Source organism: Schistocerca serialis, chromosome 4, assembly GCF_023864345.2.
Source record: "Schistocerca serialis cubense isolate TAMUIC-IGC-003099 chromosome 4, iqSchSeri2.2, whole genome shotgun sequence".
Taxonomy (NCBI): Eukaryota; Metazoa; Arthropoda; class Insecta; order Orthoptera; family Acrididae; genus Schistocerca; species Schistocerca serialis.
In genome coordinates, this window is record NC_064641.1 from 432,180,029 (window position 1) to 432,252,117 (window position 72,089).

A 72,089-nucleotide genomic window follows, 5' to 3' on the forward strand; every position below is an offset into this window, starting at 1 on the left:
AACCATCTTATACACTACATACTATACAAATGTCATTCTTTGCTTCATTAGTGCAAAGTCTCTCGACTCTAAAAAGGTCGATAGTGTTACAGTAGGTTTAACAAAGAATAAACAAAATAGGGGTGCGGGTAAGCTGCTACAAACAGCATAGTGAACGCATCATTGTAGCCAAGATAGACACGAAGCCCACGTCTACCACTGTAGTACAAATTTATATGCCAACTAGCTTCGCAGATGACGAAGAGATTGAAGAAATGTATGATGTGATAAAAGAAATTATTCAGATTGTGAAGGGAGACGAAAATTTAATAGTTATGGGATACTGGAATTCGATAGTAGGAAAAGGAAGAGAAGGAAAAGTAATAGGTGAATATGGACTGGGGTTAAGGAATGAAAGAGGAGGCCGCCTTGTAGAATTTTGGTTAGAGCATAACTTAATCACAGCTAAAACTTGGTTTAAGAATCACGAAAGTGCGTATGTGGGAGAGGTCTCGAGACACCGGAAGGTTTCAGATAGTTTATATAATGCTAAGACAGAGATTTAGGAACCAGGTTTTAAATTGTAAGACATTTCCAGGGGCAAATGTGGACTCTGACCTCAATCTATTGGTTATGAACTGAAGATTAAAACTGAAGGACCTGCAAAAAGATGAGGATTTAAGGAGGTGGGACCTGGATAAACTGAAAGAACCAAATGTTGTAGAGAGTTTCAGAGAGAGCATAAGGGAACAATTGACAGGAATGGGGGAAAGACATGCAGTAGAAGAAGAAGTAGGTAAAAAGACGAGGGCTAGTAGAAATCCTTGGGTAACAGAAGAAATATTGAATTTAATTGATGAAAGGAGAAAATACAAAAATGCAATAAATGAAGCAGGCAAAAAGGAATACAAACGTCTCAAAACTAATGAAGCAAAATGGCTAAGCAAGAATTGCTATAGGACAAATATCCAGGATGCGGAGGCATATCTCAGAAGAGTTAAGGTAGATACTGCCTTCTGGAAAATTAAACAGACTTTAGGAGAAGAGAGAAACACTTGTATGAATATCAAGAACTCTGATGGAAAACCAGTTCTAAACAAAGAAGGGAAAGCAGAAAGGTGGAAGGAGTATATAGAGGTTCTATACATGGGTGATGTACTTGAGGGAAATATTGTGACGATGAAATGGGAGATATGATACTGCGTGAAGGATTTGACAGAGCACTGAAAGACATACGTTAAAACAAGGCCCCGAGAGTAGACTACATTCCATTATAACTACTGGTAGCCTTGGGAGAGCCAGCCCTGACAAAACTCTACCATCTGGTGAGCAAGATGTATGAGACAGGTGAAATACCCTCAGACTTCAAGAAGAATATAATAATTCGAATCCCAAAGAAAGCAGATGTTGACAGGTGTGAAAATTGCCGAACTATTACCTTAATAGGTCATGGCTGCAATATACTGACACGAATTCTTTACAGACGAATGGAAAAACTGATAGAAGCCGACCTTGGGGAAGATCAGTTCGGATTCCGTAGAAATGTTGGAACACGTGAGGAAATACTGACCCTACGACTTATCTTAGGAGACAGATTAATGAAAGGCAAACTAAGTTTCTAGCATTTGTAGACTTAAAGAAAGCTTTTTTGAATGTTGACTGGAATACTCTCTTTCAAATTCTGAAGGTGGCGGGTGTCAAATAAAGGGAACGAAAGGCTATTCACAATTTGTACAGAAACTAGATGGCAGTTATAAGAGTCGAGGGGCACGAAAGGGAAGTAATGGTTGGGAATGAAGTGAGACAGAGTTGTAGCCTATTCCCGATGTTATTCAAGCTGTATATTGAGCAAGCAGTAAAATAAGCAAAAGAAAAATTCGGAGTAGGAATTAGAATCCATGGAGAAACTCTGAGGTTTGCTGATGATATTATAATTCTCTCATAGACAGCAAAGGACCTGGAAGAGCAGTAGAACGGAATGGACAGTTTCTTGAAAGGAGGATATAACATGAATATCAACAAAAGCAAAACGAGGACAATGGAATGTAGTCTAATTAATTCAGGTGATGTTGAGGGAATTAGACTAGGAAATGAGACACTTAAAGTAATAGATGAATTTTGCTATTTAGGGAGCAAAATAACTGATGATGGTCGAAGTAGAGAGGATATAAAATGTAGACTGGCAATGGCAAGGAAAGCATTTCTGAAGAAGAGAAATTTGTTAACATCGAGTATAAATTTAAGTGTCAGGAAGTCTTTCCTAAATGTATTTGTGTGGAGTGTAGCCATGTATGGATGTGAGACAGGGACCATAAATAGTTTAGACATGAAAAGAAGCTTTCGAAATGTGGTGCTACAGAAGAATGCTGAAAATTAAATTGGTATTTGTGGCACGACTTGACTAGAAGAGGGGATCGGTTGGTAGCGCATGTTTTGAGGCATCAAGGGATGACCGCGTGGAGGGTAAAATTCGTAGAGGGAGACTGAGAGATGAATATACTAAGCAGATTCAGAAGGATGTAGGATACAGTAGTTACTTGGAGATTAAGAAGCTTGCACAGGATAGAGTAGGATGGAGAGGTGCATCAAATCAGTCTCTGGACTGATGACCACAACAGCAACGAGACACAAATAGACAAATTTTCTGCTTGTACTGTTGAAACAGCAAGATTTCATGTTGGTTTAATATATATCCATATAAGGCCATACATATATCCATAAACACACATTTATATCCATGTAATGGTATGTCTGCCCTGTAGACAAGATTTTGGTGCATGCCTCAACTTTCATTGAAGGTTCCCTCTTACCCATAGGTAGTTTCTCAAAAGCATCAGACGAAACCCGCAGTAAGACATAATAAAGGGGCTACTAACAACACCTGATCCATTAATAACAGGTACGAGGCCGAAGCCAAAGAAAAAAAGCAAATCTTTCTCAAAAGAAACATTAGATTTACTGCTCTCAGACCATGCCGAAAGTATACTCTATGGATTTTTACCTCTGCAAACTCTTCAAAATTTCGTGCAAAGGTTTACTATATTTAATGCTGCATAATAACTGCGTTGAATATCGAAACAAAATTAAGTCATTTATGGGGGGAAGGTATCAGTCAAGAAGATGTGTAAAAATCAAATTTTTGGGGCAAATAGTTTTTGTGAAATCGAATGATAAGGGTGTCAAAGCAGCTGGAACACCATGTGTCTACACAGGCGAGCAGTGCAGTGACAAAATCGCGCACAGCGCGGAATGCAGGGTGCACGTCTTTGTAGCAGCGATAGGGTTAATGCGGCCGTGGAGGCTTTACTTCATGAACTGCGTGCTCCCCCCTAAACCTAAGCTTGCGAACTACGCTATACTATGGCGCTGCTTCTCTTGGCGCGTGCGTCGTGTACAACTGGCAACGCAGCAATCTCCCGCGTCTGGGCGGGCATGCGCGAGCCGCCAAGATAAAAGAATTCAACTATAGTATTGTATTAGTATTGTTAGGTGTTTCTTCTATTTACACTCGGTGTAACACAATCTTACAAACAACGTAGATGCCAGTGCAATTCGTGCGTGAGAAATTAGCTGTGAATCTTCCATTACTTGCACACTGTGTACATAGTTACTCTTTCCAACTTTGAGCGTTTGTCCTGAAATGTTACTGTCACAGACATGCGTGTAATTCAGTTAATGCCAGTTTAACGTTTGTTTCGTTCTGTCTTCATGGAGACACAATGAAGTATGTGTGTATCGAAGGTAGAATAATGTTGAAAAAAGAACCGTTGACGTTGAAGCTCCTGTAAGTTTGAATGTGAGGGAATATTTTTCTATAACTGAGATTTAAGCGTTTTTCTGGTTTGTTTTCTATAAATGAGGACAACAAATGGCCTTTATTTCATCAACTGTAATAAATATAGGATTATATACGCGTGTTCGCTTCGTAATACGAAAACAGTAATAATATCTAAAAGGAAAAGGGAAATGAAACACATACTTCATGCGTAGGTGTGATTAATAATGTATTCTCGAATGGAATTAAACTGAAGGGCGACGCAGTAAGTAAGCATAACAAAAAAATAACAAAAGAAAATAAAAAAACCCTCAGAATTTTCTCGAGATTACCTTTTATAGCCTTCAAAGAAATTACTTCGACGATGAATAGTTGGGCTATGTGGAACGAGTTACAATTCGTTGCTTAATGGATATCTAGTATTTCCATTTTTGTTGTTGTACGTGATTTCCATTCTCCTCAAGAGACTACATTTCTTCGTCCTATCTGTCTACGGTTCACGTAACAGTCAGTAATTTCGAAAATTCATCTTCTTTATTTCGCAAAAATCTCCATTATGTTTTTGGAAACATTCCATGTACGACCACTCTGTATTATCCTGTATAATTTTCGCTGCCCAGTGCTAACTATGCAGACATCTAGCATACGAAGAAGTACGTAGTCCAGTTGCCATTTTGATATCTCTGGAAGCACTCACTTCAGTCAGTCTGTTGCTTTATCGGACCCACGCAACAGAAAACAAGTTTTATTAAGTAGACTGATTAGAATCAGGTAATTTAGATAAAGCAGTCGGGTACAAAGGACGCTGTCTACCTTCCCTTTCTCCCTCCACTGGCTAACCAGCTAACCTTGGTACAATGGTGTGCTTCCTGGAGACGTGGCTAATACCTCGTGCTGCAGTTGTAAGGCAGACGTGAGTGTCAGAGTACGGCAGCCATGCAGGCAATCCGAATCTCTCTCACGTGCGCCTTTCTGCTGTTCTGGTTGGCGGTCACGGTCAAGGTAAATACTGCCCCATCTTCAGTGATATCTCACCCTTGACAATGTCTACGCTGCAGTGAAGCAAAGAAATTCAAGAAGAATCTACCTTATGAACAACAACCTGACTTTTTAGAAGCAGACTGAGATATGTAGCATTTCTGAATGTAAAATGAGTGTTTATAATATTTTGTATAGTCCTCTGTGGATAGTCTAACTACTGTTCCGTCCTTACTATACTCCCTCGTTCCCGATCTCCCGATGTGCATCAATAGGCCTCTGATGTGTGTCCGCACGTGTTTAACATTTATCAGTCAGGTTAGCCCATTGAATGTACTGGGCATCTGACTGTGTATATACGCCTTGCCTCAGTCATTTTCGTCGCTGGAGGCTCTAAAGTCGGCTTTCACATCGTTTCATTCTAAAAAGATGTACTGTTTTGTCCAGACTGATAGGGATGTTTTAAGAAATCTGGAGTCCAACATCTACCTCTCGTAATGGAACATCGATTTCTTGCGTCAAAATCTCATGATGTTTTGGCTTGTCAGTGTTTTACCCTACACTCTAGCATTTACATACAAAAATGATGTAATCTGTTTCTTCCAATAACTTTTAAATCGTTAACTCTGTACAAAATGCCTTACGATGCAGCATTAGGGACTAGAGATAATCCTAGTGTCTGAACGCCGGGTTACAGTCTACCTGCACTCCTATTTGTTCCTTCTCTAACGTTTCTCTATCATCGTTACGGTTTGTGTGTGAGCAAGAATGTAATATATTCCCCCTAAAGGAAGGGAAAGTCTCAAAATTTAAGACGGAGCGGGTTAAAAAAGATTCATCATATTTCACAAGATAAAACAAATGAACAGTTAAGAAAAATGTTTACTTACGCATTGAAACAAGTTATTTGCCTTGGCACCGGTTGTGAGTGGCTGGTTTATGTGGCAGTTGGCAGAGGTACTCCTGCACAGCTCACACGCTAGCTCATTCGTTGCCCAACTTGTGTAGTGTCGAAATGGAGCTAAGAAATTAATAAAAGACGTTTTGGGTTTTCAGTCTCAGCGGACCGATTGAGCTACAACTGTGCGGCCTCCGTTTCGGCGCGAGTACGCCACTACAGGTCACAGCACTTAACGATGGTACGAGCAGTTACAGGAATATGGTTGTTTATGTAAGGGAAAATCCGCTGTGACGTAATAATCGTTCTACAGATGTAAGTAACAAAGGAAAAATCACGAAAATGTAACCCTTATAAACCTGAAGAAGCGTTTATACTGACATGAAACCAGCATTTGCGAATGAGGCACCTTCATGATGTTATGGGGCTTTTGGAAACACTTCATCATTCCTCAATTTTTTAAGGTTATAATTTTTGCGATAATTTAAATTTTTATTGAGTGAAGACTCTTTTCATTGTTATTCACAATGTCTCAAATCTGTTTTTACCATTCCCAGGAAGTTATTTGTGTCTTTGAAGAGAGTTTTGCATGTAGCGCTCATACGTAAACTCGTCGTGTTAGGCGAGAGTTAGCCATTACTCGTGTGGCTGTCGGAAGCATTTTTTTTTTTTTTGCGTTGTTTGCTTTTCAATCAATATAGATGTCACTGCAATAAACCCTTCATGGACGGTGTAACAATGTGTACAACTTAGTATCATTATGAGTATGGCGATAGAGAACTGTAGTAAACCCTGCTTGGATGTGATAACGTATAGAGTTTAGTGCCACTATAGGTGTGGAGGCAGAAAACAGAAACGTTATTTCAAGTTTAGTGTTCAGTGATGTGGCTACTTACCATTTAAGTGTGAACGTGAACCTTTACATTTTAAAAATACGTATAACACAGCTATCAGATACCAAAGTTGACCTTGAGTCACATAGCTGCGGCCTTTTTAGTCCGTTTCCGAAGAAAAAAATTATGGCCCATTCTTTTTTGCTAATCGATGGAAACCTGGCATCTTCATTTGATATGAGAACATGTCAATGAGGATGCAGCTGCATCTAAGAACATTTCTTAACAATGAGTTGCCTGAACGATGGGTGGACTATAAGCGATGTGCGGATCTCACATTACACCTCATGCATGGTACATGGTTTCTTTTTAGGTTGGTTTGTGTGAGCTTCCGCCTACGTGGTTCCGCTTCCTATTACTTTGGCTGAACTGTGACCCGAAACAGCAGTGTATGTAGTATCTCCAGGCACTCTCGGGAGAGTATGGGACGGGTTGGACTATCGTCTGGATGTTTTGCTGTGTGGCCCATGGAGGGCTCGTATGTCAAAATGGAATGATACCTTTGGTATTAAACGTAATTATAAAAAGTACCTCAGTAGTGCATGCGTACGCAAGTAAAACACATTATGTAAACTGAAGGTGGAGAGGGGATAAGGGAAAGGAAACGAAAGGGACTATTGAAGTCAGCTGCATCGGGGGGTTATACGGAATGAGCGGCGGAAAGTGAAAAATGTGTACCAGACCGGGACTCGATCCCGGGATCTCTTGCCTACTAGACAATTGCGTTGACTACTGCGCCACCCACACACGATTCTTGTTGTAACTGTGCGGACTATCTCGGTGCGCCTTACGACCGACCCAAATTCCCAACCAGCACCCCCTATCCGCAACTTCCTCCATGCGCGCTACTTTCAGATTCCCACAGAAGGTCGGGCGTAACTATGCGTCCGCTCTGAAGGCGGTGGATTCATGGCTCATTGAGACGAATCATACGAATACATGGCACTGTTCTTTCGGGATGTCCAAAAGAAAAGAGGGGACGCATTCATACAAGGATAATACCGCGGGTGGCTCTTCTACTGGTTGTCAGGCGCATTTTCTCAGGCGTTTTGGCAGATATTTGCAATTTCGTTACTGCAAAGTTTAGCTGCTGTCAGGCCGAACAAACTCTATTCAACACATTTTTCATAAGACGCCCAACGGTGACAGAATGCTTCGGTTTGTTTCCCCTTTGCAAACAAAATGATTTACAAATCGAAATGTTATATGTTCATTTGATAGGGCGCTATCACGTTACTCTGATGTGATATTCGTTTTACCGATATCTATTAACAGGAACAGTATAACATGAAGAATAATCAGTATTCCAACGGCGACTGAGTAGCGCACTTTCGTACGGCGGTATCAGTCAGAGCGAGGGCACAGCTGTAACTACTTGTTACTTCTCATGTTTTATTGTCCCTCTTCACACATATCGGTAAAACGAATATTGCGCTATACTAAGTTGTTTGGGCTGACTGCAGCAACACGTTGCAAATACAAAATTACAAACATCTGTCGAAACACCAGAGAAAATGTGCCTGGTGGCCCTTAGGAGAGACACCCTCTATATCCATGTAAAATCAGATGGTTCTCCAAAAAATTAAAACTTTAAAGTCTTATGCACAAGTTAAAATTCCTCTAAGTTTCTGTCCTCATTCATGTAGAAGATACAGTCTTGCAAAGTTGGGTGAACCTTTGTGAATCACCATGTATAATCTCTATCATGATGTACCAAATCTTACTTCAGTGCCTTCCAATGTGATATACTGAGTAAAAATAATTTAAAAAAAGGATAAACGTTTTTACTTGAACTACAAAACACTATGTATGTGATCCTCTAAACATTACCTGTGTTTCGCCAAGAGAACGTCGCCTTTCCTCAAGGGATTTCCATTAGGGTCCGAGAAGCATTTCCGTAATACTCGCATTTTGATCTAATATACCGGTAACAAATCACTTTCATCATCATCATCATCTTGGACAGTTTCCAGCCACTGGCTGGGTCTGTCGGGAACACAAGCCTCTCCATCGTGTTCTGTCTTTCCACCATTCCCCCTCTTCCACCTTCGTCCAGTTCTCTCCTCTTCTCGTCACACATTCCTTCACTCCCTTCACCCATCTATCTCTTGGTCTTCCCCTGGGCCTCTTCCCCTCCAGTTGCAGATCAAACATCCTCTTTGGAATTCTTCCCTCATCCATTCTCTTCATGTGTCCATACCACTGCAGTCTTGATTTTTCTATCCTGTCCTGTACTGGTTCCCCCTTTAGTCTTTCCCTCACATACACATTTCGCAATCTGTCTCGTCTTGTTACACTCAACCTGCTCCTCTGGAACTTCATTTCACTAGCTTGTATTCTACTTTTGTCGCTTTTGTGCATTACCAATGTCTCACTTCCGTATGCCAATATGGGGACAAAGTAGGTTCGGTATATAATTCCCTTGGATTTCTGTGGCACCTCCTTGCTCCAAATAAGCCCCCTAATGCATTTGAAGAACTGCACTGCTTTTCTGCACCTTTCATTTATTTCCATTGCGTTTCCCCCCTTACTTTCAATCATGCTTCCCAGGTACTTGAAGTTCTCTACCACTTGTAGTTTTTCCCCTCCACAAGTTATATCCACATTTGGCCTATTCTTCTTCCTTGTTGTGACAATTATTTCACTTTTCTTTGCAGAGAAATGAATTCCATATTGTGCTGCCGTTGCCTCCCATACATCTAACTGCTCTTGCACCTCCTTCTCGCAATTTCCCCATAACATCAGGTCATCGGCAAAAAGCACTGCTTTCATTTTATGATCTCCAATTGCATCCGATAGCCGGCCGCGGTGGTCTAGCGGTTCTAGGCGCGCAGTCCGGAACCGCGCGGCTGCTACGGTCGCAGGTTCGAATCCTGCCTCGGGCATGGACGTGTGTGATGTCCTTAGGTTAGTTAGGTTTAAGTAGTTCTAAGTTCTAGGGGACTGATGACCACAGATGTTAAGTCCCATAGTGCTCAGAGCCATTTGAACCATTTTGCATCCGATACTTGCTGTAGGATTTCATCCATAACAATAATAAACAATAAAGGCAAAAGTGCACTTCCCTGTCGCAGCCCATTTTCCAGCTTGAACCATGCAGTACGTTCCCTCCCCACTTTCACACAACTCTCACTTCCCTCATACATTTTTCTGACTTTTCGTGTTATCTCTTCATCTATCCCTTTTGCGTTCAGCACATCCCAGAGCTTGTCCCTATAGATACTGTCATACGCCTTCTCAATATCTAAAAAGGCCATGATTAAGTCCTTCCCGTACTCATAGTGCCTTTCCTGCAGTTGCCTTACCGGAAATATGAGGTCCGTTGTTGATCTTCCCGGTCTGAAACCATACTGCTCCTCTTGCAGTCTACTTTCAATACTGCTTCTTATTCTCTTCTCCAGGATCTTTTCATAGATTTTTCCACAGTGGCATAGCAGGGTGATTCCTCTGTAGTTCTCACATCTCCTTTTATCCCCTTTCTTGAAGATCGGGACTATAATTCCTTTCTTCCAATCCTCAGGAATTCTGTTCTCCTTCCACACCACCCTCAGCACTCTGTATAGCCACTGGGTTCCTACTTCTCCTGCTGCTCGTATCATATCCACTGTTACTTCGTCCCAACCTGGTGCCTTGCCCCCTTTCATCCTCTTTATGGCTTCTTCCACTTCATTCCAAGTTAGATCATCAATTTCCCCACTATTATAATCGTCTGCTGCCTTAGGCTCTCCATCGCTGTTAGTTACCTGCTTGACGGCATTCAACAGATCTTCAAAGTACTCCTTCCAATTCTTTTTGAGCTCATGCATTTCCTCCACAACTCTTCCATTATTATCCATGATCCTCAGGCACTCGCTTCTGTCGTTCCTCTTATTTCTTACCATGGTATAAAGTACTTTTTTGTTCCCTTCACTGTCCTCTTCTAACATTCTTGTCCATTTTTCCATCCACTTCTTCTCCGCCCTTACTATGGTCTGTGCCGCTTTCTTGCTTCCCTTATATTTTACCCTAGCTTCCTCTGTTCGGGTCTGGAACCATTCTCTGAAGGCTTTGTTCTTTCGAAGTACTGCCTCTTTACATATGTTGTTCCACCATGGTGTTTCCTTACTTCTCCTCTTTGTGCTAGTTCTTCCGCACACAGTCTTAGCTGCCTCAACTAGAGCCCTCTTAAAATCTCCCCATTCTTCTTCCACTGTTCTCTGATCTTCCTTTGGCAGCTTCTTCCTGATCAGTGTCTGGTACTGGGTCCTCCGTTCATCCTCTTTCAGTATCCATGTCTTCAACCTTTTCTCCTGTATGTCTGTTGCCCTCCTATCTTTTTTCTCTCTCAGGGTGGCTACCAACAGCCGATGGTCACTGTCTAAGTCCTCAGATGGAATGACCTTAACATCTGTGAGGCTGCTCATCATCTGCCTATCCACTAGTACATAGTCTACTACTAAAGTTTGGACCAGTCTCCACTGTACTAAGTTATTTTGTGGTTACTTCTCTTCTTGTACCAGGAATTTGCGATCGCCAGCCCATTCCTCTTGCAGAATTCCAGCAACAATTTTCCTTCTCTATTTCGGTTCCCCCAGCCCTCTGGTCCCATTATCTCCTCGAATCCTTTCCTGTCTGTGCCAACATGTGCATTGAGGTCCCCTATTATAATCTGATTACCTCCATTTAGCTGCTTTTGCATGTCATCTTCAAATTCCTCCTTCTCCTTTTTTGTACACCCCACCTGTGGGGCATATGCTTGGATGATTTCAATGCTTTTTCCTTTCACTCGTACTCTGGCTTTTATCATTCGATCATTGATACCTTCCACCTCCTCCTGCAGACCCTCTCTGACCACTATTGCCACTCCATTTCTTCCCCTCTCATTCCCTATCCAGTACAGTTTACATCCTTTACTTAGCGGTTTTTCACCAACTCCTCTCCACCTAGTCTCAGCAAGTCCCAAGATGTCCAATTTCCTCCTTTCCATCATTTCTACAATTTCTTCTAACTTCCCAGTTAGAGTCCTTACGTTTAAAGTGCCCAGTCGTAAACCATCTCGTAATCCTTTTCCATTGCTTGGTCGGTTTCCTTTAAATCCGTTCCGTGATCCGAGGCATGTTCCCTTTTTGAAAGCAGTTGATTTATCCACTACTGGCTTGCTAGGCCTATCGCAGCTTCACCAGAGCCCCGTTAGCCGTCACGTTTCAGGGATCCCATAGGGCCTTCCCAGCTACCGTAGTGGTCCTGGGGCACACGAAGTCCCCGCTGTACATCGCCCCTATGGGCAGTCCCCTACTTTGTGCCGTTGCCCATCTCCCACGACTTGGACGAGGGGTTGGACTTATGGGAGACTAACAAATCACTTTCCATTTTCGTAAATAACAAAATTACGTAGGCTAAATTCCACTGATCTGTAGCATATACATCATAGTATTGCGCATTTCACTAAGAGTATTGTATTTCGGCATTATCTCTACTTAAGTTAAACTGTTGTATCCTAATGCAATCTTGTTACGGTATTTACTGCAGCAAAAGATATTCGACACATAAACTGCCACGAAAATACCAGTAAATAAACAAATAAACGAACAATATATAAACTTGCTGGATACATACAATCAAAGAAATACTAATTTACACTGTATATGTTGGCTGTTTTCGGTATATAATACCACGCAAAATAGCTGATTGTTACAAGCAATAATCCTTTTCCATTGCTTGGTCGGTTTCCTTTAAATCCGTTCCGTGATCCGAGGCATGTTCCCTTTTTGAAAGCAGTTGATTTATCCACTACTGGCTTGCTAGGCCTATCGCAGCTTCACCAGAGCCCCGTTAGCCGTCACGTTTCAGGGATCCCATAGGGCCTTCCCAGCTACCGTAGTGGTCCTGGGGCACACGAAGTCCCCGCTGTACATCGCCCCTATGGGCAGTCCCGTACTTTGTGCCGTTGCCCATCTCCCACGATTTGGACGAGGGGTTGGACTTATGGTAGACTAACAAATCACTTTCCATTTTCGTAAATAACAAAATTACGTAGGCTAAATTCCACTGATCTGTAGCATATACATCATAGTATTGCGCATTTCACTAAGAGTATTGTATTTCGGCATTATCTCTACTTAAGTTAAACTGTTGTATCCTAATGCAATCTTGTTACGGTATTTACTGCAGCAAAAGATATTCGACACATAAACTGCCACGAAAATACCAGTAAATAAACAAATAAACGAACAATATATAAACTTGCTGGATACATACAATCAAAGAAATACTAATTTACACTGTATATGTTGGCTGTTTTCGGTATATAATACCACGCAAAATAGCTGATTGTTACAAGCAATACATATAAAAATTTAACACTAAATGTTTAACAACAATACTTAAATAATGGGGAAAAGGAATTAGGAAAGGAGAAAAGGAATTTGGAAAATGCTGCTAAAGAAAGCTTCACAGTTGAATAAACAAAGTGAAAGTAATAATAATAAGCCATTAGAGCAAACGTGGTGGCCAACCAACTAACGGCCGTTCTTGTACCGGAATGTTACGATAAAGCGTTTTGTTTACAAACAGGTACTTGCCTAAAAGCTGCGGAGAACTGACCACTAATGAAACACTTGCTGATATTTGAAGCATCTTCATATTTGAGGTTTTGTATTTCCGATGTTCGGTTAATTCAAACGTAACAACGCTCCGACAGTGTGACGAGGTGCTGGTGGCCGTGCGGGAGGGCGTACTGAGAGGCAGCACAGCCACGAGCGCCTACAACACGACGTACTCCGCCTTCCTGGGCATTCCGTACGCCGAGCCGCCGGTCGGCGACCTGCGCTTCGAGGTGAGTGGACAGAAGAACGGTATTTGTATAATTATCGTTATGTAATGCTCAATTGCAGTGAGATTAGTTTCTCTCCTGTTCAAGGATAGCACTGAATGCTTCCAGTGAGCAAGTTACAGAAAACTGTTTGATAGTCAAATAAATGTAACATTTTATGAATGTGTGCTGGCTGAGCGGACGTGTGCAACACGTAGGGAATAAATCTTTGATTTGCCCTATTTGCAAAAATGACGATGAACCAGAATGGCCATACTGCCTAGGAATAAGTCTACTAAACTACAGCACGCTATGCTAAAACAAATTGTAAACAAGAGATTAGTACCAATAGTAGAAGCACATATGTTAGAGGTGCAACATCATTTTAGGAGAGGTAGATCACGTTCTGAATGTCTTTTCACTTTGGCACAAGTAACTGAAAAAAGAAGGGATTTAGAATGCCAGCTTACTTGGCTTATATCGATTATGGAAAGGCGTTAACAGGATAAAGCGGTAAATGCTGTGGGAATCACTTAACACTTTCACCGCCTTGTGCGTTATACGCATATGTGATGCGCACCGATTTTTCAGTTTTCGCCGAGTGCTTCATAATCGATCAAGTGAGGAATCGTGAGTACTTGCCTATGGTGCATATATGATCACAGTTGCGTTGAAAACAAATGGGCGTCACTTTCTACCCGCCAGTTGCAAAAGTTCTGTGACGTTGGTTTTGTAGTGTAGCACTGTATGACGGGCAGTTGTTACTTGTTTACGGCTTAGCACGCTTACATGTTTCTTGCTGGTACTGGCATTTTCTTTACGTACGTGGCGTTGACTAGTCCTTGTGTTCAATGAGACTCTGTGGTTGTTTGGTGAGAAATGGATTCACAAGCACAAAGAATCCGAAAATGGTTGGAGAAATCGAACTTATCCGATTAATCACTGTTTACAAGTGGCATTAATTCCGACTAAGACTATCGTGCTCGTTCCTGAGCGAGAGTAGTAGTGAAGATGAAGTAAATCCATTAAAGAAACAAAACGTACACATGAAAGTTACGGATGATACGTCCATAAATGGGGCGAACGGCGTTTCATCTTCCACTGACCATGACTGTGAAAGTGAGCTGACACCCAAAGAGATATCTTGTACTGATGGGCTCCCTACTTCACGAATAAAGTGGTCTGACGTGCAGGGAAATCTAAATTAGGCAATGCACTGGTGGATAATCCACCTGCAAGTATTCGCACCACTGACATTTACAATTTTTTTCTTGATGAAGAAATATACAATTTCATAGTGAAGGAAACAAACCGTTAGGCTTAACAAAAGATTGTTAGTGGAATAATTGCAGAGACATTACCACCGTCATCAAGACTGATGTTATAGAGTAATATCAGCGTTGATGATTTGAGGAAATTTATGGGATCTTTTTAGTGGGTGGGGATTGGTCACAAGACAAGAACGGAGGGTTACTGAAGCCGGAATCTGCTTTACAAAAAGCTGGTGTCTTTCACTATGTCGCGAAATATGTTTTATTTGTTACTCTGCTGTACATTTTTGAGACAGTGAAAACACAGATGAACATGACAAAGTGTTCAAAATTAGGAAGCTTGTGAATCGTCTGAATGAATAATTCCAGGAAGTTTTCACTCGAGATGAAGCAGTTTCTATAAATGAAACAATCGTTCAATTTTGTGGAAATTTACGATTTCGTCGGTACGTTCCTAGAAACGGTTTGAAATGCGAACTGAAACCACACAAAGTGTGTGCTGCAGATGTATATACTTCGAATGTTAAAATGAATTGTGGAAAAGAAGTTAATGCTGTACACGTAGCAACAACAACAACAACTGTCTTGGAGTTAACGGAATCACTTTTCAATTCTGGGAGGACTCTACTTGTAGGTAACCTCCACACTTCTATGAACTTGGCGCACGTTCTTCTAGAAAAAGAAAAAAATACCTCATCTGGCGGGAACACTCCGTGAAAACAGAAGGGGTAATATCCAAACACTGTTATCAGAAAAGCATTGAAGAAGGGGGAAAAGGTGGTTGCGGACAGCAACACAGAGGTGGTTGTCGGAAAGTGGCGTGAACAGAAGGACGGCATTTGTGTCTACCAGACACAGACCTGAGCTTATGGTAATGAAAAAAGGAGAGGTGAACTGATAGAAAAGCAATTGAAGATTATAATGCAGCCATACTCTTCATTGATCTTTGAGATCAAAGGAAAACCGATGACTCATGCTTGAGGAGGTCAGTGAAGCTGCACCGCCAAGTGCCCTTTGAGTTACTATTCAATACTACTCTTGTAAATGCTCACACTTTGTATGTTCAAATTACAAAACAAGAAATGGGTATAATTGCTTTCCGTGAGGGTATTGCAAATAAATTACTCAAGATTGACTACGTTCAGGAGACACCAGCGAATGGGTATTATCAACAGTTTGAAACTGCAGTGAGACGACGTTGTACCAACTGTTACCAGAAACTCTCCAAAGCAGCAAGCAGGTGTCACTGAAATGCCAAATTTGTCCTGAGAGTTTCATGTGCATGGAGTGTATTTGACTTTTTTTATTGTACTGCAAAAATGTGTAAAAATGTAAAAAAATGTAACTCTTTTATTTTTATAATTAAAGCAATTACATAAAAACAGATGGAGTTTTTTCTTGCCAGTAAGGTCTTCCTCAGATATGTGAGTGTGCATCAATTGTGATGTACATGGCCACATAATGGCTCTGGTTGCATCTTAAGTTTAAAATGGGTCATGTGCAGCAAATTCAGTGACACCATATTTGTCAGTTTAAAATCGCTGTTTTACATTTTGATGCGTGATGAGATATACTAGCTTCGTTTTTCGAAAATAATATGAGGAAATCTTGGTCAAAATGAAAATTTAGCAAAATGTTGCGGGCGTTCAAAGCGTTAAGGAATTGGAATTCCAGCACATCTGATTACGGCAATTCAGTCATTATATAAAAATAAGAACGTAAGGATCTGTCATTAAGTCCATTGGACATTGGTGACATAACATCCAGAGGCGAGTTAAATGACGCTAATTTCAACAATACCTAAATTTCTTCCATAAAAGTTGCAATAGTCCGCATGTAAACTCTTACACTGCCTTTCTATCACGCATTCGCTTCAGATAGTTGCATTTTATGTTTGTCTAATAGCGATCTAAATCTGCGTTTAACGTCTCTAACACTGGGTATCTCTTAATACTTGTACAACCATAAAATTGCACCATAGAAGATACACAAGAGGTGATCTGTTTCACAGTGCATCGTTGCCAGATTATCCCCAACCCCCTCCTCCTCACCTCCCCCCCCTCTCCCCTCCACCTCTGCCTTCCCCCTATGATATCATGAACTGTTGGCAGATTGCTGACAAAGGTCAATTGCCTTTATAGAAATAGCGGGAAATTCTAATTTTTGTGGGAAAGCCAAAAACAGCCCAATTCTGCCACTGTGGAAATAGGGCTGTTGTCCTAATTTGGTGGAAAATTCAATACTGAAAGATGGTGGACTGTTATATTGGAACTGAAGACAGGGATAGTGGACCAGCCTGCATTGTTGCCCGATTTTCCACGTTTTCCCTGAGGCAAAGGATGTTTGTTTCCCCTACATGTACAACCCTGTGGTTCTGGAACAAAGTGTTCTAGAAAAAGGATTTTTCTTCCCTGCAGGTACAGGCCTACCTGTTAGACAAAAGATGCCAATCTGAACCTGAATATGGTTTTCATCATACCGACAGTAACCAATCTGCTGAACTACTTCCAGTGACACTATAAACAACTTAATATACTTTCCGCAAGCTGTTATTCATTCAGATGCCCAGAGACCTGCAGCAGTCATGGTTGTGACATTGCTTGTTCTGATTATAGAACTGAAGATGCCTACTGGATTCTCCCCTGTCATTACTTACTGCTCCCCCCAAGTTAAATTCCAGCTGTTGAAAGTTTAAAACAATTCTCCCCACTACTCTGACACCATAGTTGACACAGTTATCTCTCATCTGTTACCCTATGTTTGGCTCTGTTTTCTTCTAAGTCCCCTGTGGTGTGCTTAAACTACCGCTGGGAGTAGAATAGCAACAATATTGCGTCTTGATTTCAATGAACACCACACCACAAAGAGGCCCCTTTCCATGATGGCAGAATTCATGACTGCCAGACAAGTCGAGAAGTAGCCCCGCCCCCTTCCTGCCTGCAGGCTTCTACGGTAGCACTGTGCATCACTGCTGTCACCAGAGGGTTTGGCGGGGCCCAGCCGTCAGCTGCTGGTCTACGTAGGACGCACGAGTCCTGCAGCTGGGAGTCAGCCCCGTGCCGGCCAATGACAGCACTGTGCACAGAGAAGCATACTATCGATTCACCAACCTAACTTGAAATGAAGTATATAAGTTTCGAGTCCCAAAGGCAGTATGCTGTTGTGCTGGTGCTGCACCATTTCTAACATCGAAAACCACACGACCTGAGTTAAAATGATGGGAATGATGAAACCTACAACTCACATAAACGTTCTGCTTAGAAATTGAGAAATGAAGAGATATGCATAGGTCCTCCTGGCAATGGACACTTGTCCAGTAACAAAAAAGACAAAAAACAATGAGTTCACGAACTATGCTTGTAAAATTCAGCAAAAAAATTTATGAGTGGAATGGATGGTCGCTAGTTCAGCGGCAGTAGCATAGCCAACCATCGAAAAGCTGTCACGCACGTGAACTTACACGTACATGGCGTGCAGCAACAGAATTTTGGAGCTAATTGTCGTTGTATGAAGTAACAACATGAATAGCAACCATCAAAATCGCGTTTATACATATGACGGAAAAGAACGGCATTTTGCGGGAGGAGCGGTCTGTTACGCTTTTACACGAGATGTTTCATGACGAAAAATCGCAACAGAGTGCAGCGCCAACTGACAGTAGTCGCTAGCGACATAGCACTGACTCATCTACTGACTGAATGTCAAAGAAGTCCAGTGACAGACAGTGGAACTCATCCTGTCCATACACACATTTAGGTATATGGGCAGCTGCCAATCACAGCTCACACTGGGCCCCACCACAGGCCTCAAGGCCCCCTGCACAGGTGGACCAGTCCGCTGACTCGTTCACAAGTGGATCTGCCCCTACCCAGTTGCCTGTGTATGGGCGATGGTCTCGCTGTCAGGCGGTGCCACCAGTCCGTCGGTTTGGCTGGTGAACCTCTACCTGCTGGCCGCAGCCGCTGTCTGGCTGCTCACACTCCACCAGTGGGCCTGCAAGGAGTCCCCGTTGTCCACACACGTAGTCGGACTGGCTGGCGTCCTGACCGGCGAGTGGGTCGGTCGACCAGTCGGGATGAAATTTTTTTTTAGGTCGCCGGCCACCAGCGTGCTACCGCTGCACTCTGCCAGCCAGTTTGAGAAGGTCTTCACGGCTGTAAACGATCTGTACGGAGTGATACTTGAACTTGCTGTCAATGTAGGATCCAAACACATACACACACACACCTATCCACACACACACACACACACACACACACACACACACACACACACACGAAACATAGTGTATTACATATGTACAAAAAACACATCAGTATATTCTCATGCCAATTTTATGCTTTTAAGACTATTATTGTACCGACAACACTAAATTTTGCGTTGAAAGTTGTGAGTATAGTTCTAAAAATCCAAGAAATTAGCACCCACAATTAAGGACAACATGCTATTTGCTAGAAACTCTCCAGTTCAATCACAAATCCGATATGATGTTCCAATTTTTCTCATTTGGTTATGTCTCGGACTGTACTTAACTCGGATCAAAAGTCACGAAAACAAATTTTATGTACCATCACACACCTGGCAACATAATCGAAGAGTAGTTTAGGATTTGTTGCCTGTACTCTGACTCTCTCTGAAGCGATCGATACTGCAGAATACAAGCCACGCAGTTTCACGAGTACTTCAATGCCTTTCAGATACTTGACACAGACCACTTAATGTACAGATCCAAATAGTCATTTCTCATTGATCCAATTGTGGGTTGAATAGGAGAGTGAACGACAGCAGTGACAAAAGCTATTCTCCACAATGCGTTGTATGAAGGGTGGTCCAATGGACGAATTGTGCGACTCTCTCGTTCATAGGGGTATTAAGAGTAAGACTGAGAACATAGCATAGCATTACATAGTTTCTAAGCAGTGGGATCTTAATAACCATGAAACGGGTTTAGACAAACACAGCTGTAATACAGGAGACCGAAATTTTGTACTCACTTTGTTCTTTATGGACGTAAATAGTGACACTTTCTCATAGGAACCTATTCCTGGACTCCGAGAATAGGAACTCAAAATTAGACGTATTGCTGGCAGGTCGGGTTGGGTTCAAATGGTTCAAATAGCTCTGAGCACTATGGGACTCAACTTCTGAGGTCATCAGTCCCCTAGAACTTAGAACTACTTAAACCTAACTAACCTAGGGACATCACACACATCCATGCCCGAGGCAGAATTCGAGCCTGCGACTGCAGCGGTCTCGCGGTTCCAGACTGTAGCGCCTAGAACCGCTCGGCCACTCAGGCCGGCGTCGGGTTGGGAACTGAACCATCCTATAGATATTTCTTTCATTCTTAGAAAAACTCCATTGCTTTGGTACAACATTTTATTCGTTTTATTCTTTGAATCACTTCATCTTCACTTAATTTCATTACGTGGCGCCATTTATAACACATCTGCACCTTCACTTTTGGCTACATTATGAGAATACATTTGCTGCCCTCATGACGCACGCTGTTTCAAGCGTACTCTTTCTTTTCTCGTTCAACGAACTTCAGCGCGCAACCCAACAAAATTCTAGTATTGCTATGGGATGTATGGAGATTTGTATCTGCAGATAGGAATTAGAATTTCCGATAGACTCAGAGATGGTGAATGAATGATCTACGCCAGAGCGTGAGAACTTGAAGATTTGGATTCTCATCAGAAGTAATTAGTTTTCAAGACAGAGATTAAGGTTGAGTAGTGAAACGCATTTTTACAACTGATGCTAAAGCAATGACAACGAATAAGACTGCAGTGATAAGCCTTCCTTTGACCGACATTGCTGAGAAGCGAATCTGCATTTTGTAGATGGTTGCCACATATAGAGGAGGAAAATTTCCCGACACCAAAAAAGATATTCAGTTTATTTGGTCGCTTGTTACGAGTTGTTTATGGCGTCTATAGTGGCAGAGGAAGTTGATTGTTTAAATAAAGAATGATCAGTACCTCATAAACAATTATGTGTTGTAAGCAGATGGTAAAATATTTGTCTGTATGTGAAAAAACCGGATGCAGTATATTGATGTTGAAAACTTTCTCCTCATATAAGATGTTCTTCAGACAATATATTCAGTTGTGGAGCAGAACAGACTGATGGTTGACCCTGTGTTGTGCATGTAAACAATGTCATGAAATAAAACTTTAAACTCCATGCAATGCAAAATTTGAAATAAAGAAAATGAATATAATTAATGCCAAAAAACTAACTGAGTGTTCAGTGAAAAATACGTAACCAAATCTTAGTACCGATGCACATTATGAAGGATGCGTGATATGAAAAAGAATGTTAGAGTAATAATATCCACAAAAATAAATCACTGACCTACTCGAATGAAAGTAACTGAAATTACCAACATTGAAAATTAATGTATTTGCTAGTACGGCACCTGATAATCATAACTACACACTGTTTGCACAATATTGCTAGGCGAGATTCGCACTTTCATAAAATCTGTTGCTTTCTGTGGCATAAGGTGCAATGCACGCATGATTAAAATTCAAAAGTTTGCTATGAATCGTTGAAGTGGGTTTTACTTTAAAGAAAACTGTTTTTGAGAAATCAAACTCTGATTATTGAGAAAAAGACAGGACGACATAAGAAGCCTCTAATAGTTAAAAAATTATCTCACTACAAACATACCTTTAAAATTCCTCCGAACTATTCTCCATCAATATAAAGAACAAGAAAGTATTATACATCAGTTCTCATCTCCATACTAGAATATCCTAGATAGCTTCTCCCAGATCCATAGGAAACATGTCTCACTCTTCGAAAAAAACTGCACGCTACTACGCACCAAGTAAGAATGCCCTGGAGCTGCACAAGTGGCTGACTGACGGTCAACCACAGATAAAACTAAACAGAGAGTCAATGATCTTATTCGCTACTGACGCTGTGCGTTCATTCATCATTGTCCCATTACAGAAGAGGTGAATTATTTACGAATAGCAGAAAACGTATGAGAACCATTCAATGTGATTAACAGAAAGATAGAAGTGTAGTATCTTGGTTTATGATTGAGTCACTGAATAAAAGACAGTTATAGCGTTCGAGGAGAAGTGTGGAAAGAGAGAGGTCATGCATGACAAGGGAAATTTACGATTTGAGCCACACAATTTTGGTGGAATGAATAGAAAGTGAACTGAGGTCTAAGTGACGAGTGTACTGTCACAAGTTTCGCGAAATTTTATGTCATGAACATCCAAATGTTTCCAGAATGAAATTTTCACTCTGCAGCGGAGTGTGCGCTGATATGAAACTTCTTGGCAGATTAGAACTGTGTGCCGGACCGAGACTTGAACTAGGGATCTTTGCCTTTCGCGGGCAAGTGCTCTACCTACTATTTCTCTTTTTTCTGCATTTTGTTCGTTATTGTTCTTTGTATTTGGTCGTAGCGGACGGCACATGACATCCATTGAAGTTGTTGATCCTTTCATTCAGTTTTTTGTTACAGAGACCAGCCACCTCTGTGACTGAACACGCTGAGCTACTGTGCCAGCAGACCATCTGAGCTACCCAAGCACGAACTCAGAATCCTTCCTCACAGCTTTAATTCCGCCACTACCTCGACTCCTACCTTTCAAGTTCCACAGCAGCTCTCGTGTAGACGTAGCACAACTAGCCTTGGTGGCGTTTCCCGAATGAAATTTTCACTCTGGAAACATCTCCCAGGCTGTGGCTAAGCCATATCTCCGCAAGATCCTTTCTTCCAAGAGTGATAGCTATTCAAGGTCTGCAGGAGAACTTCTGCGAATTTTGGAAGGCAGGAGACGAGGTATTGGTGGTATTAAAGCTGTGAGGAGAGATCGCGAGTCGTGCTTGGGTAGCTCAGATTGAATAGCACTTGCCGGTGCTTAAGGCAAAGGTCCCGAGTCTCCGTCCAGCCCACAGTTTTAATCTGTCAGGAAGTTTCAAAACTCAAACGAATATGTAGTAACCGGAAAGCTAGAACAGGGAGAGTTGCTTGCAAGGACAAGAATGTTCAATTGTGTGTGAATTCCTAAGGGACCAAACTGCTGATGTCATCGGCCCCTAAACTTACACACTACTTAAACTAACTTATGCTAAGAACGACACACATACCCATGCCTTAGGGAGGACTAGAAACTCCGGCAGGAGGGGCCGCGTAATCCATGCCATGGCGTGGCCACGCGGCGCAGGGACAAGACAAATATTTCATTAAGGAAGTGCTTTTCTTTCCTCTGTACAATCTAGACCGATATCGCTGCTGTATCCAGGTGACTGCAACTGAGAAATGTTTCGAAAACATTGAAGTGGTCGTTCCCGTTTCAGATACAGATAAATGTATTTATACTGTGAAAGTTTGACGCTACGCCGTCAGTTAACATAACGGTTTCGGATAAATGAGAATTATAAATCGACTTTTGCACTTCATTACGAGTGATTCTACGACAAAATGGCATTACGAGACGTCTTTGTTTTCGTGATACTTTGGAGTAAATTAATAGTATTATCTGAAGGAACGAGACAGTAATGGAAATATTTATTATTTTTATGAAATATATTAAATTTTCACTCACTATTTTATGTTTAATTTTTGGTAAATCTATGGTCGCATAACCATGTCCTAATGATAATTTTAACCTTCGTTCCGTAATACAACTGGTCGAGATGATTACAGGATTACTGAAGTGTGGGATGGAGAGCAGCTCAGTCGTGTTACCTGAGGATAAACCGAAAATCGTAAAAGACTGAACTGGACATTGAAATCTACCGTAGTTGGTTGCATTCATGCTCACTGCGAAGTATTTAGTGGCTCTCCCCCACGATGCTAGCAGAGATACCTCTTGCAACCACTTAAAGAAACTGTACTCGCAGGTCATGAGGAGCAAGACACTGTTACACGTTTTGTTAGTAAACAGAAGAACAGGCCTGGGTGTGACAAGATCGGACTGGTATCAGTGTTCAACAGTATAGAAATTCAGCGCTGAAAGATAAATTAGGAGATAAGATCGATAAAACTATTCAAAGCATTCATAAAGTTTGTTCTCAAATCTGTAATCTGAGAAAATAAAGGAGGACTACGAGCTAACGGTAGATATTTGAAAGATCTTAGTTTGTTTGAGGAGTCTGTACTGTTTGCTTTTAGTGTAAATTAAGTTCAGTTGTGAAGAGAAGCTAACAAAGCTATTCTCAAGGTAGGCTTCTAAATCACCATAAAACGCAAATATTGTATAAAAGGCGTTCAAAAAGTTTCCGTCTGAGGGTTTTGATGCTGAATTTATACGGGTACAGAAGCACAGACATGTAAGCAAGTGATTAATGTGATTTCGTATCTTTCGGACGTGCGTGCGGTAGATGCGGAAATGTGAACTATGGCGAAGTGATTACCAAATGTGTCCCAAAAGAAGCAACGTTCTGTTATCCGTTTCTTGGCTGGCGAAGGTAAAACACCGCCAGACGTCCATCGGAGAATGAATAATGAACATTTGGCAGACTGTCTGTCGAAAATTGTCGTCCAAGAAGTGCAAGAACCAGCTACCTGCTCGAAAGATAACGCTTGCTCTGTTCTTTGATTATCGGGGTCCATTGTTTACTAATTTCAAGGAGGAATCAGGTGTCTCCGTCGCTGGGAAATGGTACTGAACTACTCCGGAGAAAGTAAGGTGTGAAATTAAGAGGAGTTTTAGTATCTTTTGGTTCAAAAAATCGATTTTTTTAAATTGCATTTTTGGATCCATAAAAGTGTTTAGAATCCACCCCTGAAACGGTTTTTACGAATACGGAACGGAATGTTTTTTATTCGTGTTTAAACAAAAAAATGCGCCTACCTGAAATATACCTTTTTCACGAACCAGTTTTTTTTGGGAATTTCGACTTTATTATTATGTGTGCTTGCCCATGACTAAAAGTGAAAAGTGATCAAGGGGCTTACGACGTACTACGGCTTGGCAATCCGACGGCATTCCAATTCGGTGGAACAGATGAAGAAGGCAATTTGGGCAACGTATTTCCATAAGTGTTCGACGGATGACCACCCACAACACCAAAATTGTCCGGCTCGGGAAACAAGTTGGTGCAAGTGGCGCATTGCAGAGGCTGCCAGCCATCTGGACGAATATCAACACGACCAACCGCACTCCAAAGAAGTTCAAAAAGTGATTCATCCGATCTACGAGGTCCTATTGGAGGACGAGTTATTGCACCGGTGCTTGGGAAGAAACACACAAAATTCAAATGAAAGTTTGAACGCGTGAGTTTGGAAGTTAGCCCCCAAGTATTTGCATTGTGGTGCTAAGACTGTGGAGACTGCGATTTTCCTGGCAGTAAGCAGCTACAACGAAGGGTATTCAGCAATTCTCAAGACCATGACAACGATGGACGTCACCCTGAGGACTCCATTCGACGCAGTTCACCAAGCATTCGGACGACCACCAGATTCAAGCGGCCGAAAACCGCTTGCCACCGGCCATACGAGCGGCTCTGAAGCGGCGCAGGATGGCCCAGATCGAGCAGAACGCCCTCTAAGAGGAAGAGGAAGGGCTAGTTTATGGACCCGTAATAGCAGACTGAAAGTACGTTGCATAATATTGCATTTATATGTAGCCAAAAGTTCAAACGCTTTTTTCTCGAAATGAATTTTTTTTTATCGCTTGGTATGGTAGCTTCAAATCTACTGAACCGATTGGCATGATTCTTTGTTTCCGACAAAGCTAACTAAATTGTCTAGGAGTTGTACCACTTTTATTCCGATCCATCAACTATAAATATTTTTACTTGGCCGACGAAGTCGAAAAATCGATGAAAAAAAAAAACATTTTTTCAAATGGCCTCCATTTTGTTTCCAATGGTCCAAATAACTTAAGTGAGGTACAACTAAAGAATATTATATGCTTAGCTAAAGTCAACTCAGTTTTGATTTCAGACAAGCCGGCTGACCTGTGACATACCGCGCGTAGAGGTCTACATCGAAATTTAGTTTCGTTCCGGCGACACTTCCGCCTTTGCTCTTCGACATTTCCAGTTGAAAAAATTTCAGTTTGTAGAGGAAATATCAATAAACATTTTGACCAAATTTGACATTGATATCTATAACACATCCCGAGAAAAAAATTCTCAAAGAACATGCTTTTTTCGGGCCAAAGATAATAAACCTCCGGGATAACGCACGCCATCACACTGCAAATGTCGTAATGCAGAAGTTACCCGATCTCAAGTGGAGGAAACTCGAGTATCCGCCCTACAGTCCTGATCTCTGCCCACGGTGTCATTACTCCTCAAAGGCCTAGAAAGGTCAACGATTCCTTCGGTCGAGGATGTGCAGCAGCCAATTACGAACTTCTTCACGTAGCAGGATACGGTGTTTTACCAAACGGGTATCTTCAATCTGTTGCGTCGGTGGGATGACTGCCTCAGTGCTCAGGGAGATTTTGCCTGATTGGCATACCGATTCTGGACCGCGTGGCCTTCGAATGGGAGCTTTTAGATCGCCCCTTACATAAGCAACATATGGAAATGCAGGTAATACAAGTTACCAACAAAATCATAGAATTAGAGGATGAAATTTTATATTTACGCCAGTTGAAAACAGATATTGTACGGACAGGAATAGAAATAAGAAAAGTCTAACTTTTCTGCAGTGCTTAGTGCTTTTAGTAAACTACTTCGGTGAAATACGAACTTCAAAAGCGGAGATGAATGAAAGCTTGCAATCAGTGTCGTTACAAGTTTTAAGTTACGCAAGTAAGACATGAAACGTTAATGTTAAAACCAGTGGAGTGTTGAATAGCATGGCAGAGATTACTAGGTGAGGAAATAAATGGGCAGGAAAAAAAAAAAGGTTCAAATGGCTCTGAGCACTATGCGACTTAACTTCTGAGGTCATCAGTCGCCTAGAACTTAGAACTAATTAAACCTAACTAACCTAAGGGCATCACACACATCCATGCCAGAGGCAGGATTCGAACCTGTGACCGTAGCGGTTGCTCGGCTCCAGACTGTAGCGCCTAGAACCGCACGGCCACTCCGGCCGGCAGCCAGGGAACAGATTAGAGTGGGAAACGTAGATACGTTGTAATGAAAACGAAATGGAAATGAGAAATTTAAAGAGAACAGTGGATGCTAAATGGAACAGGGAAAGTCTTCACTGGTTTCCAAGAGACAGGAAAGAATAAGACGACAACCTAATGTAAAATTTAGTTGCGTTCATACGTGCTTCATTGTATGCTGGGACAATATGCGATACGTACGTTAAAAATGTTAACAATCCTGTCAGCTATAATTCTATCTCCGACAGTCGGAGATGAAATTAAGCTGATGATGTTCTTGACATTTTTAACCTAATATAAAATGGGTGTACGATGTTGGGAAACATGGAGGAGCCACATGGGTAAATACCTTAAAGACAGTAATTCATGACGAAGTCTATAGAGGTTCCTTTCATAGAATTGGTGATGCGAAGAAGCTGATGATGATATTACATTGGGTATTTCATAACTTCCCTAAAAAACCTTTGTGAGCGAGAGGTCATGCGAACATGTTCTTCTCAGTCCATCATTTAAGACCTACAGAAGTTATATGACTGATATTGATGAAGACGACGAATCATAATAATTAGTCGTTGTCTCTGTCGCATCATTGTCCAAAATATCAACAAAAGTATATAAATATTTGTAAAAATAGCAGTAATAACAATAAAAAACACTCCAGTGCTACGCGCAAATAGCCGCTATAACCAGTGTCAGTATAGTAGTCTTCGACATTTTTCTAGTGATTTTGTAACCAGAAATTTGTTTCCGACAGGCGCCACGACCATTAACTGGCTGGGAGGGCGTGTTCAACGCCACAGCATACGGAAGCGACTGCGTGCAAGAGGACGGCACCGGATCTGAGGACTGCCTCTACCTGAACGTGTACGTGCCCGGTGTTCCGGAGGAGGGCGCAGGGCTGCCCGTTATGTTCTGGGTGCACGGCGGGGGCTTCTCACGCGGCAGCGGCGCTGGCCTAAAGTTCGGGCCTGATTAGCTCGTCTCATATGGAGTCATACTGGTCACTGTCAACTACCGATTGGGTCCGCTCGGTAAGTACGTGTAACAAAAGTAAACATGAGAAATACCTGTACGAATAAAGGAACTAGCAAAATATGATGTGTGGAACACTGCAGCAAGCGAGGATCTGGAAGTGGTAAAGTTTCAGACCACGTGAACACAACAAGCCGTCCAGAAAAGACTTGTTTTTTATCCATGCTTTTGACTGGAGGTCTTGGAGACCACGGCTGTTCACTATTGTAAGAAAATGAAACGCCTACAGCCGTCCTTATGATCTTATTTATTGTGTAGTTACCAGCTGCGGCACTTCAATCCGCCATCTTCAGGCCGTAGTTGATGCTGAAGGGGTTAATCACGATCCATATATACAATGCGTCAGTGGCCAACATAACTGGTTTACGCAGACTATCTGTAACTGTGGTGTCAGCCCTCCAACCATCAACTGCAGTTGATTGTTGGAATGTTGACGCCACAGTTACAGATAGTCTTCGTAAACCAGTTATGTTGGCCGTGAACTGCACTTGATGGTTGGAGTGCTGATGCCACTGTTACAGATAGTCTTCGTAAACCCGCTTTGTTGGCCACTGATACCTTGTTTGTTTGATGTTCGGTTTGTGGGGCACTCAACTACTCAGTTATCAGCGCCCATGCAAATTCCCAATCTCTACACAGACCAATCTCGCCACTTTCACGAATTGTCATGAAATGATGAGGACAACACACCCAGTCCCCGGGCAGAGAAAATCCCCAACCCGACACGGAATGGAACCCGGGACGCTACGATCCAGAGGCAGCAATGCTAGTCACTAGACCACGAGCTGCGAATACTGATGCAGTGTATATATGGATCGTGATTACCCCTTCAGCACCAACTACGGCCTGAAGATGGTGCACTGAAGAGCCGAAACTGGTTGCTACATAATAAATAAGATCATAAGGACGGCTGTAGGCGTTTCATTTTCTTACAAAAGAAAAGACTTTATTTAGCAAAAAAATAATTCCTTTTTTCCTTTTGAGGACATATAGTGTAACAACTGCAATTAAAAGCAGGTAAAAAGTAAAAAAAAATGGTAAGTGAAAACTGAGAAACTTTCAGTTTAGTTTTGAAAGCATTTTAACAGTATAATTGTTAGTAAACAAGGAAGTGAAATGTAATGACTGAAAATTGAAAAACTTTGAATTGGTGTTTGGAAGCCCACATAGTACTGACCACGCTATGAAATCCAGGCCTTACTGCACACCAAGAGTATTTCAGTTAAGACCTGTTCTATGGAAAAAAAATCATCAGTAGTTAAAAAGTCGATTGAGATCTGCAAGCCAAGTAAATGACAGGAAGAGATGGGAAATTGTAAAACATAAGTTTCTCTAAATGATGTGTACCGCATTCGAAGCCCCACAAATTGTCTGCCATGCAACCAAAATATTGGCTGCTAATGACAACAGAGGATGGGACTGGAGGTATCCAATGGCGAGCGCAGCATGAAACTATAAAGCGTAATTGATCTGCTTAGTCCACGTGTAACTCTCAACAGTACTACTGTGCTAATGGCGTTGATTCAGAACAGAGCAATGGCAACGATAAACAAAGTAAACATCGCATTATGTCTACAACACTTTCCGAATTTGACATTTGGTCAAAACGGAGCGTAAGGAATTTCGCACAGCGAGAAAGAAGTGGCAGATGAAATATTAGCCTTTCTGCAAGATGCATCAGTGGAATGTGTGGTGTAGGATACGCTCGACATTGCAGACACCGTACATGAGGAGTAAATGATGACAGTACGCGCTTAACAACTGAAAGTGGTGTTGATACGGATACAGAGTGAGGTCGGTCATCATCCTTATCGGACAGGGAGACACAAATCCCGTCTCCAGTGCAACGTAGTAAAGGACAATCATTGTCCAAGGAGCGGGTACTGAACACATTTACGTACATGGAAGATCATCCGCAGCATAGAAAAAAAAACAAATACAAAAAAAACGGATATTCAAGGGAGGAAAAAGCACACTTGTTACAAAAACTGGTGTTTTCGGGTTTCAAGGACGCTCGATGCAGTTTGCAGGATGAGCGCGATAGTGTCCCGCTACGTTATTCACATCAAATTGCGAGCGACATGGGTTACAGTGATTTCCAGGGAAGCAGTGGATGGTTGCGTAACTCAAAACATTGTTACAGAACTGGAAGACGTAAGATAACGAAATTTCATAGATGAGGTAAACAAACTTATGCTATCGTTCAGTAACGAGTTTGTTTTCAATTCTGACCAACCGGGATTTGGAGAGGAAATTAGAGATACCGAGAGAGATGAATCAAGATCAACTAAACCGATACCTTAACGTATTCGTATTCAATTATGGCGACTGTTAAACTGGGTAGTAAATTTATCTGGAAAGTTATTTGTTGTGCTGCAAAGAATTGGAGGTGCTCTGCCCCCTACGACTGTTTCTCGTGTGCGTGATGGTGGAAGATCAGTGGGAAATATTTATGTCAGAGCAAGCAAGTGTGGAAGAATGGGCGTAAGAGAACTATAGGTGTGGATTGAGCACTGCTTTTGGTCAACAGCTGGCCAAAATAGCACGATTTTGCTTGGTTCCTGGTCACTGTATAAAAATCATACTTCTTTAGAGCAAACTAACCCTCCTGAAAAGTGTGCGATATTACTGTTCGTATCGCCTGGAACAAGTGGGCAAATTCAGCCTCTGGATGTTCGTTTTTTTCCGTGCCTATAAAACATATTATCGCAGCGTCTGCAGCTACACCGTAAAGGATCGCCAGTTTCAGGATAGATTCCACGACAGGTTGTTTCGAGTTCGACTGGATTCCATCACATTCCACAAGTTACACCAATCTGTTTCATTAAGCATTCTTTAAGAGAACGTCCTGCACGGTTTGTAACACCCAAGGAGTTCGATCTTGATGGTGCAAATCTTTGTGATCACCAAGACGCGCCATTTTTCATTCTGTGCTCATGGTGAAAATTAATGGTTTGTTTTGAACATTTCTTGAACGTCGACGATGTCCACTTTGTGAAGTGTAATATATACATCCCATAGAAGGTTGATCTCTGCACCTATTGGACACACATTTTCTGTCGCTCTCCTGATGCACATGGAGAGTCATTTGCAACTAATTTTTTTCCTGCCATAATTGTTAACACAGCCTTTCAAAGGAGCCTTATTCAATGTTGAACCAGAGTCCTCATAGTGAAGGGGTCTCTTGCGAGAGCGAGCTAGTGGAGGCCGTCCTTAAGTTGTTAGCACGGCAGTGTGCATGAATGTCCCCTGCCGAGTTGCGAAGCAGGCCGTCGGGCAGCTAAACACAATGAGGTTATATGTTGCTTTCGATTACACATCACAATAATATTGATTAAAAAAAAAAGAAAAAAACACTGCGACTATCGATATATTTTCAAAGGTTTTTTCCGTGAAACAAAGAGAAGGGGAGAGATACCAGGCTCTGTAATGTTTTTTTTACTTGTGTGTTGTAACAGTTAAATCACTGTAAACAGCAGATTCTGAGTCTAGTTACTTAACCGTACACATTAGACTGCGTACCGAAAACTAATGCTTCCGAGTTTTTTATGTGAAAGGTTTTAAAGCTTTTTAAATAAAACAAACGTTGTTCATATTCTGTATCTCCATTTTTCGTGTCTGCTTATTTATTTCCGAACATAACATCCTGCGGACGAACGCATCTCTCCCAGCGAAAGAACAGTTTATTGATACTATCACTGTAAAATGTTTGACCTTATTGACGGAGCTGCAGCCTCAGCTCTGCTTGCACCGGGGATCTATGAAGGATAATCGATGACAATTGCAGACAGTTCCTGTCTCTCTGTATCTCCTCCATGTCCGAACAACGTCGCTTTGGTTCACTTCGAGACGCCTGGACACGTCCCCTTTTGGGAGGCCTTCCTGGCACAAAGTTACAATGTGGACGCGATCGAACCGTTATACTGACCTTCTAGGCATGGTTGAACTACATGTACCTCCTTCCTGATGGAATGACTAGAACTGATCGGCTGTCGGGCCCCCTCTGTCTGACAAGTGCTGCTCATGCATGGTTATTTACATCTTTGAGTGAGTTGAGTGACATTTCTGAATAGTCAAAAGGACTGTGTCTGTTATACAATATCCACAGTCAACGTCTATCTCCAGGAGTTCTGTGATGTGTGTATATCCCCGTATTTGAATGCGCATGCCTATACCAGTTTATTTGGCGCTTCAGTGTATAACTCATTATGCTGCGATTTTTACTCGAAATTAGCATTACTTTTACGATAACACAGAATATGCTACATATAAATATCGGAAAAGGAGAAAAAATATGTCCCTGTGCATTAAGAGAATGAAACACACATTTCAGCTTTACCGTATAGAAATTACTCACAACTTGGGTTATGAGGCACAGTATAAAAGCAAAGGCCTTTTGGTCGTATTTAAATTTGTCTGCTCAGATCAAACATAAACGGGTGCCGCGCAGTCGGTTAATTTTTCTTACGAACGGGCATAAATCATTCTTCGGATTCAGAAGTTGACTCACTGTGGATTAAAGAAAACATCGCTTCGAAATCAGTTGCTCCCTCCAGTTACAACGTTGGGGGCCGTTATTTTGAATTTTGGTGCCCTGAAGGATCTACTGCAACTCAACTTTATAGAGAATTGTGCCTAGTTTGAAGGCCTACATTAACGAATGAAGGATGATTAGACTATTGTATGGGGACTTACTAACTGGATGTATACATGTGCATGCGGGAGTGCGAGGTCGCTGATCGATTATACAGGCTTATAAATTGTGATTTCGGTTCATTCACGGAACGTGGCTTAGCAATTACGGCTGACGTGTACTGTGGAATTCTTACCGAACTGAGTAGTGCCATCCAAATTCACGTGTGCGGGAAAGAGGTCATGGAGAGTACGGTACTCAAAGAAAGATACCGTAACCTGCACCACGAGTCAGAAAGGGTACGAATCAGCATGTCCAATTAGGACATTTTGAATCACCCGCCCTATTTTCCTGGCTTTGTAGCAACCAATAAAGGCATTTTTGCTATTTGAAACAACGTATTGATGGACAACAGTTTGAGAATGACGAGGTACTGAAGAGTACACTTGTCAACTGCTTCGAATCCGAGGCGAAAACTTTCTGCGTAGAGAATTTGACGAAACTTTTGCAACGTACGTAGAAGCGAGCGGCTATTGCGCTGAAAAGTGGAGGGACTACGTTTGTGGGAAACTAAACAGGTTAAAAAGGCTATTCCTAACGAAAATATTTTTGATGACCGAAGGACCCTTATTCCTTGCATTAAAAACCTTGAAGGTAATTCCTGACTTAAGGCCCGTGAACATATAAAACAGGAGTATGTAAACATCATGGTTATGAAGCCACACTCATCTCAAAACCCATGGAGAATAATGCGTTATTAGCAACTTCCAATAAAGACGACAAAACGGATAAGCAAATTTGGTGACGATGTAAATGAAATGTAGTAGAATTAGAGGTAAACTTTTCAATACGTCTAAATGTTACCAGTACGAACGTAGAAGGAAACGGTATTTTGCCTGAGGATAAAACAGAGAATTAAATTCAGTTTATAATCTCATAAATGGAACTACAACAATTCCGTTTTATTTCCCATATAACTGAATGGGAAATAATCAACAATTGAATCTGACACTGTCATAATAAAGCAGGTAAATCTTCCGACAAAGACGTTTATTGTTGGACACTATTATGACATTGATTAAACGACATTTTCAGATGCAAGTGTACAATAGGTATAAAAATGAGGAGTCAAATAAATGAGAGAAATGTGTCCATTTGATTTAAGCATTTTGGAAAATCCAAATGGAATAAATGAAAACATCACTACCAAGCCAGATTATGTAGATACAGACTTAGTGCCTAGAAGAATGAAGCTACTAGTTTTCTAACAGAACTAGATGTTTCATTTCACTTTCTGATGCCCAGAAACCTTATCACGGATGAATGCAAGTCAAAACTTGCAATGTGAGTTTCAAACCGCTAAAAGCTTTTAATGGAAAGAAATTCTTATGTAGTTAACTAAGGAAGGACGTGTTGAAACATTGTACTGGAATGTTAAGGGATTGATATTGTACTGCGTGAAAGATAATGTAATTGAATTACAGTTCGTTTTCAATCCGACTGCAGGCTTCCTGAGCACAGGTGACCAGGTTGTTCCTGGCAACGCTGGCCTCAAGGACCAGCAGCTAGGGCTCTCCTGGGTGCAGAGGAACATCGCCAGCTTCGGCGGGGATCCACAGCTTGTGATGGTCTTCGGTCAGAGCGCTGGAGGGGTTTCTGTTTCACTGCATCTCATGTCACCTGGATCTGCAGGTTAGTAATTACTTCCAGAGATCAGTTCAAGCAGCTGATAGCAAAAATTTACACAGAGGATGATGAAATGAAAGTGGAGAGATGGGAAAAAGGAAATAAACTGTTTATTATTTCAAAGGCAATCGGCATAACTGTTAACAGATTTAGCCCACTGTGAATGTTCATGGTTGCATCTATAATGAATCTTAGTCCTATCGGATCTTTTGCTCAGTTACGGAAAGCTGTAGCACCATCTAATTTTTTTCAAAATTTGAACACATTATCATTTGTAAATTACGTAATCCATGCATGGGAACATTTACTGTTTTTCGAGTTGTCTGGCACAGATTTTCTGTCAATATAATACTCCGTTTATATATCGATATATTCTCAAACTTAGTTGGCAAATAATTAACAGCAAATACTCTAAAACAGATCTATATTAATTTCAACTATTTTTACCATTCATTTTTAAAGGCAGATATATGTTTCTATCTACATTTTTATTTTGCTTTCAATAAGTAATCGATATAATAAGTAATCGATATAGCAACATCGCAGGAAGTTTCTAATTTTTATATCTGTAAATTTAGTAACTATTGTTATTAAAAATCTTCACACAAATACATATTTTCATAGAATGTTATATAAACTAAATCTTATAATTTAAAAAGAAGAGGTAATCTTGCTATTATTTTGACTTACGGTATGTTCTGGAAGGAAGTACTAGTCCTATGTTACCATCGTTTGGCGCCAATTTAGTCAGTGGAGTTCACTGTTCCATCTGGTTAACCCTTATTTAGACGCCTACAGCACGTTTTTAACTTGACTTAACATCTAGGAAGAAGCTCTCTGGAAATGTGTAATGTCTTTTTTTGGAGTTTGTGAAAGCCAGCTTTTACTAATATGGAAGCACAAATAAACGACGATTTTAATGGAAATTCTATTGGCTCAATGCCATGTCATTTAAGTACCGGAACGCTGCACAGGATATTTCAGTACATCACCTCACTGCTAGGCACGGTAGTCATCTGAAAGGTAAGTTAACTTTGTTGATACGTGTGTTTGATGCATTGTCTCTTGGACTTACAAATACATTGCTGTACAACTACTTTTATTTTCAACCACACAGAAAACACAATCTTCGACACACTTATCACAAAGAAAGGATACAAAATTGTTTTCCAGATACTGATAAGATTATATATGCTTCATCCAACCACCTGAAAAATCAGAAATTAGCAGCCCTACGATACATGTTACATAGATTAAATAAGATCCCATTCAGCAAAGAGAACTATGAAAAAAAGTTACAAGCAATACAACTCCTAGTCAGAAACATTGGTTCCAACGCCCTTTTAGTACAAATACTTAACCAAAAATCACAATCATAACTAAAGAAGAATGAAAACAAGCAGAGAACACAAACACCAAAGAACAGCACTGACGCTACAACACACACAGAAACACAACACAATAGCACACATGACATTAATAAAAGAACAAAATGGTACAGTTTAACATACAAACACAAATCAACATACACAATACCAATTTATTAAAGAAGTAGGGATCACACATTGCTTACGGAACAAGAATCACACTCTATTCACATTTACAAACAACAGACAAATCAGATAAATACCAAGGAGTAGGTATACCAGTCAGAAAGACAAGAATGTAAGTATGTATGTGGATGACAGGCAGGCATTTCAAAACTAGGTATAAAGAACATATAAGAAGCTGGAAGTATGAAAGTAGCCATTCTATCTTTGCCGAATACCTGATAAAATATGAGCACGAACCATCCAACATGGATAAAGACCTGAAAATCATTATAGTGAACAATCATAACAAAAAACTCATGCTATTAACTTTCATGTACAGAGAGATGTAGCAATGAAAAATAAGGTAATTAATTACCAAATTAATATAACCAATAACTTCCTGACCATCACTTCCAATAACAAACAGGAATCTGAAACATAACCAGAGTAAATAATTAATGACTCTTCCTCTTTCTCCCTTTTTTCTCGTTCTCTCTCTGTCTATTGCTCTCTATCCCTCTCTATCCATCCTCTCTCTCTCTCTCTCTCTCTCACACACACACACACACACACACAAAAGAGATTAAAAATATCAAATCATAAACACAACGCAAACAAAAGACGAAAGATAAACACACGGTGACTGTTGACAACACTGCACTTTGTAAATACACACATGTTAATCACAAAATGAAAATGCGAGTGGTGTGTCACAATAAACGAGGCTGAATAAACCTAGGAAATTGGCCAGTTGGTGAATGGGGACGAATGAACAGATTTCCAGGACCACACATGAGGACTAACAACACTGGAAGTCATGAGTAATGCCAATGAATAAATTAATATCACGTAATTTGGGTACAAAACTTGTTTCTAATCTGAAATATGAGATAAAATCACGACAGAATGTAACATAGTAACACATTGTAACTATTGCATAATATATTTATTATACATATAAAAAACATATGTTACATGCTACTGAAGATGCTTCGTAGATAAAAATAGCGAAGCTGGTATGACAAAGAACAACTTGCCTTTCATTTAGCTGCATGAATGGAACGTAGCTCCATGAAGATTGTAGCTTATTTCCCTCAAATTTCCATTGTTTATTTACCTCTACATATCTCTTCAAATTCTCTGTTTCTCCATTCGACAGGGACGTGGGAATCATTTCTGTATGTCGGGTACCTCGTCTCTGTATGTTTGCTGTTTAGTTCAGAAGAAGTTTTCGTGAGAGCATTTTCTGCAGTACCACGCTCACATTACAACTACATCTACAGTGACATCCAACAAACAAATAAATTTAATGTCTAAAAAGTGAAAACGCTGTATTTTTGATTAAATCTTTGGTATAGAAACGTATGAAAGCTGTTCCTTTTTGAACAGACAGTCAGAGGTTCTATAAATTTTGAAGAATTCCCATTTACTTTCATGCTAATAAGTTCTGTTACTCCATTATTTTGCACATATGGAAATCATGTCATGAAACTGTTGCATTGTACGAGAAATGTAATAAAAAACAATTAAACTTCAAGGCAAAAAGTAGCTCTCACCCTTATTTCCATGTTTAGGAACAAACAGACGAATGTTTTAGTTTCAAGCATGAAATATAAATAATTAGCTTCCACATAAAGAGGCGTTAAAGCAGATTTTAAATGCTATAGCAACTGCATTAGATATAACTTTATTTTGCCTATATAAGTGAATTATGAGTTTTCCAAGCAGAATACCCAAGTCTTGAAATGCCATTTGTCTGCAAGAACTTTGAAAGAATTTGTGGACAGCTACAGTGTATATGCACTTTAATTTCATCCTTTGCGATTTTATATCTGTGCGACCTGCACTAGTACACATGAGAAGGGCAAAGCGTGGACATACTGATGATAGAACGTAAAAACACAAAGGTTTCATTGCTGGTACATAATCAGACCTGAAACATGCCATGGGTTAAAGTTAATCTCTTCAGTTCTCTTGGTTCGCTTTCGATGACAACCCTATAAAAAACTTCGAGAAGTTTTTCAGGCATATTGAGATGCGTTGCGACGCTAGCAGCCGCAGCAGGAGACCATACGACATTATTAGTCCCATTGGGAATGGTTCGCTTGCAATAAATGGTGTAAGGAAAACTATTTGATTCTTGAATGAGTGCGTAAATACGAGTGTAGACATTGAGAAACTAGTTTAGTAACGTAATTTACGTACCAGAATGATTGCTGGTTGCACACTTTTTTATCTGTGTTCAGTGTATGTTGTTGAAGCCTGTTCCTGCTGCAGGTCTGTTCTCGCGGCTGGTGGACTAGAGCGGCACCTTCGTAGCCGGCATGTCCGTGGTACGGGATCCCCGATACCACGCCTTCAGACTGGGCTCTGTCCTCGGCTACGAAGCTGTAAACGCACAGCAGCTGGTGCAGTTCTTACGCTCTGTTAACGCCACTGACCTGCTGGTGGAGGAGTCGCTCTTAATGACAGATGAGGTGAGTCCTGAGCTGCCCTCGTACCAGATGATTTCTGAACTGAAATATTTGTCGTTCACGTTCGCAGCCTACGATGGACTAACCCTCTTACGACAAAACTGAAGAATGAATTGTAGAAGGCAATTTGCAGTGTTGGTTTCTATTTTGGAAGGATATGGCCTTCCTCCATCCAAACGTTTTGCTGCGTCTCTAAACGACTTCATCGTCGACAGAACATTGCAGCCTAATCCTTGCTTCTTTTTTTTTTTTCTAATGTGCATTCTGCAAGAAAAATGAACCGCAAATAAAAAGCAAACACTATGTTCAGCTACACTTGCGTATTCCTCTAAGGGGTATAGAGAAGGTTTTTCACAACATTCTCCGCGATAATAGCAAACTGACACGATAATAGCAAACTGACACGTAACTTCGTCTGGTTTAAGACATACTTGTGTATGATACTCTAGTCACCGACAGTAATAAGCATATGCGGCGTGGAAGAAGAACAGAATCGCCTCCATTATCGCATCAACTAGGAAATAAAGAGCAAACGGAATAATTGGTGAACGGTGGACACGAATTCCCTACAAGCGTTGATTTCCTACTTACGACAAGGGACTACAGTACAATTTTCTTTTGAAAGATGGAAGTACGTACACAATAAAGTTTCTGTGTATCGAAGTAAAGATGAAAAATTACATCGAGAGTGCTAAAATGTAATAAATGTCAGTAATTATAGTACACAAAAATTTGTATGATGATGCGAAGCATTAGCTATACATGTACTTACATCAGTTTAGCTACTTGTAGCAAGAATGAGGGACATCCAAATACAAAATAACAACGTATCGAAGTAAAGATGAAAAATTACATCGAGAGTGCTAAAATGTAATAAATGTCAGTAATTATAGTACACAAAAATTTGTATGATGATGCGAAGCATTAGCTATACATGTACTTACATCAGTTTAGCTACTTGTAGCAAGAATGAGGGACATCCAAATACAAAATAACAACATTTTTTAGTATTAGGAATATATGTTAAGGATTTAACACATTTTTGTACATAATTAGATTAATAATTATGGAAGTAATTTCATAAAGTGATAGTAACATGCATGGTTACAAGTTATTATCGAAATGGGTCAGTTACCAGAAGGACTAATCATACCTACAAATGAAAATATTGATAATAATTAAAATCAGGCTATTTTTAAAGGAATTATTCAAAATATAACTTCTTAATGGCTGAATTAATACACTTTCTAACTAACAAAATAAATTATTGTGGTGGCCCTGGCCCTCGAGCTTTCACTAATTCTCTTCCGATCACGCAGCGAGGTTGTCTCCATCTCTCAAGGATCGACACAAATTTTGCTTTCCACATCTACATCTGCATCTCTATCTGCATGACATTTACGTGCCCGGTAGGCCGTTCATCCAGCCACTTTCACACTATTTCTCTTCTGAAATGATAATTAAATCGACACCCTAGCTGCAAACAGGTGTTGATATACATCTTTGGGGACAGGTTGAAAATGTGTGCCCCGACCGGGACTCGAACACGGGATCTCCTGCTTACATGGCAGACGCTCTATTATCATTTCATTCTAGAAAAGCTGCACGGTCATCAATGGTATCTGTTCTTTCGGGAACCATATACTACCTTCATATATTTCTCTTCTGCTAAACTCTCGAAAGACGCACGGGGAAAACGAATACCTAAATCTTTCTGTAAAACCTCTGTTCTCTCTTATTTTACTGCGATTATCATTTATCTCTACATAGGTGGTAGTCGACAGGATATTTTCGCATTGGGTGGAGGAAGATGATGACTGAAATTTCATGAAAAGATCTCGCCGCAACGAAAGACGCCTTTGTGTTAATGACTGTCATCCCAGCTCGCTTATCATATTCGTGACTTTCTTATTTCGCCATAGTACAGAACGTGCTGCCTTCTTTTAACTTTTTCGACGTCCTCCGTTAATCCTATCTGGTAAGCATCTCATATCGTGCAGCAGTATTACAGAAGAGGACGGATAAACGTAAGGTAGCCAGTTTAGAAGACATTTTGCATCTTATAAGTGTTCTTCCAATCAAACGCAATCGTTGGTTCGCCTTGTCCACATTTTCTATGTGATCGTTCCGACTGAATATGTTTGTAATTGTAGTTTCTAGGTACTTAATGGAGCTGACAGTCTTTGGATTTGATTGACTTATAGCGTAACCTAAATGTAACGAATTCATTTTAGTACTTACGTGTATGATCTGACGACTGGTCTGACAGAAAATCACGAATTCAGTCGGATGAGTGAGGTTATACACCACGCAAAGAGCTTCACCAGAAGCCGCTAGTGAGTGTCTGTGTCAAAAATTTGTGGAAATCTAGAAATGTGGAGTTAATTGGGGATCCCCTTTCATAGCACTTAAGTCGTGTGAATAAAGACCTACTGTTTCATAAGAACGATATTTTCTGACTACATGCCAACAGATCGTTTTCTTCAAAGTAATTCATAATGTACAAACACATTATACATCACAAAATCAGACTGATCTGTCTCTCGTGTACCGTCTGTATTTCTGTAAAGTTACATAATTATCTGCAAGTCCATGACTATTTCTAATAAACACGGTAACGTAATTTTATCATTAAACTGAGTTCTAAAGGCCAATTAATGTATCGTGATTTTAGTGCAAAAACAGGGTTTCACTTAATAACTTTAAAAATAAAAGACGTAACTTAATAAAAACATCTGCATTATGATTTTAGATAATACGGAAGTGAAACCCAAAATTATAATCTTCTGTCTTTAATATTTCGCACTTTTGAAATTTCGTAATAAGTAGACTTTATTTGGAAACTATTCGGTGGATTATGCTGAACCTGAATATAGAAGAGATTGGTATGATTTTGTATTATCTGACAAAATATTGTGACAGGTTTTGTTTATTTAACTTTACTTTTGATCGTTGCACAATGCTTTGTCTGAGTGCTCTTGCACACGTTAATCGCGGCCATGTTCGCCTTGGTTGGGTGACCCTGAACTACCAATCTCATTCGTTCACCACCTTCGCTTTGTGGCCATAGACTTTGCTTCCTCACTTCACCCCCTATTTGTGATAAGAAACTTTAACATAAAATTGAATATTTTAAGCAAGCGATGGATAATTTTTCATACGTCTATTAAATACTTATTATTAACAATTTCTCTTACTATTATTATACGCACAAAACACTATATACTTACGCATTAAGAAACTAAAATCGACATATTTGTACATTTATGAACCTAAATATTGAAAATTTGATTTCATATGAAATCAGCTTTTTAGTTTAATATCTTTCTTTTCTAGTATTCTGTTTCAGTCAATATTCCTGGAAAGAAAATCGACAAACCCTTGACATATAAAAATTCTGGTACTCAATAATTATTTTACAGCTCTTTAGAGAGCACTTTTAAGGTCGTCCTAGCGGCAGCTCATTCACTACTTACTTTGGGTAGAGGGGGAAGTGACATTGCTGAGCGTTCTTCTCATCTTTCTATTATATTACACGGGAAAGTTTGCCTGGTAGTTTGCCTGGTATTCTTTTCGCCGCTATCCTCCGCACAGTTCATAGGCAGCAGATACGTGAGGCTTCCATGACCCTGACAAAGAGCTACCACAGCCTCAGTTTCTGTTCCCATACTATGCTAAGGAAGGGCAAAAATGTAAAAAGTTTACTTAATCTTTTTTACTATTTACTTAATTGTAATAGACGTTTACAGGGATAACATTATTTTTCAAAATTGTTACCTCTGTTCTGAAGACTACTGTTGACAGTACATCTCATAAAATGCTCGATGTTGTTTCTTGTGATATTAATTCTTATTTTGTACAGGACCTGATACACAACTTCTGTTGTTTATAAAAAGTTGTGCTTGGGTTCTAATATGTCCTTCTCGGTATTGTACTCTGTCATGTATTGGCTAATTTGCGTTGTAATATTATACCAGTTTCTTATCTCGTGAAGTTGAGTAACATCAGTGAGCTGGCTTCACATGGTTCGAGTTGAATGCAGATCAGTTTTCAATGAAAGTAATTTTTTGTCGCCAGTTACTTTGCATTCCCTTAACCGTTATCAAAAGGAGTATTTATTATATTTCGATTTCACAATAATCTATATTTTTTGAAACGATTTTATCTCCTCACATCACAGTCCGTGTTTGTTATTACAACTTTTTAATCAACTTTTTGGCTTACAGTCGGTATATGTGTTTTTAAAGCACATTTTTGAGACATGAGATAAACTAATCTAGATATGAAACTCCAACCTTTTCATTAGATATATTTCTCAGCTTTTCATTTGTCAATGTAATACGTCACTTATTCCTACCTTCCTCATTTCCTTTCATTAACTCACTGGCATCATTAGACATATTTCTAACATGAGCATCACGTGACTTCCTCGCATCTCGTTCAACTAACAACAAAAACCTTTCTCTTGCCTTTATATGGCACAATATTACCAAACTCTCTTAATTACATACAAAATTATTACCAACTTTAAAATACAGTTTTAGGCAAATTTAATTTCTTTAGGTTTCAGAAAACATCAGATTCCACAATTTTTATGTAAATTGTTTATATTTTCCTACTAATTCTAGTTTAAGATTTTACAGACAACATTTACTACTATTTTTTCTGCTATTGTCAAGAAGTTACAGAATTTCAATGAAAATTTTAAATCCACTAATGCAAACTCTCCACTTGTGGTTGCCGTGTCATGAATCAAGCACATCAAAATCTTTAAATAATTCTTACACCACGAGATCCTTAAGATCCTTACACATTAATGATCTACACGCACATATGAAAATGTATAATTCTTATAAACTACTGACTGCAAAAAACAAGGAATGAAATTTGAAACTGAAAAAAAAATCATTCAGCTGGGACTTCACAGTGAGCAAACTGTATATCGAACCCCAAAACCTGTGGATTCATATTAATCAATTACTTTTTTTGGAAAAGTTTTAGCCAAATGCCTGGAATCACCTATGACAAACCTAATTTCTTTTTTGCATGGTGGTAAACGAATTCTCCTCCGATTCGGAAACGTAATCTTCCTATAATTTCATGGTTTTAGTTATACAGGGTGAACATTAATAAAACCGACAAATAACAGGGGCCAATTCCTGACTGGAAACGGAAGAGAAAGATCCTATGAGTATGTGTTCGGAAATGGATGGTGTGCGTACAGTGACAACAAATCGTCCTGGAACACTATACAGAGCTGCATCGCATCCACATCACAAGTGGAAAGTGGCGTTCTTGGGATTGCTGGCGATAGGAATGGTAGCGGTTGTCGTGCAGGATACAAGTAATTGTACAATGGCACCATGTTGGCGTGCCTCTTGCCTGGGGCTTGTATGTGGTTCGTCTGAATATCCTGCAGAACTCGGTCCTCCAAATGTGATCTAAATACACAGTCCGCCGCCTCTCTGCACGTTCGTCTGTCTGAAAGGGACTGTAATCAGAAAACGCCCGAAAACGGTTTGAAATGGAGTTTGCGTCTGTGAGAGTAAATGGTTTGATATAGCCGTGCTGCCTTTCGACCGTTTCCATCTGCTTGGCTGTACACAAACACCATCTCGGCTCGTTCCCGACGTGAATACCAGACCTCTCTGCTGCATGCAGTACGCAGCGTCAACCACACAGTCTGGAACAGGCAAGAAACGCACGGCACGTGGCAGAGGAACTTTCATTCGTCAGCGCTATCTACCGCGGCAAGGACACATTTCTGGACACATCTCAATAGGACCATTTTCCGTCCATTTCCAGTCAGGAATGCGTCCCCGCAGTTTGGCAGTTTTATTGATGTTCACACTGTATATTCATTTTTAGTAGCGATTAACTACCATATATCCTTTATCTGATATCGTTACGAGCGCTGCTTCATATCTAACACTTCCATAATATTTTAGTCACCTTTAGATCTTTATTTTATGAGAACTGTCTACTAAATCGTTTTCACTAATTTTATTACATATGTCATGGGATACTCTGATCTGCTGGGCTCTGTCGATTTTTAAATTCTCTAACACTAGGTCCAAAATTAGATTTTCTACTGCAACCAGGTCCTTAATGCCAGACATAAATATAAATAAGCCCTTTCATCAATATGATTTTTCTTCCTGTGTGAAATTTATTTTCGATTTATAAAGCAATCTGTTAAATATTTTGTGGCAGGATTTCTGAAATATAATTAAGATATTCCACTACAGGAAGCAAACTTCTAAGATTAGCTACGTTCCTTTCATAATTTTCATAAGTTTCGTTTTTGAATTCACTAGTCATTGATTAACAAAAGCCCATGCCATATCTGTTTGAAAATAAAACTGGAAATGAGGTACTTTGGTTAATTCTAAAAACAAATAATACGCCTCTCCATTCAGATTCTATTTCTTTCTGTCTGAGATTAACCAATCTTTTGAGTGTCATAGGTTCCTTCATGCAGTCTAGCGTTAACATGAGATTTTATGTAGTTCTGTTGCAGTTGCATTTTTCACAACGTCTATTGAAAGGGATAGCCATACTTGCGTTAAATTATTTTTTTTTGAGGTTCTTATATTTTGTTAGAGCCTTGGATACTAGCTCAGGTAGGAATTTCACATTCTTGAACGTGGCTATTAGCAGCAACCGTGAGTAATCTATAATTTTTTGCAAATCATGCACCTACAAATTCAGGAATTCAGTTCTGTTCGAAGTGTGCTGATGACATTTTAACTGTGTATAATGGGACCAAAATGAAAATTGATCAGCTGCTAGGAAAATTTAGCAATTTTCACGAAAAAATTAAATTTACTTGCGAGTTGCGAAATGGAAATCGCGAAGATCTAAATTCGCGATTACAGATGAGAGAATAAATTTCGATATTTATCGTAAGACAGCCAGTGCGGATAAAATTATACCATTTGATTCAACGCACCCTCCGTCACATAAGATGGCCTTCTTTGACTCAGACATAAATCGTGCAAAATTGAGAAGGAGGTGAATTTAATTAAAACTGTAACTTATAATAACTGATATGCTCCATCTATGGTAGAAAAAAATCGAGAAGAAAACAAGACACAGAATTAGTGGTTTAGGCGATTGTAAAAACGGGAAAAGTGGAAATGAAAGATATATCTCGATACCTTTTTTAGGCAATATGTCATACAAGATTAGAAGTTTGCTGGTTAGGAAATATGGTTGCAAAATAGCATTCTCCACTGCCAGCAGCTTAAAGGAAAACTCTATCTGTAATGTTAAAAACACGAACGGCCACTTATGCAGTTCAGGTGTCTATAAGATAAGATGCGATGCATGTCCAAAGTTTTATATCGGACAAACTAGGAGGGCTTTTGACGTTAGATATAAAGAATACCTTTTGTGTAAAACAGGTATCAATAGCCATAATTCTAATTTTGGAAAACACTTCATGACGTCAGATCACATTCCGAAACGAGTAAAAGAAATAGAGGTTTGGTAGAAAGTAAGTAAAGAGTAGAGCTCGAATATATCGGAGGAATTAGAGAATTCTACACACACGATAAGGGAAGATTGCGTTATTTTAAACGAATAGTTGCAATTAAGAAACATAAGATCTTTAACGATTTCAAGCCATTGCTCGCGATCGTTTAATATCTTACCGCGGTACCTTGCTTATAGGTATCACTTGCTCGTCAGATGCGTTTTTCTCAAGTGCTTTGATATTTTCTTCCCGTAACGTCCCTTTCAAAGCTTACGAATTTTCTCTACATTTTCCAGTAGAGAAACATCCTGCGTATGTCTTATGTTGATACAGTATTTTTCTCGACTTTATACATTTGAAAAAATGCGGAAGTCCAATTTGAGATGATGTAGAACTTATGTACCCCTTTTAACTTCATCTAACTTTACGTCATTGCTGCTATACTACATCATACAGGTAGCAACATTTTTGTGTTACGACGGCATGTCACTGTATGAAAATGTAAATATTACATATCTCAGTCTTCATTACGGTGTCAGGTCACATCATGATGCGCGCTCTGTACTAGTCTATGTAAGCGTTGCAGCTAGTTGCTAACAGCTTACATTGAGGTTTGTCTGTTCAATAACCATGCGTGTTTCAATATCGAAGTTTTAATGGATATTTAATTGACATTGTCCATATGTGACTGGATCACCTTAGCTCGTGATGGATGTAATATATTTCACACAATGTAATTCAAGCAAGTACCGTAACGTTTTATTTTCATATTAGAAGTCAGATATCTTTTGCTGTTGTTAACAGAAGTGTTCATTGTTTTTCTAAAGAATACAGCCCTCCAATTATCGAAACATGGGTCAAGTCCAAAAGTAAGTAAATTACGACACTGATTGGCTGCGTACTTTATTAATTGGAAACTTACAGTTGCTAAAAACAGCCGTGTTCAAGACTGTGATAATCTCTATTGTCGGCTTGCGGATATTAATTACCTACTTTGGCCTTTGTGTCAGTTACTGGCTGTATTATTTACTCCGCCTGGTGAGCGCCAGTTTCCTTATGGACGTTTCCTTCGCACAAACTACTACTCTCAATAAAACAAGTTTCAGATCGGATCGCACTCTGCTCTACGTTTTGCGTGAGCGGTACATTCTCTACATGTTTTTCTTCGTCAAAATTTTGAAAAAGTGGTGGCTATCGAGCTCCTCCTCTGCCTCTGCCACGAAAACCAGAGTTCGTATTTACAACTTATAGTCTCCCAAGATTCATGTTTCTTCCCTGAACATTTCTGTTGTTTGGAGTTCTATCAGAGGGCCTGTTATTATTAGGCAATCGTTCTTCATTAGCTGACACCCTCTGTACTCGTTCCAGATATTCAACGAATCCATCCACATTTTACCTAAGTGCGGAAATGATTTTCCCTCAATACAAAGCCAATTTAACTTCTGACTTCAATAATTTTATTTCCGCTTTCACCTTTTCTGTCAAATGCGACAGACGATAAACACACTTTCTGATTCCCGACCAGGGGCATACTTTTTACCACCCGAAAACTGCCATAATACATCGTTCTGATTTTTATGGGACCAGCACTGACTCAGGAAAGCAGATCTGAACTTAGAAAGTGTTTGACAACGTAGCATGACATCAGCTGACCAACGCAAAGAATTCAATGACAAATGTCTGCCAATGAAAGATTTTCCTCGCACTGAAACCACCCATTCGGCAACACGTTTTCCAAATTATTTTAGACTCCTAATCGGTGTGTTTGCTTGTCCGGATCAAAATACAGAAATGGCCTATAAGCAACGAAATTGGCATCAACGGAAGCAACATGTTGCACAGTATAGTTACAAGAAACAACAGATGTTACTCTGCTTTGTGTGTTAGCAATGCTTATGTTTGAGTCCACTATTGGGACTTGTACTGTTTTTACTTTATCAGAAATCTTTTTTGTCGAATTGTTGAAATAACAAAATCATCTTCTACAGTTTTGACGTCTGTAGATATTCACTTTAGTATATACATTTACAACCTCTTTAGAAAAAATATCGGACTTCTTTTATAATCTTTGTGTTAACCTCTTTTCTAAGAGTTCATTCTCCTTTTTGTATTCATTACGAAATTCATCGATTTCGGTTTTGAAAATAGTCTTCAATAAGGATAACTGTTGCCATAGTTTGATTTTTAAATCTTGATGCTTGGAATGAACTTTAAAATTTGGGCCATCCAATTTTGAATTCATTTCTTCCTTCTTTATTACTGGATTCCACTTCATGCTTTAAATTATTTTTTAATTCACGGATTGTACTTGCAGTTTGCTAATACGATTACACATCAACTGCGCCATTTACTTCAAACAGGTGAAAATTTGTGCCGGACGGCGTCTCGGACCAGGACTGCCCGTTTATCGTGAGCGGCAGCCTTAACCACTCCGAGCACGCCTCCGGAACCGATTGTAACTTCCAAATGTCCTGTGGTCTCGTCCCATACTCCTCGCACGTTATGTGACGCCCGCACAGGGAGCGAAAGTGTTTTTCTCGTCAGTTTGCTTCTGCTTTGGCATGAAATGAAGTTTTTGCAGTATCTCCACTTCACAGTATCTGTGAAGTACGATGCAGATATCCTTGAGTGATGCATGCATATCTGGAAGAACAGACAATGTTGATGATCTACAATCGTATTCAGTATATGAAATGTATTAGCAGCTTGTCAGTATGATTATTCATCAGCTGTACCATTTAGTAGACACGCATGGAATTTTATGCCGGACTGAGAATTTTCCGCTTATCACGAGGAGTCGCCTTGACAACTTCAGCAATATGGGCGCTCCTCGAGGACCGATCTAAACTTTCATATTTCGCGGAGTCCACAATCCATACGCTAGCATATTTCGTGATTGTTTCCCGCACAGGAAGAGACTAATATTTTATAATCATTTTGGCCTGTCGAAACATGGATACATTATTGATAGTCACGATGGCGGCGTTTGCACAATATCTGGTCTTCATATTACAATGTCCTTCAGATATTCATATATGTGGTTAAACACTAGGGATTGGGTTGGTTCTGATGGCATACCCAGATTGCGCAAGAGGTTAAGGTGACCGCTAGCGAACAGGATGAAATCTAGATTCGAGTCCCTGTCTGGCAGAAACTTGAATGTGTTACTAGTAAATGGTGCAGCTGCTGTTTAATCGTGTTAGCAAATTGAGAATACATTTCGTATATCGAATACAGCTGTAAATCATCAGCAGTGCCTGTTCCTTCAGAAATGCATGCATGCACAGACACTAAAACAGAGATACTGTAATAATCATATTCTTTATTTCCCTGTTACTGGATCAATTTTATTTTGAACTTTATTTTCAGTGGATTTTAAATATTCATTGGCAATTTGAATTTTAGCAAAAACCAATTGAATCCTCTCTAGCATCTCTGCATTTCCAGTTTGTACTTCAACCAGTCTCAATGGAGTCTCACTCCTTTGATTTTCTGAATCAACAAATTCAGTGTCACTTTCACTTCCCTTGGTTCTATGAATACTTCCAAATGACGCTCACCATTGATGTTTATCTCTACCAGATCATCGTGAGTGGTTGTACGAGGGTGAGTCAAATGAAAACCTTAAATATTTTTTTAAATATTATTTATTGTGCAGAAGTGGTACAAAGCTGTATCACTTCTCAACATAATCTCCCCCAATGCAAGTCCTCCAGCGCTTACAAAGTGCATAAATCCCTCTAGAAAAAAATTCTTTTGGTAGTCCGCACAACCACTCATGCACCACATGGCGTACCTCTTCATCCCATTGCGTCTTTGAGTGGTCCAAACATATGGAAATCACTATGGCTTCAACTGCTGCAATGTTCTGTGGAGTCACAACTCGTTGTGCCTGACCTGGACGAGGAGCATCTTCCACTGAAGCCACACCATTTGCGAACTTTCTACTGCATTCGTAAAGTTGCTGCTGTGACAAACATGCATCACCATACTGAACCTTCATGTGTCGATAATTTTCAATAGGTTTCACACCTTCACTACGCAAAAACCGCATAACAGAACGCTTTCTTCCTTGGTGCAAGCCGCAAGTGGGGCGGCCATCTTTATACTGATACTGCGACAGTATGTGTGCATCTGCACTATGCTGCCACCTACAGGCCATTCTGCACGCTGTTTGTAGCACGATTACCAACTTACAAGATAACAGCGCGAAATTTCGATTTGTTATTACAAATTTAAGGTTTCCATTTGACTCAACCTCGTATTTTAATTTTAACCGCTCTTTACGGTAGATCTCATCATCGTTAATTGATTAGAAGTCATAAATAAATACTTTTAGTACTCGTGACCTAACTTACTAACCTAAATTTGAAGAAGCGATGGTCGAGCGAGGTACCAGCAGTCGTGAAGTGACATTCAGTGACGTAATGCAGGTAGCAAAAGCAGCTGCTTGCTGCGGTAGCTCTCTTGGGAGCGGGGGCTGACACGGGTGAGCGTGCACTGCGAGCTGTAGGCCCACGTAGAACCGCAGTGATGTACCATCTCCCTCTGCACTCAGCCGCTCAGCGCCGTTGGTGCCTCAGCGTGGTGACGTATGTTTCAAAAATGGTTCAAATGGCTCTGAGCACTATGGGACTTAACATCTGTGGCCATCAGTCCCCTCGTAACAGTTAGGTTCAGTAAAGATTTACCAACGGGTTTACCTTCAAACCAACTTCCGGACCACAGGCGGAAATTAGTAAATTTGGCATAAGTTTTCACCAGACCAATAAACAAGAAATCAAACAGTTGCCAAAAATACAGTCACGATACGCAAGCCCTTCAAGACCTTGCTATCTTACAGTTATTATTAACGGCGAAACATAAACAAATGAATGACAAGAAATTCACCATAGAAAGCAAAAAAACAACACACCGTAAGGGCTAAATTAATTAATTTTCAGTCGAGCCAGTCACTGAAAGCTCAGTTCCACAAGATTAGGACTAACCTCACTCGGCAGCAATACATCTGGGTGCGAGATAACTAGGTTGCCCAAACAGGACTCCAAAACCCAAAACAACAGGTCACACGTTATCTGTCTTGTTCTCGGATACTAGGCACCACCGGGCTAAGACAATCGCGACGAAAAAAGTCTCTGAAATTACAGCTGCCTGCAGCAAAACAAATGCGTCAGGGTGCACGAACGTAAAGCACAAGCCACTGTTCCAGCCGGAGCGTAACCTTTTCAATGCACATACTGACAGAAAATCACACGTGGGCATAAAGGGAGCAACAGATGCGTACCAAGCAAACTATACTGCTCCAAAATACGACCCACGCCACGTCCACAAACGGGAGCACTGCTCCCGGAGCTGGTGTCTGCTCGCTGGACTACCGCAACTCTCTGTGCCGCCTTGCTCAACGCTCCCTTCTCGGCCGTGCACAACAATTCTTCTCTTGTCGCCTCAGCGTGCGGCCGCAATGTCCGTTCTCCCCTGCTGTCGGCTCCACACTCGCACTCACTCCCTCGTTAGGAGCCGCTCCGACAGGAGGCGCTCGCGATCGCACATGGTGCCAACCTCAACCAGAGGAGTAATCGATAGCGTATTGCGCCCGAGAGCCGCGCCACGGCTCAATTTAGTTATTTGATTATACTTAAGATCGTTGTGCAATACTTTGTCTGAATGCTTAAGCACACATTAAGCACAGCAGACTTGCCATTGCCGGGTGGTGTAGAAGTACCGATTTTATTTGCTCTCAATCGTTGTTACATAGCCACAGCGTTTTCTTAGCCACACATGTTCTTACCTCTTCTGTTTACCAGTCCCGCCTCTTATTACCTTATTTGGTATAAATTTCTCAAGTGCCGTTGATACTGTTTCCCTGAATCTAAGCTACATTTGGTCTCATCTCACACAGTTATTATGTAAGGAGTGGAGATTGTCTCTGAGGAAGGCATCAAGAGAATTTTGATCTCTTCTCTCTAGATAAATATACTTTGCGTTTCTTTTTGGCGGGATTTGATGTTACAGTATTCAGTCTCACTACAATGTGATCACTAACCCCTATAATCATCTCGATGCTCCATTTTAGCTCACAATTATTTGTTACTAAGATGTCAATTATTTTTCTCAACCACTTACACTTACTGAACCTTTAAGCGAATTGCTCAAAATATTTTTTGGAGAAAGCGTTTAGTACAATTTCGGCCTATGTTTCAACCAATTCGAAACATGTATTTTTACCCAGATTTCGAGGGTGCGAGTGGGGTACATATTTGAAGGGAAACTTGTTACCTTTGAACCTCTGAGTAGCTGTATCATGTGAGTTGCTGGATTGGTTAAAGGAACACTAATCAATTTATTCCTATTAACTATAATCAATACCCATACTACCTCACTGTTTCACTACAAGATCAACTCCTTCTCACATCAACTCCTTCTAACTTCAACAAACATGCCACACCAACTATAATTTAATCTGTTGTTTCTGAACACTGATATGTCCTTTATGAAAATTTTGGCTGAACTCATCTTTAGGTTTAGCCAGCCATCAGTACCTTAAACGATTTGAGTTTCAGTGGTTTCTATTAGCATTGGCAGCTTTGATTCTTTCCTCACACAGCTTAGATGAATTACAATTTCATAATTTCACTGTCGAATCACATTAATGCGACCACGTATCAGAAGCCTGAAATAACAGCTTTTTGTAGCTTGGACTGCTATGAGACGTCTGGGAAGATAGTCAACAAGGTGTGTAACAACGGGGATGCAGAGCCATGCCGTCTCTAGACAGCTCCGCGAGGTTTCTCAGTCGAGAATCCGTGGCGCTAACAGATCTATCGAGGCGGTCTCACAGATTCTCGGTTGGGTTTGAACCGCGCATGTACACTGAAAGCTGTGTGATATGTTGCATTGCCATGGTAGTAGATGTCTTCAAGCCGAGGAAAAATAAACTGCATATAGGACTCCACAATGATAGATGCAAAGTCGTGTTGATCCCTCGCTCCATGCAGAACAACGAGATCACACAGCGAATGCCACGAAAACAGTTCACAGATCATAACGCTCCCTCCTCTGGCCTGAACGCTTCCGACTATTGTTACCGGATGTTTGCTTTCAGATGTTTCACACAGTACATCCCAATGATCATTTGTGCGACAGAGCATAAAACGTGATTCATCTGAAACCGCCACGTGTCGTCACTCAGTGATCTTTCAGTTTCGGTGCTGGCGTAGAAATTCCAGCCCTCATTGGTGATCTGTAGCAATCAGGATGGGCGCATGAACCAGGCGTCTGCTGCGGATGCCCTTTCAGAGTAACGTTCGCTCAATGGTCGTTGTGGAGACACTGTTGATGGACTCTTGGTTCTTATGGGCGCATACATGCACAATAGTTGCACGTCTATTCATCTGTAAACATCTTAGCAGCCGTCGTTCACCCCTATCATCTCTGACACATGTTCCACTACAGTAGCTTTGGAACCAGTTTTGGGTGGAACCCGTTTTTCCATGCACAATACACTTTAACCACAAGTGTATGCGAACAGTTTACAAACTTAGCCCTTTCGGAAAAGCTTCCACCATTGGACCAAATGCCATTGGTCATGCCTTTTTGGACATCAAATAAACGGTTTTGTTTACTACAACAAGTGCAGTGATTTACACGTTCCTCGGTTTATATACCCTTCACTACTAGCGATGCCACCTGTCACATGTTAGTGCTTATTGTTTGTTGACATCGATCATGGTCGGTGGTCACATTAATGTGAATGCACTGTGTATAAAACTGATGGTTTGTGTCTACTCCATCTTGTGTTTGACCTGCACTCTTTGAGACTGAAGTCCTTTTTGTGCTTTCCCGACCCCCTCTAACCTAAAAAGCAAGTCCACTCCATACAGTCACCAGTAGCCTTGTAGCCGCTTCCTGTGTACACTGAACCCCTGAGTTACCAAGCGGAACCCGAAAGCCCATTACTCTATGGCGCAAGTCAAGGAAACGGCAGCCTACACTGTGGGAGATCAGTTTGAGTCTCTGACTGACACCCTCCACACTGTTATGTACCAACAGTTCGGAATTGCTCCGACTGATGATACTACAGATGATGAGCTTTGTCTTCAGTTCGCAAGCACGGCTGGAAATCTTCGCCACTTGAGCTAGCCGCCAGCAAACCGACAGAATCTCCTCTGAGCTAACGCAGCACCCATCGCTAGTACTGACAAGAGCCACCACATGCAGTTGGTTGCTTCCACTGATTTTCATGGCGTCTGGAAGGACCTATTCCTATTCTGGGATGACTCCCCTCGCTATGCACAAAAAACGACAGTGTTATTTTTTCGTCTTAGACAGCCATATATCTAAGAAGACCCATTAGAAGCCTAACACTGGACTTCTCAAATACCAATAATCTCACCTTCTGTGAATTAAGGGACCTTGCATGCCGCGAGCCGTACTCTAAAACGGGGCAAGCTACTGCATCTGGCTCAGCATTTTTTTACCACAGACAGCGCTTGAAACCTGGTCGTCAGGTGCAGAGGCCTTTTGATTGGTCCCCAGGAAGTCTTTCTCCGCCTGGCACACCTTGGAAAAACCTCCCACTGGAACACGAATGAGTCAACCTACATGCAGGCATTAACTAGACCGTCTATCGTAATGGACCAGTAGGGGGACACGTGGGACGTGCTGGGAGTCCACTGGATCTCCACGTCCGGCCCTCCATAGCAATGCCTACCGGATCAGGTTATGTGATCAAAGCCAACTTCGCATGGTGCCGTGAGTGAAGGGTCACCAAATCAGCTCGCATCCAACCAGTCACAGTTCCTATCCACAGTAAAGACAGTGGAACTACGCTCCACAGTTACTAAAACTTGGGAGAGTGCCTAGCAAATACACATGCACACTAGATATTTAAGAATTTCAATCACAATTTAACTCTGTGGTCTTTCGACACTTGCTCCAGTAACTTCGTTAAAGAATTATACTCTCTAACAGATATGTGTGATTAATGAAGGAGGTTATCCCTACTAGTATTGAGCACGGCATTGCATTTATTCTTGGTGAAGAATGCAGCAGTACGTTGCTGCACAACATAGATCGAGAATCGGTACAGACAGGGTTATGAAGAAGCCCAAGCAGTCTTTATAGCAAGTACCTTAGCACCAAGTACAATTCGAATCTCACCAGCAAGTGCACAATAAATAGTCCGTAGATAGCTCCAAACATGTCCTCATTATGTCTTCACATAATGAGGTAGACTGACGAGGCGTATGAGATACTATACGACACGATGCAATTTCTCTTTCCTGTTCTTCTGTTTTGTTGTTACATTCCTATTTTTTTGGCCGGAGAAATGTTGTTGCTTTTGATCCACGAATTTTTATTTAAGTACAGAGTGACAACAAATTTTTTAAAGATGAAATTGAAGAGTAAATTATAATAAAACGAATGTTCTAATTGGTTTAGGTTCGGATCTTTACAATGTTAACGTGTTTCTGTTGCAGCTGCTGATGATTTTCTGAGACTTGTTAACCAACTTAGGATCTGATGACTGGGAGGGATACTATTGCGAAGAGGGAGAGATGAGAGTGAAGTGGTGAAGTGTGGACTGTGAGCTAATTTAGGAATGTGAGTTTCACTTTTTTGGGGGTTGATATAAATGGAAATGACCTCACAGCGACTTGAGTTTAGTAGGATGGAGTCTGCTCCTTGGGGTAAAGGGGAAGCAGTAAAACATAAACGCATCTAACCGTGAGAAAGTCGAGTGGGACTGGGTTTTGAAGTACAAGGCGATGGAGTTTAGATGGAATTACACGATGATAGTTCCTAAATGGATAATGACTTCAACGGTGGATACAGTGTGTAACAGCGTAATTGGATGAAGTGGTGTATCATAAGGGTGGATGAAGACTTTAGTTCACGTTTGTTGGGAGCAGAATCTGCTTTACATTTAAAGGAATAAGGGACGTTACGAACGGATGATCAGCTTTTAAAAGAGGACAACTAGGGTGAGAAGAGTGGTCATTATTCGGCCAGACGATCATCGTGGGCAAGGCTTTTCTAGTGACATGCATGGGATTGAGAGTGAGAAATAAATGAAGGCATCATAAGTAAACTACTGAGTTATTGTAAATGTACCTCACATGTCTCTGAAGTCTCGGGCGGGGATACGGAATACCAACGTGAAAAATTTAGAGTACCTAACAAAATGTTAATAACGTATAAGTTAATCTCCTGAATCTTGCAGGAGGCCTTTTCATAATCTTTCAAATAACATCTCAATTTTCTCAGTTCATCTACAAACTCCATTCATCAGTGCAATGTGCAGAATTTCCTTATGGAAAATTACATTCTATCATACTTTCACAACTGTGTCAGAAAGGGTACATTAACTCCGTATGCAGAGGGAGCTCTGTCTCAGACCTTCATCACAAGACTGGTTAATGCACTATACTTAGCCAGTAAAACACAAGTACAGTATGTTTCTGAAATAAAGGACGCTACGGCCATAATTGGTATGTTAATCACTATACTTGGCCAGTAAAACACAAGTAGAGTATGTGTCTGAAGTATAGGTCTCTACGGCCATAATTGGTATATGTTGTGCACAAAATATCACCGTGTCGTACCTGAGCCTAATAAACTATGGCCTGAACAATGTACCACAGAAAATCCGCAATTGCAGCCTAATTACAATCTTTTTCTTACAGATGAATCGAAATTTCGCGTTGGAAACTATGATATTTTGTCTCTCCTGGGGGCTAATACTGCTTGTAAGAAGAAATATGGAAAATTTTTACTTTACGGGAAGATCTATTCTAAAGCAAAGAGGCGTTTGATTTACATCGAGGTATTGACTCAATAGATTCAAAGTGCTAATAAGTATTTCAAGAACCTACACGTCTTTTATGATAGTTACCAGTACGGCAGTAAGTTACGTGGCCCAAAATAAGACCATACTAAAGTTTTCGACTATTTTTAGAGGCATAAACGTTTCTTACTGCAACGTGGGTTGCAATTTCCGCACATAAGGCACTACTGCTTCATTTAAGACAAAACTCACTTATGCTAGAACTATAATGTAATTTTGATGTGATATGAACTATAATTCCACGAATGCGTTAGTAGAGACAAAGGGCTTCTAATAATGCCACACCATGACGAAAACGAAATTTCGAAATTGCTCTTAATCTCACGCTGAATCCCGGAAGAAGTCAGACGAGGAGTACATCTGCCCTAAATGATCATTAATTCCCGACAAGACATTTGAGAATATTTCTGGTGACAGAAATTCGTTCTGAGAGGGTACGTCACGAGTACTGTGACGAGATACTTTAAGAGAGAGACGCGACCGTGCAGCGTGCGCCCTGTTGTGACGTTAGGAACAGGCACGGCTGAGCCGGCGAGTGTTTCGGCAGCCTGGCTGAGTGTAGTTTTCAAGTTATTTCATGTTAAATGTTCTACATGCAAAAACAATTTTTAAAAACTAATGCTTCTGTGAACGCTTAAGCGATCTTTACAAACGAAGTGTCTCTGGATAGGTCTCATTGAGCACTATTGGACTTTTTATAAATATTATCTATTTTGAAATACACGCTGGACTGCACGCTCCAAGCATAAAAACCTGAACTTTCGCATAAATATCATATGAAACAATGAAAGCAGCGGCAACGTTATTAAGTAGATGTAAATATAGGGTCTATGAGTGTACTTAGTTTAAATAGTTTACTAGTAACAAAACAAAGCAAAATAGTGGTTACTTGTACAGAATTATTATTCACGGACAAAAAATTTTAATCATGAGAAAAACTAAGAACTGCACAAGGAAGATGAGTGAATTTACGTACAAATTCATAAATGGTGCAAGTATTTACCAGTAAACATATAGTCTTTAAGTATGTTTCAAAAGTCGAAAGTGTAAACACTTGATTCACATCAAGCGAGTGTTTACATATCCGCAGCCATTTTTGCATGTATAGTTTTGCTCTTTAGCTGACATCTGTTCAGTGGTCTGGTGTGAGATCTAGATCAGTAACAATATATAAGAGCGGTAGCAGGTCGCGTTTCAAGTGAGGTCGTGGACTTGTGATACTCGCATACGTCGATAATGAATACACTGAAATATTTTCAACAGATGGACTTTGAATATTTTGGTCTAGGTGATCTACTCTGAACTTTAAAACTTTACTGCTGTTATTCTGAGCATGATCTGTACTAGGAATATAGTTGGTTCACAATTGTGGAACTTTACATTTTCACTTGCACTAATGGAACTTTGGTTATTTTTTCGTAAATTTTTCGGAAGTCTACGCAGACGTGAGATACTGTTCCGTTTCATTTAAACCCTCGCTCAGCCGATCATTATTTCCGTAGTGAAGGTTTATTGACTGTGCTAGGTGTTACTTCATTTTAAACAGTTTCACTTTTGTTAAAATTTAAGACGTTGTGAGAAGTGAAAATTACTCTCACTGCAAATTACTGCCTGCATTTATTAGAATTTATGACTGAAATTTTTAGGTTTATGTGACAGAGGCGCTGGTTGGCCCCTAGACTTTAGCAAAGCCAACGCTTAAAAACTCCAACCACGCTGTTTGGGGGTTCTAGAGACAGTGACCTCCCGATTTCCAATTCAATATTTTTGTAATTGCACGTGGAGGCTCATGAGCTCTTGATTAAACAATTACTTTCTGGAAGCAATGAATTTTAGCTTTCCATTCTCCAGTCGTTAGTTATTTATCCGTTCAGGCGCACTACATCCGCCAGTTGAAAAATTCTACGATGCAGTTCCTCGTCTTGCTCTATACTTATAGTGCAGTTCCGTCCTAACTTCCTTTCGCTATTCGGGAAATAATATGATTGTGAAGTGTCTGTCAGGGAATATGAGACGTTCTTGATAGTTACATCACTGACGTGTCATCACGAAAAACAGTTAAAGCTAACTCAATCTGCTCCTTCGTCAGCAGGACTCAGTTCTGTTGAACGTGGGCAGATTGCATTGTTTACCACTAAACAGGACAAAAATTGTTTACTGAAGTATTATATTATATACTACCAATTGAGATAAATTCATATCCCTTAAAAAAATTAAAATTTGTGAAGCAATGCAGTATTAAGTCTACCTGGATACCAACTACAGAAAGTCTGACTGGGAGATCCTCATGAAGACGCATGAAGTAATGTAACAAAACAATGTAAAACATAAGAATTCTATAATTCCTACACATACCCTAGTAATTAACTTGCGGAGGAAACTAAGATGGTCTTAAAGACAAGTAAGGTTATCAGAGTATCTAATAAAGCCACCTGGCCTTATTGGTAGAACTGCATCGTAACCAAATGTTTTTGATTTGATGCTTGAATACCTGAATATCGATATAGTACACAGTGAAATACTAAAAGACCATTAAATAAGCATTGGAATCATCCACAACAATTTGAGTAAGACAACTACTACCTGTACGTCAACCCAAAAAAACGATATCGTACCAATTGAAACGAACTTCACACCAAAGCAACAAGTTGTATACGGTGACATTGAAAGCTGCTACAAGGAATAATCCTGCATCAGGTGACCACAGATCCTTCATAAACAAGTGTTACCAACTAGAAGGTCTATAGCGTAATTTTTCCACAGATGGCCATTGGCTTTATTACATACCGCATCTTATTTGCGTCACTTACCTTATTCAGCTGGGAGTGTTGTTAGGTGAATTATTTATGAAAGAATTCTCTACCAGTATCACAGAAACCTATCTCTCCAACTGGAGAAGCAAACCACCCTTTGCCTTCCGAAGCGACACAAGGATGAGGATTTAACTGGGATCCTATTTCCAACTAAAGGTAAATTTATCATTGTAATGAATACACACCGCTAAGTCACATTAATAGGAACGCAAGGCAGAAGCGAGAATGACCCCCTTTTACAGCACGGGCGTGCGGGAAGAGAGTCAGTCAGGTTCTGCAAGGTACCGACAGGGATGTGGAGCCATGCTGACTGCAGTACCGTGACCAGCTGCACTGAGTTTCTCGGTTGAGGACCCATGTCACGAAAAGTCCGATCGAGATGATCTCACAATTCTCGTTTGCGTTTAAATCCGGGGAGTTTGATAACTCATCCTAGTGCTCTTGGAACCACGCACACACACTACGAGCTGTGTGACACGCTGCGTTGTCTTGCTGGTAGATGGCAAATTTCCGAGGAAAAAACAAACCACATGTAGGGGTGGATGTTGTCCCCAAGGGTAGATACATACTTGTATTGATCCATTGTACCCTCCAGAATGACGACATCACCCAAGGAATGGCACGAAAACATTCCACAGAACATAACGCTCTCTCCTCCCGCCTGGACCCTCCGATGGTAGTTACAAGACCATAGACGCCAACGGCCATCGTTCAGACGGAGCATAATACGTCATTCATCTGAATGCCGCCACTCTGTAGACGTTCCGTTGCGGTACTGGGGTGCAAAATCCAGTCTTCGTTGCCGATGAACACCAGTCAGCATAGGTGCATGAACCAGGTACCTGCTGCGGTGGCTCATATAGAGCTACGTTCGATGAACAGTTATTTGGGAGACACTGTTGGTAACCACTTGGTTCACCTGAACGGCCAGTTGCTCAACAGTGGCAGCTATCGTTCACCCCTGTCATCTAAGGCCCCTGATGTAGTTCACGCAGAGCTAGTAACAGATGGCACGTGGAATTCTACCGCTGACGTAAGTCGTGACAGTAAAGTGGTGTTGTATGGATCAGCTTTGTAATAGTCGTCTGCATAGAGACCAGACGAAATGGCAGAAAGGCGTTATCATTTTTGGACATGCCCCTGGCCACACTGTAAATGAAATTGCCCGATTTGTTGGGGTATCAACGTGGGCATTCTGAAGTGTCATAAGGAATCGTATACCACTCGCATCCGTGCAACATGTGTAAGAACAGTGGTCGTAAAAAGACCTTAAACGACAGGGACCGGATACGAGGGTCACTTATTGACGTTGACAACCGGTTTCAGACGTGACGGAAATTGATACTGTTAGTAGATGCAAGAGTATCACGATGTTTCTGAGCGAATATTGCCAGGGGATCATTGAGTGTCTCGCAATAGATCATTTACCCCAATCTCAGCTTATACAATTGTGTGAAGAAGATAGATATGTTGACTGAAACGCAAAATTGTGAGTATAACAGTTTGTATTTTTCGTCGAGGATGGCAATACAACCGAAATTACCCAGTAGTGAAGAACACAAAATAAAAATATGGTTTATTTCTAACAGCCGGAAACTTGATATTAATCAAGGAACTCACCTAAGTCTTTATGACGTAAGTGAAAGTGGTAAAGTTGGGTTGAGAGGTGAGTAATAATAATTTCATATTACAAGCAATCTTAAAAAACTTGTGAGAGCAACGCGCTAAAATCCAAAGAGTGGCTGAATAACAACAAATATGTAATACTAGACTACTGCCCTTTCATTCAAGGATGCGTAAGAACGATTAAAATTAAAATGTGTAACCTGATAACCAGGCTCAAAAGATGCTAACCATAGTACCAGAAACAGATAACATAAAAACATTATACTGGGGCAACCCAGGGAGTGAGAACAATTTAAGAACACATACCAGATTTAAGTATGAGTTAACGTGACAGCAGACGGGACAGAACACTAGATACAATATTACTACAACAGTCGAAGCATATACAGGAAGATTATAATTAAAGTACCAGTTTCAAAGAGCTGTAAAAAACGAAACTTTGCTCAGAATGATGTCAAATTTGAATGGAATATTATCAAAGAAGAGGGACCGTATTGGAAACAAAAAAAGAAATTAGCGATAAACTTTAGCAAGTAGATGACGCTGGTACAGAAGAGTCGAAAACTATTAATCGCCTTTGTGACTGACTGGAACTTGTTTGAGTACAGTAGCGTTTCCTTCAGCCTCTCAACTGGAGAAGCAGTAGCATCCCCCAATTTAGGTAACGTTTTTTCTGATTTGAAGTTCAGCTGTGTTTATGACTACGTGGATGATTTAGTCGAGATTTTCAGGCGCACCTGGACCATGTCAGGAAAATTCTTAAGCATTTGCGTGAAGTCAGGTTTACAGGCAAACCATCTGAGGTGAAATTTTCCCGGTCACATGTCTCCTTTCTGGGACATATAGTGTCTTCAGAGGGAGTCAGTTTGACTAGACTCGAGTAGCAACGATTTGTAACTGCCCACCGACTACAAATGCTAAAGGAGTTACACGATTCTTTGGAATGGTGAATTTGTTCCAAACGTTCGTCACCAGTCAGTTAGCAGCCCAATTTAACAAGCTAAAGAAAAGACGAAAAACGTCTGAGTGGATTCCGTCCAGCAGACGTCGTCTGAAGGTCTAAAGGCCCCTCTGGCAAGGATACCCGTGCTGATTATGCCCGATTTCGAATGGATTTTACTGTCCAGACAGACGCTTCGACCTCTAGGATGACCACGGTTTTGCTTCAGGATTACCCTAACGGGAGGAGGCCGGTTGCTTACGCTTCTCAGTTCCCTTCTTTGCAGGAAGCTGAAACGTCCCCCTAGAAAAATTATATACGTGACTGTGCTTAAACTGGCACACAATATTTTTAGCGCAACGCAATCTGACTTTCAATAATCCCTACGAAAGAATGGCCCTGACTAACAGTAACCTATACCTTTCACAAAACACTTACCTCACAAAAATCTTCGTTACTCGAACTACTGCAATACAGCGAGCGACACTACTGCCAGCTAAATAAAAGATTCAAACTACGGAAGGCAGTAACTACTGATAGGCATAGTTAGCAAATGAAAGATTTTAATAGAGAACAAACAATGTATTTATCTTAATAGTGCTGATAAATCATAATATACATAGCAGTTCATGACATCCAGTCTTACAAATTTAAAAACTCCGCCATCTCTCTCCCCACATCCACCACTGCTGGCGGCTCACCTCCAACTGCGCAACGCTACGCGCTGTTCACATCCAGCTGCCCAACACTGCAATGGCCAACAACAATGCAAACCAGCCACAGACTGCACGCAGCACAGCCAGTGATTTTCATACAGAGCGCTACGTAACGTTGCCAATAAGAAAACTTAAACAGCCTACTTACATAGCCCCCATGCACCCCACAAAAAATTTTACAAATGGTTTTGGGCAGTGGCCAATAATAATTTGATAAAATTTTTCATAATTACAATAACAAAGATTTCAAATGCACATACTTGTTGATACAATGTTGGTCAAAAGCTAAAATTTTCTCACAGTCCATAAGGACAGTCCTGATCGTTCATCACAGTAAAATTGCAGTGTTTTTCTCAAAGTCTGAGCAGTAAAAGAAAATGAACACGGAAGTAGTGGATTTCCATGCAGCCTTGAAGATGTAGTGTTGTCCTTCCAATGGAAAGACTTTGCTGACTCTTGACATGCAGACAGGTAACGGGCCACAACAGAGCAAACCCACAGCAGAGTCCGTCGAAGTTTTGAAGAATATTGGCAGGTAGGTCATCACAGAGTAGACCCACTGTAGTCCTGGTAGAGATTACGGTATTGGTGGGCCACCAGAGGTGCAGACCCACTGTAGTGCAGGTAGAGATTGTTGTATTGGTGGGCCACCAGAGGTGCAGACCCACCGCAGTCCTTGTAGAAATAATGGTACTGGTGAGTCAGCAAAGGTGTAGACCCACTGTAGTCCTTGTAGGAATAATGGTATTGGTGGGTCATCAAAGATGCAGACCCACTGTAGTCCTTGTAGAAACATCCAGCAACCATCTGTTGCGACTGTGTAGGTGCACAATAACCATCGAAGGGTCTTGTGGACAATATAGCAAGTCCATAAACCACCACTTGTGCACTCACAAATTTTTTTTTGATTGTCCTTAGAACCAGCAATGCCGTTATCCAGTCCCTTGTTGAATTATTAACACACGTGCAAACACTATGAGTCCCTACTTCTCACATATTGTCCATATACTATGACCAACAGAAACGTGTGCAGTGAAATGGAACTTACAAGTTAATAATATGATGAACTGGTGTCAACTACAATTTTATAACATAAGAATACAATAACAAAGGTACAAAATACATTATTAAAGAACATAACAATAAAATTTGTAGTAATACAGGCTTTACAAAAGAATAGAAATATACATATACATCAGTGTTGCAGGAATTATGACATAAGTAAATACATAAAAGATCAGAATAATTATTGAAACATCAACTTCACACATGAGCATTAAAACAGAACAGAATTAATAATGTCTAACATCTTTACAAAGTAAATAACATATTATTAATGCAAATTATATTTGAGGATAACAGTATTCCTCATCATAGTTCATGTAGCTGAGTATTAGAAAAATTCTACAACATAAGTCTTATCAGATAAACATATAAAGACAGGAAGAACATAAATAAACAGGGGTACACAAACACATAGTGGGATAACACAAGGAAAGGACAGGGTTTGTTTTACTGCAGTATTTTGCAAACAAAACTTTCTTTACTTCTCGGAGATCTCCCTTTGTTCTTCATTATTTCCAAAAAGTCCTATCTATACCTGTTTTGTGTACTTTCCTCGTATAGCCTCTCAGTGCATTTCTTCAAATTCATTGCAACTCATTCTCTTATAGGCTACCCCCTCTTAAGCTAACTTAAATCTACTGAGCTCAGATGCGTAAACTAAGGGATGAGGCAATGCAGCAGCACAAAACAATTAACACAAACAGCAATGACAAAAAAATGGAAATTGGCAAAGCAAGCTACAGTAAATCTAAATTACCAAGCAATGCAACATTACAACTAATATGAGCCAACGTGCAGCAAAAAGAAAAATAAATCAGTAGTAAAACTGGCTAACAGAGTAATACAAGGTGAAATTTAGTAGCACTATGCCTGGCAAACAGCAGCAGCAAATGCAATAACTTGTATCTAAACATGACAAAGCTCAAGCAGAAAAATATTACAGTAAAAATGGCCATGTTTAATACCTATGTCACATCTTAACACTAGAGTGATGCATCACTGTAACTTGCTCTAGCAGACAAGTTACCAAGTCACTGACAAAAATTATGTATGCAATTCCTGTGAAGTGGAAATGTCTTTTTGTGCTCCCTCATTTTTTTTTTTACCTGTGCCTCTGAAAAGGCACGCACTAATGGCTTTTTCTCCAGGTATCTGACACAGCTGGCCGCTCAGGACGCATTACGTCAAGGTCACTTGGCTTTCTTACCGAAATATTTACGACACCAGTTTCCAATACAGTGACAGTCTCATATAAAAATATTTCACAGGTCAAGAATTTGCGTTACAAATCTGTAGGAACAAAATAGTATTGATGTAACAGTGTACAAAAAATTTTTCGTCAGCATTGTAATACATTCACGCATTTACATACATTTCATAACTCTTAAAGTACGATTCTTGGTTTCCAACAACCTTTTTCACAAACCAGAGTCCCTAACCACTACTCATTATTCCTTACCTTATTTGTCGACTCTTCTTCAATATTTCATCATAACAGAAACGTAGCATAATCAAATAACTCATATAGCATCAGCTTATTGATCATAAACATACCGCAATAGCATAATACACATAGTCATCGTAATAATAACATCATAACACCTCAGTCAACTCTCAAAATCGTCGTAGCTTCCTCCATAAATTTCAAAACCTAAAAAAATTTCTCTGCTCATGTCAAAAGTGTCATCTGCCTCAAACGTACTTTAAAAATCGTGATCCCATACCAAATATATCATTCAAAGCTCTCATAATATCACAATGGGTCCGAAAAAATATGAACAGTTCACAAAGTACAGACAAAATACAATTTCGTAAATGTGAAGTTACCCAACTGTGTAATTGCGTAAACATGTCTCACTGATGAAGTAAAAAAAATGTTTATCTCTCAGTTAAGTGATCAGATAGCTGTGTCATTTGTGTGTTAGAGAAATATGGTACCAATGTGTAAAGTTGTATAAGCAAATACCATATTAGCTAGGGCTCCTTGTGCTTGCCAAACACATGGTACACAAAGTAAGCATGTACCCCCCTGAGGATTAATGAATAATACCCTCAGGTGTTACAGATTACAGCAATGGAATGAAATTTATCACGGAAAACCTTTGTATCATTGTACTTCAAATATCTTTAAAAATAAATGTTTTAAGTACAAAATTAATCACTCAAATACGTGTACTGTAGCGCTAAACTGTGCGTCATGTTGTAAGATAATCTCTGTGGAAGTCTCATAGTTATCGTCCTCCGAATGCAAAGTTCTGCAGAAGTCAATGTACTTACCTCATCATAAACAAAAGTGAAATGCTTTGAGTATAGATATCTTAGTTATTATGCTTATTGCTGTGATGAAGAAAGTACTGTGCTGTAACGTATTGTTGTGCTACGGAAAAGGTTGTCTCCTTGTAGCTATACCACAAAAGTTACTACTAAAACATGTTTTACTTTCCAGAATAATTCAAGAAAACTGTGCAGATATAAAACAGATACACCACAAAAGCAACATTGTAAATTGTCACTCATTAGTAATGTCATGATATAATCGTGTAGCTGTCACATAAACTAACCACTGGGTCATCTGGTATCTCACAGAAAGTACTTTAAACCCAGAATGTATCTTCAAGTAAACCAAAATGTTGCATTAAAATCTCATTAGTAGTACCAGTATATGTCCTAAGTATGTAAGCCTGATAGTCGTTATGTAATCATGCAACTAACAAGCAAGAATGTACAAATACAACACTGTGTCGTCTGTTCACTAGAACAATGCATTCGTAATTTCTGTTTAAAAATGTTCCATAGGTTCTAGATTAGATAGTTGACTTCAAAACATTGTTGCATGTTAACAGTTTCTCAGTTTGACAAATTGTACTAGTAGCGTGAAGTGAAAAGTTTTATGGCAAAGACAAAGTTAAAAAGTAGATTATCTTTCAATAAACGGTTTTACATATGAAATGTGGTGCACGCCTTTACTCTTACTAGTATGCAGAGCTCCAACTTCAACGGAGTCATCGTGTGGTATATGTCGGTAAAGAATACTGGAATTTTTCTCAAGGTTAGCATCTATGTTTTTTTTCTCTGAGCCAGCTGTCGCACGCGGCTGCCTGCTGTGCGAGTCATTTTCTGTCTCTTTGTTGGCGCGCGTCGTTATTAAGATTAGGAGACCTAACTTCTACAAATTCACCTTGTCGAGGGTGCCCTGCTCTCTTTGAATCCCGCCAGTTCTGACAAAATTCAGGTCTGTCGTTATGATTATATCGTCTGTTGTCATGTCGGTAGATTCCACAGTTTCTTTCTTGTCCGTCACGTGGTGGAGAATTTCTCCCTGAATCGTAACTGCACCCTGAACTGTTGCGTCTGAAATTATTCTGTCTCCCTTGATAATAATAGTTCTGGTTACCATATTGTCTGTTTCTATGATTGTCTCTGTCATATTCATTACTACGGAAATGCGAACTTTCTCTGTAACTATTACTCTGCCAGTGGTTGTCATATGGGTGGTGTCTGTTTTTGGTCACGATTTGTGTTGTGAGAATAGCCTCGTCGTGTCCAGTTATTATTTGTTTCATCGCAGAATTGCGACGGATGTGACCTGTAATTGTTGTGTTCCTGTTTTCGCGTTCCGCGATTGTCAGTGTCAATTTCTAATTCTTGTAAAAGTCCCTGAAAAGCTTCAATGTCGTCTTTGCAAAGCCCTGCTAAAATAATATGTCGTAAATGTTCAGGCAATTTGATTAAACAAATGCAGATGAGTTCTGAGGGGCTGTATGGGTTTGAAAGATACTGATTCTTATGCAACATGTCTTCAAAATATTTCATAAGACTGGAAAATTCAGATTGTTCGAAACGTTTCATCATTATGATGCTATGTTTTACTCGGTCTTGTGTAGCTTGAGACCAATACGCTGAGAGGAAGGCATGATAAAATTCTCCTTCACTGTGACAATCGTGAATGATGGATCACATTCTATTCTTACAGCTGGTTCATTCTCCAAGTAGCCACACAGAAATTCTAACCTGTGCTCCAATGACCAGTTGGGAGGAAAACAATGAGTGAATTGATGAAGCCACGCTTGTGGATGAATGTCATTGCTGGAATTCTTAAATTTCTTGAATTTATGTGTAGTAATAAACAGCTTATAATCAAAATCATCATGTCAACGAGTCGCATATCGGTCATTGCTACTTCGTGTCGGCGGTTCCATCTCAAAATTCGGTGCACCTTGCCAATTTCTTTCATAATTTCCGAAATGCCCTGTGTTATTATTTTGTAGCTGTTCCGTATTTCTATGTCCCTCTTCCCGTATTGGAGCGCGAGTGTCCTCTGAAATATGTAATTCTTGTATTACTTGTGCCAACTGATCTTGTACTTCCCGGATTTCTCTTTTGTACTGTGTATTGATTTGATTTTGATTTTGTTTTAATTTTCTAATTTTTTCATACTCTTCAGTGTCCGTGAAGGCTACAGGTCTTGTGTCATTCAGATCATCATCTACCTATGTAGATAAGTTAGTGAACTGATCTGAAAGTTTGGCTACTTTCTCCAATAGTGTACTTATTTCCTCAGTGTGTTTTTCTGAACCAAGTTTCAGAGTGTCCATTTGTGTTGAAATCGTATCTACTGTGTTTTCCTGAGTTTTTGCAAGTAGCGTAACCGAATCAGTAGATGCAACTGAATCAATTTTAGCCCACAAGGTCTCACGATTTTCATGAACAATGGTTTGCAGTTCTTTTATGGCTGCTTTGTGATTCTGTAATGCATTTTCATGTCGCGAAAAAATAGGTTGAAAATGCTCGCAAATTCGTGATTTTACATCATTACAGACTTTTTGACATTTCGATTCAATGTTATGTAACTCAGTAGTTAAATCTTCACGTGTTTGTTAAAGCATGGTGTCTAACTTCCGAAGATTTTGTTCCATTGTGTCCAACTGTTGCTATGTTTGTTTCTGGTGTTGTTCCATTGTGTCTAACTTTTGAAGATTTTGTTCCATTGTGTCTAACTTTTGAAGAATTTGTTCCATTGTGTCTAACTTTTGAAGGTTTTGTCCCATTTGTTGCATTAATTGTAATAACAATGCACTGGTGTCTGAAACATGTTCCTCAGTGCTATTCGGCAATGCATTTGAACCTGCAATATTCGCATTTTGAAAAGCAGAAAATGTGTCTTGACTTATTTGAGAAAATGGCGAGGACGCAAAACCTGAATCTACAGTATTTGCAAGATTGTGTCCTGTCATTTCGGATTTCTGAGGCAAGCTTTTGCGGAGTGATCGATCGATAATGCTTCCCTGTTCACTAATTGTTTCACTGCCTTCACCATTATTTGCAGCCCGCTCCATTTCCCTATGTACAGTTACCAAATTACTACTTTGAACATTAGTTAATTCATTACATGGTGGCGCTAACACACTGCTTTCGTCTTCACTGTCATTTCTCAGTTTACTTTGGAGCCTAGTATTACGTTTTTCACACGCCGTTATTGTCACAATATTTCACACGACAACACAGAAAAACACAATTTGAAGAGCAAAAGTAGGAGAACACATTAACATAGCACTGAAAATAATATCTAGTTAATTGCAAGCGCAGCTACGAAATACTTGGTGCAAATTTACATGTGTGCCACACCTGTTTTACTGTACAACAATGAAAGGCTGCAAGTACAAAGGAGATTCTCTCTCCAATTACACGCTAACAATAAACAAAATCTACAAATGAAACGTCCTCTTGGAAAAATTATATACGTGACTGTGCTTAAACTGACACAAAATATTTTTAGCGCAACACAATCTGACTTTCAATAATCCTTACGAAAGAATGGCCCTGATTAACATTAACCTATACCATTCAGAAACACTTACCTCACAAAAATCTCCGTTACTCGAACTACTGCAATACAGCGAGTGCCACTACTGCCAGCTAAATAAAAGATTCATACTACGGAAGGCACTAACTACTGATAGGCATAGTTAGCAAATGAAAGATTTTAATAGAGAACAAACAATGTATTTACCTTAATAGTGTTGAAAAATCATTATATACATAGCAGTTCATGACATCCAGTCTTACAAATTTAAAAACTCCGCCGTCTCTTTCCCCACATCCACCACTGCTGGCGGCGCACCTCCAACTGTGCAGCGCTACGCGCTGTTAACATCCAGCTGCCCAACACTACAATGGCCAGCAACAATGCAAACCAGCCACAGACTGCACGCAGCACAGCTAGTGATTTTCATACAGAGCGCTACGTAACATTGCCAATAAGAAAACATAAACAGCCTACTTACAAAGCTAAGTACTCGTTGTATGAACTCTGGGCCTTGGCTGTTTTATTTACGTTTGAAAAGTTTAAATTGTATTTATGACACTGGAATTTTCAGTTAAATACTGATAAAGAAGTCCTTAGTTGGATGCTGGCGACTGGCACCGATCCAGAGTACCGATTATGTGCCGATTTTGATGGTGACTTCTCTCATTTAAGGATGTTGCCCAGCAAGAAGGCGCAGACGCTGAATTGGCCCACATTAAAGAGCGAGATATATTCAAGTCTTATGTTATGATGGGGAGGCCACAGAGATAAAATTGTTTCATCACTGGTACTGGTACTGTGATTATTTAGGTACTGTCATGAAACACCGGGAAGAGGACATTTAGGTAATTTTAAGACCACGATGAGGCTCGGTGTAAATATTATTTGGAAGGGGATGGACGAGCAGATTCAGAAGTTGGGAGAGTCCTGTAACACCCGTTCCCTTAGTTGAACACCCTGCAAGGTTCCCTGTCCTCCGACGTTCTTCAGTCTCCGATGCACAAGACGTGCCCCGTAACTCATAAAGAAACCAGGTTCAGATATTTACTACACCGACGGAATAAAATACCCATGAAGAGACATTATTACACAGAAAAATTGAACACAATAAAACAAATTGCACACGAGAACAAGTATGATACATAGAATGTAGACAAAATAAATAACAAAATACAAGAACACGTAATCATGAAGTGTACACACACACAGACACAACACAACTCACAACAAATCAGTAACAACAAATGGCACATAATGACTTACAGCAACAAAGTCGCACACTGTGTAGGCAATATACTTGTTGAGCGGTACTTAAGTAAATAAATTAGTGAAATCAAAGTGAAGTAGAAATTAGAATATAAACGAAAAACTTAGTTTAGTTTAGAAGAATTACACACTGGCCTACAGCGGGCAAAACAACAGAGCAGAAGAGACAATGACCACGAAGTCAGCAAGTTCCACAAAGCGGACGCTGTCGATTCAGCTGTCAGGGCATCGCCCGACCGGCTCAAGTTTTCCCAGATGTCACATGTGAGCAAAGGCCCTCGCCTACATTCCAAGAGCCAATGACCGACGTTAAGAAGACTCTTCGAGAAGTTTTTCAACGTGAAGTCGTTCACCTTCAGTAAACTGAAGTGAATAAATACGCGAGACGCAGTGGGTCTTACAGACGAAGAGAAGTGAAGAAGAGTAGCAGTAGTTTTCAGTTAGTTTCGGTGCTGAAGACTGTCATGCAAGAAGAGACTACATCATGCACAGACGCACCAAGTCCGCCGCTGTAATGGAATAGCAAGCAGCAGCCTCGGCGCCAGAAGACAGAAGTTAAAAGGTATTTGAAGACTGATTTTTACATACCCGGGTGACTCGTGAGGACAGGAAGGAGACGGCCTCACATCAGCAGTCACCTGTGAGCTGGGGTGAAGATCTGACAGCCGAAGACTGGCAAGCGGGAGTCCGTTGTTCGTGTCCGGGACACTGGCCTTCCCCCGCCGCGCCGCTCCGCTGCCTGATGTGCCCAGCTGGTCTCGCACGCCGACTGGCGCCAGCGCTGGTGTCGCGGCGCACTTGCTCTCTGTGCCCTCATGGAGTCGCGGTGGAGCAGTCGCAACTCTGTTCACAGAGCTTTTCGAATTGTCGCAGCTGACTATGAGTGACGTCCTGTAATAGAACAGTTTTAATTGGTTAATCCAATTTCGACTGACAAGCCACTTTTGTTAGCCCATACAACTTCTTGGAAATAAAAGAAAGATTCAAGACTGGAATTAAAATTCATAGCCAAAGCATATCAGTTATAAGATTCACTGACGGCATTGTTATCCTCATTGAAAGTGAAGAAGAATTAGAGGATTTGTTGAACACAATGAACAGTCTGAGTGCAGAATATGGACTGAGAGTAAAGTTATGGCAGATGGCCACTTGTTACGACTTCTGCACCTCTTGTTACAGCCGTTTGCTACTTGTTACGACTTCTGCCGTACTTGTTAGCAGCAGACACAGTGGCTGCGCCAAAGACTGAGACGGCGTGGAGTTTTACAATTATTTATTGAACTTTCTTTACAATTTCTCCCTCGTCTTCGCTGCCCAGCCCTGCGGATCCCTCCACCTGGGCCGGCTGGGGTGGCCGGGCAGTTCTAGGCTCTACAGTCCGCGCGACCGCAACGGTCGCAGGTTCGAATCCTGCTTTGGGCATGGATGTGTGTGATGTCCTTAGGTTAGTTAGGTTTAAGTAGTTCTAAGTTCTAGGGGACAGATGACCTCAAAAGTTAAGTCCCATAGTGCACCGAGCCATTTTTGCCTCCGCCTGGCTGCTGCT

The 72,089-nt window shown here is 40.4% G+C and overlaps 1 protein-coding gene across 1 annotated transcript; it reads left to right on the forward strand.

The window, feature by feature from the left end:
* Nucleotides 1-4,690: 4,690 nt before the first annotated feature.
* LOC126474511 (cholinesterase-like) lies at nucleotides 4,691-37,817 on the forward strand. The gene is given in 5 exon segments (XM_050101982.1): nucleotides 4,691-4,756; nucleotides 13,203-13,337; nucleotides 27,386-27,662; nucleotides 33,803-33,988; nucleotides 37,792-37,817. Coding segments are annotated over 5 exon segments (690 nt in total).
* The last annotated feature ends 34,272 nt before the right edge of the window (nucleotides 37,818-72,089 follow it).